Raw genomic sequence first — 68,673 nt, 5'->3', positions numbered from 1 at the left:
ACCAAACTCGAGCCCCTGCATCCGGGCAGGATGTGGGCCACGGCGGTCCCGGCTCTCACCCGCTCTCTGCTCACACCCAGGGGCCCCAAAAAGGGCCGACCTTTAATGCAGAGGCTGATGTCAAGGCAAGAAGGGCCCCGAGGTGAGTCTTAAGTCCTGGTGGACTCAGCGCCCAACCCACTGTCCTGCGCAACTGGAGGCGTCTTTCTCAAGGGCCAGTCAGCCCACGATTCAGTCGTAAGCTCCAAAGATGGTCTGAACCACATCGGCCGCCCTGAGGGCAGCCTCCACCCAGGGACGGACCTTATTTCCCTCCCACGGCTCCGGCCAATAGGGTGATGGCCTGGGACAGCTGAGCCCAGGTCCTAAAACCCTGGAAGCGTCTACTTCCCTCCTCTTGGAATCCAGGCTCCTAGTTCTAGAAGCTGGATCCGCATGGGGAGCCCACAGGGAAGAGAAACGAGGCGCTCTGATCCAAACGTCCCGGCCCCGGCCAGGCGAGGAGGCCGCTCAGAGGCCCAGCCCAGCTGGCGCTGTGGGGCACCGCTGGCGCTGGGGGGCACCGCCGAGCGGAAGCACTGCCCGCCTGAGCCCCGCGCATCCTCAGAATCCTGAGGAGGAGGAAACCCATGGCCGTTGGAAGCGGCCACATCGAGGGTGGTCTCTCCCCCGTACGAGGTGTGGAAACAACCTCCGACAGAAGCGCACACAGCTGTCCACCGAACGGCACGTCCGAGAACGTCCGAGACGGCCCTGCGGCTGGTGGACAAGCTGGAACCGCGGGCACGGATCCCTCCGCGCGGAAGGAATCGACAGACTGGGTCCTACCACGCCTCCGCTGCCGGGCGCCCTACAGCCTCGCGGGAGAACGGGCTCCGCCCGGCGCCTCCGCCCGGCCACGCAGGGGGCCACGGCCACGCGGCAGGGAGGAGACGCCGGGCCAGCCCGGGTACACAGCGGCCACACGAGGCAGGGCTCTCGGCGGCATGGTGTCCTCGGCACGTCCACACCACAGCGCCCCCGCCTCCCTCCTGGAGAGGAGGGCAGACCCGGCACCTCCCACAGGCCCCGCCTCCTGACACGGTCACACTGCGGGGGGAGGGGATTTCAACACAGGACCCTGGGGACACAGGCGTTCAGTCCCTGGAGGGCGGGGGTGGCCGGCAGGGGGCAAGGGGCATCTGGGGCACGCTGCGTGCAGGGCGCACTGCCTTTGCGAAAACGCGCCGAGCTCATTTGTGCACTTCTCTGTAGAGAGGTTATATTTCCACACAAATCTTATTTTAAAAGCGGAAATGAGACCTTTGGCGGGTAGCGGGCTGCGCAGAGGAGGCTGCCGAAGTGCAGTGGCTTTGCTTCTTCCCATGGTTCCGGGGCGGGGATCCGGGAGGGGCTGGGCTGCACGGCGCGGGCCGGGGTCTCTCGCCTGGCCCGGCCCCACGGCGGGGAGAGGGGAGGCCTCCTCACTCACGCCTGGCCCCTGGGCTGGGAGACGGGACTCCTGTGGGCTGGAGCCTCGGGGGCGGCCTGGGCCCTCTTGTCCCCGTGTGGCCTGTCCCTGCCGTCTCTCCAGCCCGGAGGCTTCTGAGGAGCCGACGCCTTCAGGGTCCTTCCAGGCTCAAAGGCCTGCGTCCGAGAGGGGCAACCAGAAGCTGCCCCTTTGCTCGCCCGGGGCCTGGACATCACGCAACGGCATTGTCAGCACATTCTAGCTTCGAGGCAGCCTCAAAGGCCCGCCAGTGTCCGGGGAGGGGCATGCAGACCTTCCGCCCTTTCTGAGAAAAGCGACATCTGAGAATCTGCAGCCGTGTTTTAAAAACACCCCCAGGTCAAGCCATTCTCTTTGCCAAGAGCCGCCACCAGCTGACCGTGACACTCAGGATACAATCCACCCTTTTCGGGTCCCACCGGACTGGCAGGATCACCCTGGCCCCTGGCTTTCTCGCCCCTTTTTCTACTGTTCCAGCCTTCTCTGCCTTCTCCTCCCTCCACCCCAGGCACCCCGGGCTCCCCACAGAAGTCAGCACACGGCTGCCAGCTCAGGGCCTTTGCACGTGCTGCTCCCTCTCCTTCCAGATTCTTGCCCGTCCCGCTCCTCGTCGCCGTTCGGCTCACTTCACCTGAGCCCTCCTTTCCCATCTCCCCATCTCATTGCCTGGTTTTACTTCTTTGCTGAACTTTATTCCTTTTGAAATTATCTTTTTTTTTTTTGTCTGTTTTTGTTGCTAATTGTCTGCCAACCAGAATGGAAGCTCCTTGTTAGCCACCAAGGCAATACCTGGTGCCTAGTAAACGCCTGTGGAATGAACAGAGGGGTCGAGAGTGGATGGAGTGACGATACGCACGCAGAACTCGCATGTGCCCTGCGTACACGCGTGGTGCTGTGCCGGGTGCAGGGGACCGGAGATGCACATGCTGTACAGGGAGACCGCGGCCACCACCTCCGGGGGGTCTCAGGCATCTGGACAACTGCTCGGCGAGTGCTAGCAACAGCGCCCTTGTGGAGACAGAGGGAGGGACCTGTGTTGTTGCAGACACCTGGCTGGCTCCCCGCACTGGCTCCCTTTTTCGAATGTATCTCCCAGGTCCAGATGTAAAGAACTAGGTTTCCCAGAATCCCCTGCAGCCCACATGCTGCCCAGAAGGAGACTCCGCCTCCGAAATGCTGTCGCTGTCTCCCTGTCGGAGGCCAAGATCCAGAGGCAGAAGGGGGGGCCGCCTGGAGCAGATCTGGCACTTGCGAGGCTCGGCAGGTGCAGCAGCATCCCAGCATCCAGGCACCCATCCTGGGCAGGCAAGAGGCTAGTTCCTGATCCTGGATTGCGGGCAGAGCTGTTCCAGAATTCGGCAGAACCCGTGGCAACCTCCTGCCTCCTGTTTGAGATAAACACGTAGCTCTCTAGGTAGGTCAACTCTGTGTTACTCGAGAGTCAGTTCTGGAGGCCCAGCTAAACGTACTCCCCCAGGCTGTCCCATCATTTTGGAGGCCCCGAATCCCTGTGGGACGTCGCCTGCCGTGGCTGGGACGTCTGAACGGATGAAGAGGGTGTGACTGTGCCGTGCCGCATTTACAGCCCGGCCCTGCCCTGCTCATCACATTTACAGAAGCCTCAGCAGGTCCCAGAATATTCTGAGAAAAAGTGAAGACCAGCCCACCACCTAGAAGCTCCGGCCACAAGACCAAGAAGCACCCAGACATCTGGAATGTCCAGGTGGCTCCCTGCTCCACTCACCTTCCCACCCATGTCTTTAGTACAAGACCTGGTTGACTGGCTGCTCCAAAGACCCTGAACAGCAGCAAATATGAAATTCTTTTCGTAGGCTTCATGACATGGTTTAGGGGGAAAAAAGGCCAGAGGTCTGTGTCTTTGTGTGATCTGGTCCTGGCACCACCTCTGAGGCAGCTGCCAGACTGGAAGAGCCACCCACCCTTTCTGGTCTCCCCGGTTCTCACTGAGAAATGGGAAAAAGAAAGAGAAACCACACCAGCTTCCCTCTGGCTTTAAATGTCTAGGACCCCTTTCTGCTCTTCTGGGGAGATGCGCGCGCGCGCGTGTGTGTGTGTGTGTGTGTGTTTGTGTGTGGTGTGTGATGATATGCGTGTTTTTGGTGTGACCGTGTGTGTGTGTGTGTGTGTGTGTGTGTGGTATTTGTGGGTTTGGTGTGACTGTGGCGTGTGTGTATAAAACCTATCCTCACCCCACTGACCTGCACAGGGCACTGTCCCTGCTCCCCAGCCTGCCGTGTTGGTCCCCAGAGCTAGAGAAAGGTGATTTTAATTTTTTTGTGGTTTCTTAAACCACAGAACGCATCAAGCATGTGCAACTGCTCTGGGGCCAGCCCCATGTGCCACTGCCGGCCTCGGCCATGTGTCCACGCCTGTTTTAGCCCCACCCTCCTGTGTCCCTCACCCCTGGGTTATTCTGAAGTAAATCCATCTGGGTGTGTTTCACTTATATCTTTAAAAGACAAGGACAGAGCTGGTCTGGATGGTGATGAAAATGCTGGCTGGAGGAAGCATTTTGTATCCTGACGTTGTCTGCAAATTCAGGTCACCTTTTCCCCATTTGGAAAGGCACCCGCATCCAGAACGAATGCTCCAGATGCCCCACAGAGACTAAAACACAGACAAGAACATCCCCACACACTCTGATTTCTTAGAAAGCAATTTTTCGAACTTCAGGAGTGATTCTACGGTGGTCTAGAGTCAACCATCTTCAGAAAACGATGAACACAGGATGGAAAGTAGGCGATTTATTTTACTACCTACGCAGTCCAGGCCCCCAGCTCCTGCACCACCTGCAGCTCCTCACCCTGCATCTTAGGGTCAGTGTCGTGGTGATGAGTGGACAGCCAGGGCCCCAGGGGACTGAGGCTCTGGACTGGACCCGTGTCTGTCCTTGGCTCTACCGCTCAGAAATGTGTGGTTGGACACACCAGGCCTTCTCTGAGCCTCCGTGACCCCGCCTGCAGAATGGGAACGCTCACGTCAAAGGCCGTCTCATCAGGCTGCCTGGGGATGAGACGAGGTCCCGGGAGGCCTCTGCAGGAGGCCTGCTGCATGGGACGTGCTCCCGTTGTCCCAGGACCGTCTCCCTGGTTCCCAAGCTGAGATGAAGGCTCCCCGTGGCCAGTGTCGGTCTGTGCAGAGCCTCAGCCGCCTTACAGGTCAGCTGTAGAAACCTGTGCTGACCCGAGAGAACAGACCAAAATACGATCCCCAAAGAGAAAACACTGTCTCGCTAGCCTGCTCCCTCTGGATCCTCTGCCCTTTCCTCCGCTGCTTGAGTGAGCTTGACACAAGGCGGGCATTCAACCTCACTCTCGCGGGGAGGAAAGCAGGGAAACACCCTTTCTGAACAGAAAGGACTCAGTTTGCACAAGAACTGCCATTTCAAAGGCCTGGCGGGAGCAAGTGGAGGGGTCTGTATTTTGGGCTCCTCGACGGAGCAGCCGGCCTGCCCGACAGTAGACAGGCTCCTGATGAAAGAAACGTTTGGGGCAGCAGAGTCCCCGATGCGAGCAGCAGGCAGTGCGCTTCCAAGAGCATGTCAGGCCAAGTGCGTCTGTCGTCTCGACAGAGATCCTCCCAGCGACACGACCTGGACGGCAGTGCGGGGCCCAGCCTGCGCACGCACCTCTCTCCCAGCCAATCCACAGGCTACGCCGCCGCCTCAGGACCTGCCTGAGGCCACACCTGGGCAGACGCGTCCAGGGATGCGTGTACACCTTCGCGGCCGGGCCATCCATCTCGGTCTCTGCCCCGTGGAGCTCCAGGGTGACACAGCGTGCAGCCCAAAGACAACCAAGCTTCTAGTGCACATTGTGTCATGGCACTAAGCCATGTCTCTACATCAATCCATCAGCAAAAGTTACATCTTGCAGCGGCGTTTAATCAGAATTCCATAGGATTAAACACTGAATTCCCCTCCCCACGCCCGCCGCCACCCCAGCCACAGAGCCAGCAGAAAAGCCTGGAGCCCTGTCACCTCAGGGTTAAAGGCCCGTGAAGCGCCTGGTGTGTGCTTCCTGCAGGTGACAGGGTGGCGACGGGGAGAGACAGCCAGTCACGCTCAAGAGGGCCTGATGCCCAGTGTCAAAGGCAGAAGGCCAGGGCTCTCGAGGGTGCCCGGTGCCTAAAGAGGAACCAGAGGCTCAGAGACGGGTGGGGTCCAGCCATACGCGCACCCAGCCCTGCCCTCTCAGAACGGCAGACTCCTCCAGAGGTGGCCACGGTGATTCAGAAGAACCAAGGGCATTGCCAGGACGGAGGTCCAGAAGCACCCCCAGGAGTCCCCACTGTCTGGCTTCAGGTGGGCGGCGTGGGAGCAGGACAGTGGCTGGGCTGAGAGGACAGCCCCCAGGACAGCAGGGGCGCCTGAAGGGGGCAGGGCTGGCGGCCCCGCCGTCGGATGCGTGTGCACGGAGCGGGCTCAGGGGAGGCCTGGGCATCTGCTCTGGCCCCAAACACCCCCACCCCATCTCTTCCACACGAGCTCTCACGATTTCTGGGCGGGGGGTCTGTGGGGGAGGCCAGGGAAGCTGGGCCTTGGCCAGTGGGGGTCGGGGGCCATTCTCCCCTGGGACACGCCTGCCCTCTCCCGGAGGGGCCCCCCAGCCTCACTTGTCCAAGTAGCTGTAGCTTGCGGGTCACCTGGCCATTTCCTGAGAGGCTAAACTTGGGGTGGTCTCAACCCACACAGTCTCCACCCCCCCAGCACTGCAGGGGCCAATCTGAGCATCCCGTGCATCTGGAGGCTTCTGGTTCCAACCAGGACCAGCCTGACATCCAGGACACTGGCTGGGGAGTGGGGAGGGCGGGAGACCACGCTGGGGGCGTCCTTCCTCCTGTGAGGCTCTGCACTGGACAGAGCAGCCTCGCAGCCACTCCTGGCCACGCTGGTTGGCAACTTTCAAAGAGGGGGCCCAGGGCCTGGACGGAGGAAAGAAGCTCCTGGAGCCAGGGGGCACAGCTGGCGATGGTCCGGGCCTCCTCCCACCTGGGTCCCTGTCCACCCCGGTTCGGGGTCTCCCTCAGCCTCCGTGAGAACTTTCATTCCTTCATCCCGCCCCGCAGCCTATAAAGCTGCTCTCTCTCACGCCCTCGTGGCTCTCCCTCTGGCCGTCGTGTACTAAACACCCCTCTGGGTTAGAGCTAGTTCTCCTGAGGCTCGAGGGAGAAGGCATGGCGTCCCCTCCCCTTTACAGATGGGGCTGCCGAGGCACAGAGACGTTAGGCAACCCACCTAAGACTGCACAGAGGAAGACCCACTCCAGGGCCAAACGCTCTGACCCCGCCAAGCCCCAGCCCATTCCACCACGGTGTTCTTCTTGCAACCCTCCTAAAGCTGTTCCTGCTACAAATCGGGGGTGGGGGGGCGGGGGGGGGGGGGGGGGGGTGCAAGGTGGGGGAGGGGCGGGGCAGGGACTCTGAATCGGGGACCTGAGAAGGGTGGGTATGAGCCAGAAGCAACACTGCTCCTGGGGGTGTGGCAGGCCAGTGCACCCTGGGGCTGCGCCTTCTGGGCCTCCGGAAGCCGTGGCCGCCGGGGCGGGGCGCAGGCCAAGGCGGGAAGGGTCTGCAAGCTTGTCCTGCCTGGAGTCGCCTGGAAGCCAGAGCCTGTACTTAGTTCTCCTTGGTAAATAACAGCTCTGGTTTCTGCTAAAGGGATTCATTCCCAGAGCACAGTAATTTTCATCTCCTCCTCACTACAACCCGTAGTTTATGGCTAAATATACGCCATAATGAGCCGCTGGCCTGATAGCGTCGTTAAGGAGATATGTGACCTTGGGTTTAATTGCAGGATGGAATAAAGGGCTGGGGTGCACAGAAGGGGCCCCGCCAGCTCCCAGGCAAGTTGAGGGCTCGGCATCTGGCATCAGCCAGCCCCGGAGAAAGTGGTGCCGCGGAGAAAGCGAGAAAGCGGCTCCTGCGGCGTCCGGGACCCCCAGGAGGGTGGGGGCTCAGGAGCCAAGTGCAGGCACCGGTCCCCGGCCAGGGCTGCCCTGGAACCCTCAGGTGTGGTGGATTCGGGTGGCTGCTGGCCCTTGAGGGAGGCCCTCTCGCAAGTAACCTCCTCTTTTTGCCTGGACCCCGCTTTCCAAAGCACCCTGCCCCCGAAAAAAGTCACTGCTCTCTCTCCTCCCACCGCCCCCTTCACCTTGGCAAAACTCAAGGTCGGCTTGCTCAGGACGCCTCTCCACCAATCGCAATAGACTCGACACGGATCTGAAGTGTCCCCAGCAGAGACCTCCTGTATCTGAACTGGCTGGGGAGGCCCGAGGTGGCCCGGCACCTGTTGAAGGCTATGGAGAGAGTGACGCTGCGCTGCTCCTGCTCGCACACAGCTTGGCGAGGCTGGGAGCAGGCGGCAAGTGGGGAGGGGCTTCGCGAAGCTGCCTGCCTGCGACCCCAGCGCCTCCGCAGGAGAAACCGACCAGAGGGGCAGCACCCGGTCAGGTCGGCCGCTCCTCTTGGACCTTTCTCTCTGCTGCTCAATGTCAAGGCTACAAAAGCCTCAAGGGAGTGTCAGCTGAGCACACGGCCTGGACAAACGACAACTGTTTGAAAGATGGGAGTGCCAGTAACTGCAACTTGGGCCTGGTTTATTCCATCCTGGTGGTTCTTATTTGGGGGGGAGCGGGGGAGGCAGGGCACGGCTGGTGACAACTACGGGCTGCCCCTCCCCAGAAGGCACCTGCACACCTAGCTCTGCACCTCTCCCTCTAGATCCCTTGGTCTTGAGTTAAAAACACCCCCTACCCTCAAATGGTCAACTGATTCCAAGACCGAAGACCTGGGAGGCACGGCCAACCTGTCCGCCCATCCAAGGGGCCCCAGGCCAGCTTCCAGGGGTCAGCGTGGAGCCCGAGGTGGCAGAGGAGGGGGCACAGTCCTCTCTCTGCTCCCACTGTCAGTCCTTCCCCCACACATGCCCAGGCCACCAGAACCTGGATTTGGAAAGACGCGTCAGGGCAGTTAGCCTGCAGAGCGCTGACGGCCGGGCAGTCGCCCCGCTTGCCTCCTCCTGGAACTTGCCTCCTCCTGGAACCGAGTTTTGTCTTTGGCTCCCACCCTTTCTCTCCTGCTAGGCTGCCAGAGGGACTGCGGAGCTGGGGTGAGCCTGGCCTTCACAGCCTATTTGAGCAACGTCTGCGGGCTTTGTAGCACCCGGGAAGCAGAGATGCGGAACCGGGAACGTGGTGGGAGGCTGCCGGGAGACCAGCTCGCCCGGCTGGAAGTGCAGGTGGGGCCTTCCATCTGCAGCAGCCCAGCACCAGGCACAGAATCAGGAGGCGGCTAAGATGATCGGAAGGGTGGGGGCAGCGTCTACACACGCGGAGTGGCGAAAAGCTGCGGAGAGGTACTGGGGAAGCAGGACTCCCCCAGCCCAACCTTCTCTAGGAGATGAGACACGGCCCCGAGTCGCCTCCTGGGCTACACAGCTGCCAGTCGCAGGTTCACTTTGCCTGTGGGGAGGTGGTGTACAGTGTTCGGGGAGGGGCTGGGGTGCATTTCCAAGAGGAAGCACGTGCCTGTGATCTCCTCTGATCCCGGCTACACTAACCCGACCCCGGCAGCGCCCAACCCGCCTCCCGCGGTGGAATCCCCGGCCTCCTGGCGGCTGCAGGTCAGAGGATCTCTGTAGCTGGGTCTGGCTTTTCCTGCTCTGGTTGGTTCTCCTTCCATTAAAGAAAGGAAGGCAAAAACAAGCACACTCCACCCCATCGCCGTCCTTTCTAACCAGTGGAGGACAAGAGGGTTGAGAAAAAGATAGAAAAAATTCTGCAGGGATGCGGGAATTGGACTGGCCTTTGGAAAACCAACTGCTTTTCCCCAGAAAAAAAAAAGTCATCCCGGCCAGAAAGCAGTCAAAGTAATTATATTATTTTAAAAATAAAGAACAGAAAAGAGACAAGGGAAAGGCTGGCAGGGGAGGGCAGGAGGGAAGCTGGGTTGCCCGGAGTGTCCCGGAGGAGCTGTCTGGGCGCTCTTAGGCGGGCGCTGCAGGACTCAAGTTAGGGTTTGGTTATCCAGAAACCGAGCACAGGGATGGGATGACAAACAGTCCGGATCCTGGGGAGCGGGGTGAGGAGACACGACAGTCTGCCCACTCAGAGGGTGGGGCACGGGGTTCACTAAGGGTCCCAGCGGCCCAGAGCCCATGCTCCTTGCTTGGACCTGGGGCTCCAATGCCCGCAAGGCCCCAGCACCCACCACCCACCGTAGCTCGATCGGTGGGCTGTTTGTAATTCCATCCTTTTTTCATTAACATAAACACCACTTGAACAAAAATATACACGGCCACCTACTTCGCCCGCTGGGAAAGAAGGCCCAGCACCCACCGCCCGGCAATCGCCCACCGGCGGGGACTCTTGTCCTTGCTGTGCGCACCAGGGCGCCTGCGTCCACGCAGCACGCGGCCGGGGCCAGGCCGCCTTTGGGTAGCTGCAGAGACTGAGGTCTCCTGGCTCTCAGGCCGCCCCTCTCCCACCCCCCACAGTTAGCCTGTCATCCCCGCTGGCGGCGGCCTCGCCAGAGCCCCTGCGGAGGTGCTGAGTTGTCAACGTAAATTCCTAGTTAAGCCACTTGTTGATAAAGCCTCGGGGCAAATTGGTTCCTCCTTACCTGCCCGCCCCCCCCCCCGTCCCCCCCCTTGCCGGAGCGGCCGTCTTTGCAGAAGGAGCTGCTTGCAGGCTGCGGCCGTGCTAATTGAGTTGGAACCAGCGCCGCCGTCTCTGTTCAGCTGGACGCTGCCGCGTGGAGGCCGGAGCTGGGGGCGGCGGCGGCGGGGGGGGGCACGCGCCTGGGACATCTGCTGGGTGGGCTCTCTGTAAACGCAGTGCAATAATGGAGGGGGGCCCTCCACATAAATGGACGAGACGACCATGAGGTGCGCCGGCTTCCCGTGTCCGCGTCCACGCAGTCCCGGCCCCTCCACCGCGCACGGTGCGTGTGCACGCGGTCCTTGCGCCGGGGATCGCCTCCCGCGCGCTCCGCCCCAAACCGGCTCCCCAGAGTGAGCCGCGAGGCGTGGGTCTGAGCCTCGCTCTCTTCCACCCCGCTGTGCAGCCCCCTTTCGGCCCCGCGCCCACACGAATTACAAGTCGGGAGAAACTGGGACACCGAAATGAGACATCTGTCCGACTGGTCCCGGCCCCGCTCCGGGCTCCATCCTTTTGGGAACAGGCAGGTGAAGAACAGAGCCAGTTCTCCGCATAATTCAGGCCCCACACAAGGTAATTGGAACTGTACAAGGGGAAGCCCGTTGACGGGTCCACCACCTCCCCCGACGTTAACAACGTCCCCTTTGGTCTCCGCTCTTTCCCACTACCCGTATAGACACGTACCAAGCAATTTTGCATTTTAAGTGCATTCCCTGGTTTTGCAAAAGAAGAAGAAAACAAAAACATTTCGAGGCACCCCAGCTTCGAGGACCTCAGCGTCTGATCGAGGCGTCTCACCCTCTAGCGGCAACCGAGGTTGCATCCGGAGTCCGGCGCCCAGTCCCTTCCTATCCGCCCCTCTCCCTTCCTGCGCCGGGCGCCCGCGGTATCCGAGACCCGGCAGTCCCACTGCGGTCCAAGGGGCGCAACCCGGCCCGACGACGCGAGCGTACTTGGCTTCCAGAAGGCGCCTCTCCACGAGCGCGAGTCCCCGGTGGACCCGGCTGCCCCAGGCCCCGGCATCTCAGCTCAGACCCCCGCAGGAGAAGGCTACATGTGCCGCCTCGGCTTCCAGGCTCCCACCCAGGCAGGGCCAAGCCACTGAGAGCAGGGAGCTGCCTGCCCTCACCTCCCAAGACCCTACCCTCGCTTGAGACTTTTCGGATTTGCAGTTCCAGCGTCCGGTGGCGCGCCCCCTCCCCGGGGGTGCACGAGGTAAAGTAAACACCGCGTTCAAGCAAGCAGAACCCATCATTAGCCCAAACCACGGTTAAAATAATTGCTTCGTCGCAGAACAAGGGCAGCAGTAACCAGCCGGATCTGCCCGGGACCCTCCTGCCGCCGCCGCCGCCGCCGCCGCCGCCGGGGCCTCGGTGGACATGGAGACGCGGAGCCCCGGAGCCCCGTCGCAGCCAAGCCGGCCCGACTCCGCGGGGTGGGACGAGCGGCCCGGAGCCCCGCGGGCCCGGGTCCGCACTAGGAGGAAGGCGCCCCGGGCTCCCCGCGAGAGGCAGTTGCACCGCCTCGGCCGAACGCCCGCCTTCCGCAGTTATTTTCTGGGAGGCGACGTAGAGAACGCTCGAGTCAGACTCGCAAACCCAGAGTGAGGCTGGCTGCTTAAAAAGGAGAGCCAGCGACAGAGGGACGTTAGGAGCAGGTAGGCGGCGGGGCAGGGCAGGCACCACCCTGAATCAAGTCCGCAGAAAATGCCGCTTTGCCAAAAAAAAAAAAAAGAAAGAAAGAAAAAAAAAAGAAAAGAAAAAGAAAAAAGAACAAAAGAGAAAGAAAAAAGAAAGAAGATGTGGGGGCAACAGGGTGTTAGGACACTCATTACTGGTCTCTTAAAAAGGGCAAATTTGACTCCTAATTGAGTTAGTTTCCATGGCGAATTCAATGGGTCTCAGCCCAATTTAGGGGCGGGGTGGGAAGGACCCCCGGGGGGATGCTCCGTCTGCAGCTGAGACTCATTCTTAAACCTTAACAGAGAAAAGGGAGATGAGCGGAGAACCGAGACAAAAAGATCGACTTTGACCTTGGGAATATAACGAAATGTTTAGAATATGTTGTGGTTTGTGCTTTTCAAAAGAGCAGGTCTTCTCCTATCAAGGATAACTTCCTGCATGTAATTAACTTCTAATTATTAAGAAAAAATATCCAGGATAAAAATTAACGGGTGCTGGGGTAGAGAAACGAAGCATTTATGTGAAAACCAAGTGCCCCAAAGAAATAAGTTTCAAAAAGGGAACCCATGCTTGGATGTGTGTGATAAAACAGTTCAAAGATGCGGTGCGTTGAGAAAGTCTGTTTCAAAATAAAAGAACCGGAAAGTGTTATGTGGCTACTTGATGTGTGACTGGGCCTGTGGGAAGCTGAGCACAGACTGCGAGGCAAAAACAGGCAGAGACGAACGGGGCAGAGCACACTGGGAAAGGGCAAGGAGTTCTGCCAGCATAGGGCGGGCGGGTGTGCGGAACAGAGCTGGGTGGCTCTGCCACTGCCCCACGTCCAGACCTAGTGCCTGAGCTGGTCAGGACCCCCTCCAAGGAATTCCACTGGAGGTCTGCTCCTGGGGGGACAGGGACCCCATTCGCCCCCAAGGTGCTCAGCTGAGGACATGCCAATGTCTGCCTTGTTGCACGTCCTCCTGCCCCAATTTTACTCCACAAAAAGAGCAAGCCTTTCCTTGAACACCCTGGGGGAAGGCAGTCTAGGGGCTCAGTGAGCCCCCAGCCCCAGCAAGAGGGGCTCTGGAGGAATGAGCAAGTTCAGGACAAGCCCTACTGCCCACGCTCCCTGGCGCATCTCAGACACTGGACTGTTGGGGAGCAGTGCGGGGACGGGGGTGGAAGTGATCACGCAGCCATGGGAAGCAGCTATTTTGTTTGGTGCAAGGCTGGGGGTCCATCAAGCAGTGCCCCTGACTTAGGAGACTAGAAACCCTCCTCTTCCAGAGTTGGGACCCCACATGTGCCCTTGGATGGAGGAGTGGGGAGGCGTCTTACGATGAAGCCCTCACTGTCTGCCTTAGCCCTGCGCTGGGAGCCGCTCCGAGGTTCTCTGAAGGTGATGCCCTTCTCGTGGGGGCACCTTTAGTTTCACCATCATGCAAGTGAGGAAAGGGGCTCAGAGAGGTCCTGAAGCTGCAAAGAGACGACAGAGCAGCAGGGGCAGAAAGGGTGGATTCTAATCTAGGTCTTTGGCTCCCGCTCCAGCAGCCACCACACCAAGGACAGAGCCATCAAGCAGCTCTGGTGACTGCGAGGGTGACTGGGGACCAAGCCTGCCCGGAGGGCCACACTTGAGACTGCGTCACCCTTTCGTGTTAGGAAGGTGGCTCTGAGCTGTCACGTGGCTAGAGGAGGCTCCCCCCCAAATCAACCCCGAGGTAGGTGCCAGGAGCTGAGCTCCCTTCCCTTCCGCACTGCCTGGGGCTGAGGGTCTGCTCCACCAGTGACAAAACATAGTGCCCAGGGGGAAGGGACGTGTCTAAAGTCACATGGGAGCTGATTCCCTATCTGCATTCATGCCACCAAAACTGGGTCCTGTCAAGCAGAGTCCCAGGGGATTTCAGAGACCCCCCCCCCAGGAGCACCCCCCCTCCCCATAACCACCAGGCTAAGAAGCACTCACACGTCCCTCTCAAGCACCCAGAAGCAGGTACTGTCATGGTTCTGGCTCTACAGATGAGCAAACTGAAGCCCAGAGAGGTAAGGCCACCAGCCCTGGGTCCCAGAGCAATGGAGGCCAAGTCTCAATGCGGTTTTACTCGTTTGTTTAAGAGCTCTGCCCAGTCCACACGAATGAGCTCCCCCTTTGAGTCCCCTCCCCATGCTGCTCGGACCACTGCCGGCATTTCTCCTCTGGTTCCCAGGCCTCTCTGGGGACAGGCACTCACGGTAGCCCCTTTTGAAGATAAGGAGCAACGGAGGCACTGGAGCGAGCGCAAGTCCACTGCAAAGGCTCTCCTTGCTCCACGCTGCCTGGGCCTCCTCCCGGGGCTGTAGGCCCCATGGCCCCAGGGACACTGAAAGGGGCAGCACAGAGACCCTTGTGGACTCTTGGGAGCGCCTTACCCCAGGGCTAAGTGAGACAAGTCTGGGGCCCTCCCCTTGGAAAAGTGGACTCAGAGAAACTTCTAGGTCACAGGGGCCACTGCCTGCCCAGGGTCTGGAGCCCCAGAGAGAGGCGTCTAGTGTGTGCCAGCTGGGCCGTGCCTCCAGACACTTGCGCACACGTGCGCCCGTGCAGGCGCACGCTCTGCCTCCCTCCTACACACTCCTCTGCAGCCTGGAGCTCCCAGCCCCACCCTGTCGACAGCCTTCGATGCCCAAACCCTCCCCAAGCCCAGGAAGGAAACCCCTCTCCCCATCCCTCTGCAGCAAATTCTGCTTCTCTCAACCATGGCTTTGATCGCTGCCACGGGGCCCCTGCTTCTCTCACAATTGAGTGTGTGGATTCTTCTCTCTCTGGGGAGGAAGCGGGGGTCTCCATGTCCTGGCCACCTGTACCTCTCTGTTCTGGTCCCCGGGCAGGCTGCCTGCACACCACTCAGCTCTGCCCGGGAGCTGTGTCGCCTTTCCTGTGTCTCACACACACAGAGGTGCTCTCACGGGAGGCTGTGCAAGTCTGCACACCAGGTGTAAATCCTCCCAGGAGTTCCTGGAGCAGCCCAGATGGGACCCTGGCTGGGACAAAAGGATCCAAAGCCAACCGGGGTGGGGGGGGGGCACGTTCTGGGAAGGGGACCTCACCAAACCCAGGCTGCTGCGCCTGCCTGCAGGCAAAGTCCCTGCTGCTTCCCTGCCTTCCGGAGCCACAGAGGGCTGCAGGGATTATTTTTTCTCCCTGGAAATAAAAATACATTTTCATATTTTCAAAACTCTCTAAGTGGAAATAGACAGGGCATGACAAGCTATAAAAGGAGACCAATTTTGAGCGCTCAGGCTGGCAGGTTTATGGGAGAAAATTGCTGCTGTTGATGAAGAAACAAATCTCAGCGCCCCCACCCCGCCCTGTCCTTGTCCGCCTGCCCCTCGTTTCCCGGTTTCCCTGTCTCGCTCTTCTCCAAAGTCCCTCTTCCCCGAAGGTTTTGTGCCTGAGTCGCAGTTCATCTCCGCTCAAATGTGAGATGTAGAAAATACCTGATCTTCGAAATTTAATTGAAATGTTCCTTTTTGTTTTGTTTTGTTTTGTTTTTGAAACCCATTCATTTTCATCTCCTCACTGGACACCGTACACTCCACCTGCCCCCAGAGGACTTATTTCCACGGGGTACCCCTCCCTCCAAGTAAGCCTGGAGGAACCGTCCCCTTCTCTCTGCCTGACCTCTTGGGAGACGCCCTCTCTCTTTCTCTCCCTTTGGATCCTCTGCTCAGAACAAGACCCGCGAGACACCCCCTCCCGCCCGAACACACATCCCCGCGCGCCGCCCGCCGGCCTGGGGCTGGAAGGAACATCCCCGCGCCATCCTGCTGAGCGCAGCCGTCCAGGCAGCAGGGATAAAAATACACGGGATGCTTCAGGGCCCCTGTGGGAAGGAGAACTGCGGACGGACCAGGCATCCGGGCTGGGAACGCCAGGATGCCCAGGGTCCCCGAGCGATCCCTGCTCCCCAGCGCAGCGTGCGCAGCTGCTGATGCCAGAAAACTCCCAAAAATCTCGCAGGGAAGAGGGCAGTAAATTCCCGGGCTGCAGTGTTGTCAAATATTTCATCGAAGAACGTCATGGAAAATGTGTGCTTTCGGGGAAAAGGCCAAGTGGAGGGCCAAGCTCAGGGCCGCAGCAGCGCCAACACGAGCTGCTGCTTCTAAAAGAAGAATTTCTTGACCAAAATATGAACCTCTCTCTAATGTGCAGCTGACAGGCGAGATTAACCGCCAGGGTCCGGGTGGAAGATCACCCCCGCCGCAGCCGCTCGCCCAGGTGGGGTTTCCATGTCCTATCTATGCCCGGGGGTGCGGTAGTGCCAGGGAGGCCAGCGTGGTGACTCTCTCCTCCTCACTTTGGGGTACTCCCAAGGGAGAATCTAAGGGGCCCCAGGACCTGGCTTGCCACTGACAAGAGACAATGGGACTGCCAGGGTTTGGAGTCTGGCTGGCAGCAATGGGCACAGGAGGGGACAGCCTTGCCAGACTAGGGGTGGGCAGCTCAGACCCGACGTGCCTGGGCACTGGACCCCCAGAACTTGGGGCCCTTCTAGGGCTCACTCTGCCCCCTTGTCTCTGTATCTTTTCCGTGCCGCTGCAGACAGAGGGTTGCTGGGTCCTGCGCTCACAGCCTCTCCAAGACAGACCGGCCGCTGCACGCTCTGCCAAGGACAGCCCTCCCTTCCCAGCAGGCAGAGTGCCGGGCAAGTTGCTGTCGGGCACCACAAAGCAGGAGGATCGCCTCACTTCCCCAGGAGCTCAGCTCCAAACAGCCCGCCTGCCGCCTTCCGGGACTGCGGGGGTTCCTGAGCTGGTGAGGACCTGGAGGCTCCCGGGCGAGGGCAGACAGTCAGGCCTCAGTAACTGTTACTGTGTGATCCTTGCATTTGTACATTTCCATGGTCCGTTGCAAGCAAACCTCCTAACAGCCTTTGATACACGCCCGTCGCCAGGCTCTCCTGCAAAGACACCACCAGCCCTTGGGCAGACTCAGGGTCGCTGTGCAGACCCCTCTCCCTGCAGTTTGCTGGGCCCAGGACCCTCTGTGCCCACAGGCACCGCGTCGCACGTACTTCCCAGTGTGTGTGTAGACCCGCTGTATCCCCTTCTATCACGCCCCGCCCCAGGTCTCAGTTCTGTAGGGTCTGCAGAGCCTGCAATGTTCTACATCTGGAGAACGTGGCACACACCCAGACCATCTCGTGTGCGTCACCTGCTGTGCTCTCAGATCTGCTGTGACGCTCGTTGTGCAGGACACTGCGCACCCATAACGTGGCCTGTTGTCCGCATCTGAAAGTAGCCATTACAGATGCAGCCATCACAGGCCACCAAGCCCCAATACGCTCAGCACCGTTGCACACGTCGTGCTCTTCTGTGCACACACACCGGCCTTACACTGTACGCCCACTGGACACAACCGTGCTTAGGGGGCACTACTTGGCGCCTCCCTGGTTTGACAGGGCTCGCCCCGCTGGGCACTATCCACACGCTGGCACACGTGATGCGTGCGCAGAGCCGGGGTTTGCAGAGAAACATCCCACTTGTTTTGTGCACAGATATCACTGGGGGAGGAGAGGGCTCTCTCTTCCTGACCCTGAGGTTTCTCCCCACAAGCCCCTGTCCCCAGGGCCGAATTTTCCCTGCAAGTAGCCCACCCCTCGCCCCCCGCCCCCCCGCACTGATGCCCCAGGCCATGCAGCTTCCTTTACTGCCCAATGCCCACCTCGGTCTGGGCCCCAGCCCGAACTACCTTGTGTTGCCTTTGGACTTCGCCGGGAAGGGGTTCGAGGGAGCGGGGAGCGGGGTCGAGGGATGCTCGGGAGGCACTAATGCAGAGCAGGGGCGGTGGCGGCAGCAGCGGGAGGGGTGGCTGCCCTCAAGGTGGGTGGTCGGCGGCCACCCCGGCCCCCGCCCCTGCGGCCGGCCCAGGCACAATCCGAGCTGGATCTGGTTCCCTGCTCGGGTTACGGCGAGCTCTCGGGCCGGCGGCTTCACTTAAGCAATTAGCCAGTAAAAATACCTTGGGCTTGGGGAGTGGGAGACAGGGCATTCGCGTCTGTTTTTACACCCCCTCACCCCCGGTTTTGGGATTCCTGGGGCGGGCGCGGGGACAGAGACTAGATTTGGGATGGGAGGGGTTCTTGATGGATCTTTAAGCCACAAAGCCGCCCCATCCCTGCTGCGTTTTCTCCCAATCATCCCTGGGGGCCCCTGGGGGTTTGTTTGTTGCTGTCTGTTTGGAGAGCCGGTCTCTCCCTGCACAGGCCTGTCCAATCCTCCCACAGCTCTAAGAAATAGCTGCCATCAGTTGTCCCATTTTTCAGATGAAGAGACTAAGTTACAGCTTGGGGATTAGAGCTAATAACACTGCATTTATCCTCGAATGTTGCTAAGAGAGATCTTAAACGTTCTCTCCACAAAAGAGAAACGGTAACTATGTGATCAAATGGAGGTCATTTTTCAACATATACACCTGGAAGTCAACACTGCATGCCGTAAGCTTACCCAGTGTTACCAGTACATTCTATCACAATAAAGCCGGGGGGGGGGGCGGGAATATACTAACAAGACCCCCAAAAAGACAAACAAACAAACAAAAACACAAGAAACTAAGGCACAAGTGGCTTCTGCAACATCCTTTCACAGTGGAAGCTGGATTCAAATCCGGACCATGACTGCAAGCCTGCAGGTGGAGGGCCTCTGCGCCGTTCTCTGGAGGCTTAACCCCCGGTCCTGCTCAGCTCTGGATGTGTACCCTGGCTCTACAGGGTGATCTAGGACATGGGGTAATGTTCCCGAGCCCATCTGTAAAGAGGGATAATACTGACCCTGTAGGGGCATCTGTGAAGTTTCAAAAAGTCTCTGTGGGGCGTTTAACCAGGGTCCTGGGCTCATGGCTGGGAGGATGTGGGTTCATGGATGGGCTCGGGCTATTTGGTGAAACCTTGAAAATTATGCTACAAATGCTGCAGGTAAGCACCTTCTGGAAGGGGCAGGTATAGGGCTGTAGTTTTCCATAGTTTATCAAAGGGACTCACAGCCCAGAGAAAGGTTAAGAACCTGGCGGGGGAGGGAGGGTTATAATCCCAGGCTCAATACCAGGTGTGCGGCTGGCATCCAGTAAGTTCTGTTATTATCATTGTGTCTGTGGTGGTCAGTTCTGCAATGGCCTTCTCTGTGCCCTTGAGCCTAGGAAGCCAGGGGTGTGCAGGAGGCAAGAGAAGCTCTTCTAAACCCCACTCGTTCCACTCTGGGCCTGTGATGAGGCATCTGGGAGGGAGATGCCAGGGCAGTTGGCCCGTGCGTGTGGAACAGCACCACGGAGGTATGTTCGCTCAGGAGCACGGCTGACCCAGGGCTCCAGTTTCCCCGTGGATAAAACGCAAGATCAGGTGGGACTTTTCAGGGGCATCCTAAGAGCCAAAAGCTTGGTCTCTGGGCATCTGGAAAAGCCCTCCTTGCCAAGGTGGTGGTTCGTCCCAGAACTGGGGGAGGGGGTGTCTCTGAATCCTGGAGCTGAAGCTCGTCCCCCTCCCCTTCACTCCCACCTTGGTAGAGAGGAGGGGTGGGGGGCGCCTCCATCTGCCAGAGTCCCCAGGCCTCTGAGACCCCTCCCTGGGCACCGTCAATGCCAAATGCAATGTCACTGTCAGAGCCTGAGGGCTACGTGGAGGCCAGGTGGGGCCCCACCTCCACACTTAGGCCCAGGAAGGCCAAGGCTTCCCATCCCCAAAGGCAGAGGAGCCCCAGAAGGAGCCTGTGAGAACCAGCGACTGAGAACCAGGGCAGGAGGGAGGAAAGCTGACCTGGGGGTTAGCCAAAAATGGACTCTGCAGCTCCCTCCCAACTGGAGAGGGCTAAGAGGAAGGGGGCTACTGGGAAAAAGGCCCCCACCTTCACGACAAAGCCCCTCACTTTTGGAGGCACCCTGTCAGTGGGGGAGGAGCGAGGGAAAGGGAGGGGTTCCTATTACATTCATGGAGTTTCGGGGCTTTGTGCTGCACCCCAGGCTGGCTTGGGAGCCGGGCAACCTCCTCTGCTCGCTTCTCTTTTAAAAGCCAGATGTGCTCCCAGCAGCTGGAGGTAGCGACCCTTCGCGGGAACTTCCCTCCCGGCGGCGGCGCCGCGGGGCCTCCTATCCTGCAGCTGCCGTTTGGCGGAAAAAATAAAGTGACCGGGAGAGCCTGTGAGAATGCGTGTGGGGACGTGTGCGCGCGGGCGCGTGGAGCGGCCAGGCGTGCGACTGCGTGTGCACGTGCGGCTGGCTGTGCGTGGGTGAACGCAAAAGGGCAGGAGTGTGTGCACACAACCGCAAACGCGTCCTCGGCGGTGGGCAGGCCTGAGCGTGGGCGCGAGGGTTGGGGCGCCTGAGCTGCGCGAGGCGCCTTCGCTGGGAAGAGGTAGGGAGGCCGTGCGCGGTGCTCAGTGTGTGCCTGTGGTCGGTGGGCGCTGGCTGGGCGCTGGGAAGCGGGACTGGGTCTGCCCGCGCGGCTACCTGCGCGCAGATACAACCGCACTCGACTCGGGCACCTCCCCCACGGAGCCTTCCCCAGCCGCGCCGAGGCCGGGAGAGCCAGGCGGAAGCGCTGCGCAGAGAAGGTGGCTCTCTGGTCTCCCGAGAGAGCGCGCGCTCGGCCGGGGCCGACCCTAGCCGAGACCCCCTGCTCCTCACACGGACGTGCCAGGCGCCCTGAAGGTGACCAGGCGTCTACCGCCTCGGCTGAAGGCGTCGGAGCGAGGAGGCAGGTCCCGGGTGACAAGGAGGCCGGAGAATCCGAGGGGCCCATAGGCTTTGAAAAGCGCCGCGGGCCGCACTCCGAGCCTGGCATCCGCCTCTCGCCCCCAGCTCGCGCCAGGGCACTGCGTTGAGGGTCCCGTCGTGGACCCGAGAAAACACCCCTCGCCTCGCTCCTCCCAAGTCTGTGAGCAATCAAACAGCACTCACCTGGGTCCCCGCGTGCGGCGTTGCGCCCGGCTCCTGCGCTGTTCCGCGCTGGGCGCCACTGTCCCCCCACCCCGTCCTAGCCCGCACCCCAGCGCTGGGAGGTTGGCGGGGGAAGACGTTCGTGCGAGCCCCCTGCGGCAGGCAGCCCGGCGCGCGGGGGCCTCCCGGGCCCGCGCTCCCCGCCCGCGCAGGCTGCCTTCCGGAACCTGGCCTGGCGCGCAGTGTCAGAGGCCCCCGTGGCGGCGGCAGGCCGAGCCCACAGGGGCATTAGGCCAACTCCCCCCCGCGCACGCGGAATTCTCTATTATTATTATTAAAGAATCCCCCCCCAGAACTTGTTTACGTTGAGCCATGTAAACTTCCTGCCAGGGCCTTTACCATCTGCGAGAAATCGGAATCTGCTCTTGGAAGTGGGGACACCGGGGCTGCGGGGCCAAATAGGCGGGTTTTCAGTGTGTGTGTGTGTGTGTGTGTGTGTGTGTGTGTGTGTGTTGGGGGGGGTGTCCAACTGTGTTGTGTGGACTCAGATCAGAGTGTGGCTAGTGTACACACGAGTGGGAGTGGATGCAAACTGACGCTCCTGTGGGCCTTTCGTGCGTGCGTGGGCGAGCGCGTGAGTGGGAACGCTCATGCCTGAGCGCCGCGTGTGCGCGACTGGGAACGCACGCGTGGGTGCGTCCGTGTCTGTATGTGTGCGCACGAGTGAGGGAATGAGCCGGGTCGCTTGGTCCGGGAGCCCGTGAAGTGTGGGTCCCCGCAGGGCCAGCGGTTCTCACTTGCTCCCCGAACCGCCCGCGGCGCCGGAGACAAAGCGGGAACGACCCGCCCTGCGCTTTCGTTTTCCGCCCGCGCTCGGCTCCGCCGGCTGCCCGCCTGCTTGCGCGTTGCTGGGCGAGTCCGAAAAGTCCCGGGCGCGGCGCAGTCCTTCCCTGGGCGGGGAGAAGGGGTAGGCGGTCCCTCGCGGGAACACACGCCCGCCGGCCGCGGGGACCCGTAGCCAAGCCGACTGTACCCACGATGGCCCCGACCCGGCGGCCCCGGCCTCCGCTACAGCTGCGATTTGCCACCGAGCAGTACGGCTCCGGGAAGGCCCGGGTACCGGGGCGCCTTTTCCTCCGCACCGCCCGAGCAGGGAAGGCGGGGGCCTACGCGCAGCTGGGCTGAACGGCGGGCGGAGGGCGCATTAACACTTGCTCGCCAGGTTGGTGCAGGCGGGGCGGGTTCTGCCGGCGGCCGCTGGGCGGCGAGGGTGGGGGCCCTTTAAGCGCCCACCGCCGAGGGGGCTGGAGGGGGGCAGGGAGGGGAGGGAACTCCTGGAGGGTCTTACTCTGGCCCGTGAGACGCCGCTGAGAGACGAGGCAGAAAGGGCGGCCTCGGCTGGAGTCTAGGAGCCGAGCGCCGCGGGTGGCGGGGACCGAACGGTGCTCCCCGCGGGGGCGCACAGCCGCAGGCCCGAGAGGTGGTGCCTCCCCCCAAAACGGTGGGGGGGGGGGCTTCCTCGCGGCCTCCGCCCAGGCTGCAAAGAGGCTGCTCTCAGCCTCCGCTCGGCTCCTTCCCTTGTGGGAGGGCGAGAGAGAAAGAGGGAGGAGAGTAGGTGGGGGAGGAGGGAGCTGGGGAGAGAGGGGGCTGTGAGCCAACCGCCCGCGGATCCAGCAGCTCTTCGGGGAGGACGAGCGCGCAGGCGGGGGAGGGCGCGCCGAGGCTCGCTCGGGAGAAGTGGCCGCGGATGACGGCAGAGGTGCAGCCAGCCCCGCGCGCGCAGCCCCCTCCCCCTCCTCCCCCTCCTCCTCTTCCTCCTCCTCCTCCTCCTCCCCGTTTGTCCGCGGCGCAGAGCAGCGGCGGCAGCGGCGGCGGCGGCAGCAGCCACCCGATGTCTTCGGCGCCCGAGAAGCAGCAGCCACCGCACGGCGGCGGCGGGGGAGGCGGCGCGGCCATGGATCCCGCGTCGTCCGGCCCGTCCAAGGCCAAGAAGACGAACGCCGGCATCCGGCGCCCCGAGAAGCCGCCCTACTCGTACATCGCGCTCATCGTCATGGCCATCCAGAGCTCGCCCACCAAGCGCCTGACGCTCAGCGAGATCTACCAGTTCCTGCAGAGCCGCTTCCCCTTCTTCCGCGGCTCCTACCAGGGCTGGAAGAACTCCGTGCGCCACAACCTCTCGCTCAACGAGTGCTTCATCAAGCTGCCCAAGGGCCTCGGGCGGCCGGGCAAGGGCCACTACTGGACCATCGACCCGGCCAGCGAGTTCATGTTCGAGGAGGGCTCCTTTCGGCGGCGGCCGCGCGGCTTCCGAAGGAAATGCCAGGCGCTCAAGCCCATGTACAGCATGATGAACGGGCTCGGCTTCAACCACCTCCCGGACACCTACGGCTTCCAGAGCTCCGCTGGCGGCCTCTCGTGCCCGCCCAACAGCCTGGCGCTGGAGGGAGGTCTGGGCATGATGAACGGCCACTTGCCGGGCAACGTGGACGGCATGGCTTTGCCCAGCCACTCGGTGCCCCACCTGCCCGCCAACGGCGGCCACTCTTACATGGGCAGCTGCGGTGGGTCCGCGGCCGGCGAGTACCCGCACCACGACAGCTCCGTGCCCGCCTCCCCGCTGCTGCCCGCGGCTGCTGGCGGGGTCATGGAGCCCCACTCGGTGTACTCCGGCTCCGCGGCCGCCTGGCCGCCCTCCGCCTCCGCGGCCCTCAACAGCAGCGCCTCCTACATCAAGCAGCAGCCCCTGTCCCCCTGCAACCCCGCGGCCAACCCTCTGTCTGGCAGCCTCTCCACGCATTCCCTGGACCAGCCATATCTGCACCAGAACAGTCACAACGCCCCAGCGGAGCTGCAAGGTGAGTGGGGAGCCGGTGCGGGGTGGGCATCTGGGCTGACGCCCTGGTCCTCAGCCTGCGGCCGCGTCCATCCACTACCAACCCGGTACCAACCCCGATGCCGCGGCGAGTCTCTCTCGGCCCCACCTCCCCCATTTGAGGGGTGAGTGCAGCTCCGAGCCCCGGTTTAGACCAAGATACAGTGTTTCTCTTTTTCCATTTCAACTTCCAGCTGCTGGCTGCCCCAGCCTAGCCAGGTAGGCCCATCCTCACCAAAACAATTCAGACCCCAATATTCCGAGTCCCTTTGGGTCCCTCAGCAAGTGCCCAGGATGGAGCCAGGCCCGGCCCTGGCCAGCTGGCTCGCCCTCCCCAGTTGACCCAGAAAGCTGCGGAGAGCCGCCTCTGCTCCGAGCCGGGCAGGCGGGACGGAAGAGTTAGGCCCAAAGCCGGCTGGGCCCGGCGCTCAGAGCCTGGCCTTTCAGGGAAGGAGGCCCGGCTGTGTGAACGCTGCGCGGGCATTTTGTGGCAACGGTGGCAGAGAGGGGCCCAGATCGAGGGTCAGATGGAGTTGCAGGTCCCACACCTTCTTCCTCGGGATCCAGGTTTTTCCAGGTCCCCAGGTATCCCCCCACCCCGACCCTTGAGAAAAAAGAGGCACAGCTTTCTCCTCTGAACTCTCCATCTCAGCACCCATCGGCAGCCTTCTGGGCCTGGTTCGAGAAAGACCATGCAGTGACCTAAGCGGGGGCCTGTCAGGGGTCGGCTGTCAGCAGCCTTCGGGAGGTCAGGAAAGGGGCCTGGCAGATGGAGGGCCCCTCTCCATGGGGGTCCCCCAGCTTGGGCTGCTACAGAGTCCCCGGGCTCCAGCTGGCCCAGGACCCTGGTCTCCAAGGGACCTTTCCCCTGGAGAAGCCACCCTTTGCCCCAGAGTTCGCCCCTGTCAGCCTGGACGGCTGCTCCAGGACCTCTGCAGTCTTTGGGGGTTGCAAGGTGGCTGCCCGGCGCCAGGCAAAGGCCTCAGGCTGCCCTGGAGGTGGAGGCCACGAGACCCTCCCTGCTGGCCCATCTCGGCCCCTCTCACCACTTCTCTGGTGGCCTCCGGAAGCGCCGGGTCTTGAGCTCAGTGCCCAAGGCCAGAGAGGCCTGCGCCTTGGGCGCTCAGGGGAGCGGGGCGCCTCGCAGCGTCCAGGGACCTTCCTACGGAGAAGCCCAGGGACGTGGGGAGGCGCCCCGTGGCGGAGGCCTCAGGCCCGGTGCTGCAGCCGGGCAGGCCTGCCCCGCGCCCCCGCCCGACAGGCAGGCCTGCCTCTCGCCTGGACCTAGGGAGACTCACCCTTGACCGCCCCCCTTCCTGTCGCCTCGCCCCGCAGGCATCCCGCGGTATCATTCGCAGTCGCCCAGCATGTGTGACCGAAAGGAGTTCGTCTTCTCTTTCAACACCATGGCGTCCTCGTCCATGCACTCGGCCGGCGGCGGCTCCTACTACCACCAGCAGGTCACCTACCAGGACATCAAGCCCTGCGTGATGTGAGACCACAGCCCTCGGGGCCCTCGGACACGGGCTGGCCGGGTGCAGGGACCCCGGAACCCGTCGCCAGGAACTGCTCTGTTCTTGAGGTATAACCATCGGCAGAAAAAAAGGGTTCGACCCCTCCCAACCGGATTATATTATTCGGGAAGGAATCCCCAAGGCAAAGACCCAGCCCTGTGGTCAGCACCTCCCCCCACGCCCTCACCAGTATTTCTAAATGGTGGTGGTGGGACCTGATCTGACTGTGGCTGTTGGTGAATAAATATCTATTTTTGATCCTGTTGCAAGCCGGCTGAGAAGGTGCTGTGTTGGGGAAAAACCTTCAACTACATCAGAATTCTGCTGAGGTCTCTCCCCCTCTTCCCCTCCAGCGGCCAAAGTTGGGGAAGGTTTTTAGGAGAAAGGCAAACGCGTGAGACCATCATTATCAAATACTTTTATTTTTTGGTTGAGTATTTATCTTTTAATTTTTAATTTTTTTTTTTTTTGGAAAGAATGTCTTGGAATGCTCGTCTCCTTTTAGAGCCGTCTCTTGCAGGGAAGCGGGGGCAAGAAACGGCTTCTCCCTCCCCACCTCAGAAGCCCTCCGTCAACCACAGGTGGATCCTTGTGCAAATAACTTGCATTGCTGACGCCACTGCTCGTCTTGGGGGAGAAGCCAGAAGGAGCCCAGAAGCAGCGGCTCCAGGCTCTCGGCCCTCCACGTCCCCCTCCGCCTCCTCTCCTTCCTTCTCTGCGGTCCTTCTGGTTTGGTTTCCAGCTTTACTTGGACGTTTTAGGCGGGGGGTCTTCTCCCGAGCCCCGGCCGTCTCCCGATCTCTACTGTAAACTTCGTGCTGGGAGACGGGGGCGGGCAGGGCGCCGCGGGGACGGGAAGGCCCGCCGGGCGCGCGGATTCAGGATTGCGGTGTCGCAGAAAGGTTAAGGCACTTTTTGAAACGATAGCAAGGCTCATCCTGTTATTTATTCTACGTTCTCTCCCTAATAATCGAAACACCGCATAGGCTCCTCCGTTTATCAGTATTAATGGTGTAACTTTGTTGGCAATATTTGCCGCGTAGAAATTTTTTTTTTTTTTTAGATATCCATTGTAAATTTGAAACTAAGTCCGATCTGTGTAAAAACAAATTTCCATATGTTTTATATAAATATATATATATAAAATGAAGGATTCCTTCCCTTTTTTAGTATTTTGGCTGCTGGGGTGCAGCGTTTGTGACACGTATTTTAAATTTCCTTCTGCACTGTATAAAAATGACAATTTAAGGATGTTTTTGCCTTTTGTGTATTTTTTCCTAAAAAAAGAACAAAAATAAAAATGTATGACATTTGTACATGACCTTTAATACTGTATTAAGTAGAAATAAAATCGCATGAGTCTTTTACTGGGATTGGAGAGTACCTTCCAGACCCCGACACGGACAGAAACTGGCTCGGGATCCCTAGATTTTTTTTTTTTTTCCTTTTTTTTTTTGGTATTTAAAGTATGGGTAGCTCTTAGCACTTTCTTCTTTTTCTTTGTTATTTGTGGGCGAATCCTCCTCTTTTCACTCCTCAGTTCCCGTGGAAGTGAAATCTAGACAAGAGTAACTATTTTTCTTGGCTTCTGTTTTTGAAGACGAGCCCTCTGCCCCCCTAAATGTCATTTATTGTTTTAAAGAAATAATCAAATGTTTAAAGAAAAACTGAAGTCCTCCCTCCCCCTGGGAAAACCGTGGATATGTGTGTGTGTGTATATGGATATATATATATATATATACGTTTTAAAACTTTTTTGGGTGGCCACTCCAAGACCAGTAAGAATTTTACTTTGGATTCAGACTTTTCTATTTCCATATTCCCGCTGTTATAAATCAAGGGCCATCTCTTAAGGTTTGGGCTCTGTTTAGGGTTTTTGGTAGATTTTGTGTGTGTGTGTGCCCTGTACTTGGCGTCCTCAATGGGGAAGCGAGTAAAATTTGAGCAAGAGAAAGGCTGTCAGGGGGAGCGCGAGGCGACGGGCGTGCTTCCAATCGGCGTGCCTTCCCCCACATCCACTCTAGAAGTCTGCCTCCCCACCGACCCTCTTCCTACCCCAGTCCCGCTACCTAGGAAAACAAACACAGCAGGGCCACCTTTCCAGGAGGCCCTTCAGACCCCCCGCGGTGTCTCCGCGTCGCAGGGTCGCGAGCCCCTGAAGCTGGTTCTTCTCAAACCTGACGTCTGGGACGTGAGGGTAATTTCTCCGGTGCTCTGTTACATCAAAATGATCAATAAACTCGCCCAGGCAATCAGTGCCCCAAACGAACAGCTGTCTATGAAATCGAGATAAAGGGCACAGGAAAAAGTCGCGACTCGGTCCCCGGGGTCTCTCGGGCCGCGTGCGGGGAGCAGCTTCTCCGACGGTGGGGGAGCCCCTGTCCTCTGGGGCAGAGGCCACCTCGCCACAAACCCTGCCTCGCGCCGGTGCCCGGGACAAGGCCAGAAGACATGTCCAGGCCTCCAGCACAGGGACGCTGAGCCAGTGTCCAGACGAGCCCTGCCGGCAGGAGGGGGACCCTGCGGCCCTTCCCCCGTTGGAGCCGGGGCCACAATTAGGAAGGAGGCCCTGGAGAAGCGGGGCTGATGACGAGAAACCCAACGCCAGCCCGGCCGGCGGGCTCCCTGGGCTCCTCGTGCGGCGTCTGCAGTCCCGCGCCCACTCCCTCGGCCCTTGGCGCGCCAGAGGCCTCCTCAAGCCCTGGCGATGCGTGGCTTTGGCGCCACGGGACCAGAGTCGGGGTGGTTGCGTCCCAGAGACGCCTCCACTTCAGCAGGATCTCCCAGCGCACCCCAGTCCCAGCCAGGCTGGGTGGGAGGTACCCAGAGGGGCCTGTGTAGGAAAACCGGCCCGGTGGCCCAGAGATGGGCCTGAGTTTTGTCTTGGGACAGGCCTGGGGTCTGGGGACGCTGAGAGCAAAGTCCAGCCTTCCCTGCGAGCAGGAGAGGCTGGCTCCAGGCCAGTTCCAAAGGGCCAGAGGCTTTAGGCATATTTGCCGCTGCCACACCCGAGACCAAGATTCTGTGGCGCCCCCGCTCGCCGCTGCTGCACCAGGGCCCGAAAGACGCAAGACGGCACTCACTCGGGTCGAGCTGGGCTCACACAGGGACCTTAGGACGAAGCTTCCACCACCCCGGCTGCCAACACAAAAGCCTGCACAGCTTGTGCAAGTTACCGGCTTAAAATGCAAAGGCTCTCGAGTGGGTACAGCCAGGGGTCTTGTTCTAGCCCGGGGCATTCTCCACCGACTTAACCCAAAAGGTCCGAGCACGTGTCCAGGGAATCTGTCCCGAAACAATGCAGTCAAGACACCTCAGGGGTCTGAATGCCCTCCAAAATCACAGGCCAGGAGGTGGGCAGGACCCACGGGATAGGGTTTCTGTTTGTGGAGTACGCGTCCCTGGGAGGCAAGGTTCTCTGCGTGGGGCCGACGCCCTGGACACAGCCGAACCTGGCTGCCGGCCACGGCCGCCCCAGAGCGCGGCGGCGCCTGGTGCAGTGTCCAGGCTCCCCAGCCCTCAGCGGACTGGAACTGCAGGCCCTGTGACCAGGCAGGGTCAGGGTGCGCGCTTCTGATGGGAAGGAGCCTGGCCAGCGAGGCCCACTCTGTCTGGATATTTTCTTTCCCCTTTGGGGCTGGAGGGCTGACTGCCTGCCCGCAGCTCTCCAGGAGGTAGTGCAAAGATGGAGCTAGAGTCTTGGCTCCGCCACCACCTGCCCTGGGCAGGCCATGTCACCTCCAGGCCTCTGTCCTCCTCACCTCTAGGAAAGTCCTGCTGGCCTACGCGGGCCGTGGTCAGTGAGGGGACACTTGAGAGAAGCAAGAGACAGCGTAGGCCCAGGTGCCCGGACAGGAACAACCGCGAGACCCAGGCACTTCTCACCCTCCCTACCTGCAGTGTGGGGGCGGACGGCAAACACGGGGCAAGCGCCCGCTTCACCAGGCTGACTGTTCAGGGTTGGAGCATCCAGCCCGGGAACCACTGGGGCGCCCAGCTTCCGACACGACCAACCTGGCCCTTCCCTCCTTCCCAGGAGAAGGAAGACTTCCCGCTGGGCTTCAAAGAGGGAAATCTGACACGGGGTTGAGCCTGGGGCTCCGACGTGGACCCACGCCCCATCTCCTAGCCCCCAGGCCAGAAGACCCCTGCGCTCAAGGGCTCCTTCACGCCTGCTGGTCCTGATGGGGGCTAAGTTCAGAGTCCCTCCTCCAAGGAACTCTAGGCTCCTGAGAAACCCCCGCTGAAGGCATCTCGTTGTGGCCTCTGCTGCCCCCTCCTGCCCAGCTTCCCAGCCAGCTGGTGACTCTAAGAAGCAGAGCTTGGAGCCCAGGCAAGCAGGCCCAGGCGAGTGCTCAGGGGGCGCCACGCGCAGGCCCTGCGGCCGCCCCCTTAGGCAGGTTCTAGGACTGGCTCACTGCTCCTGCTTTCCAGAGGCAGGTCCGCCTCATCTCAGCTCAGAGAGGTCGGGGGCTTTGGCAGGACGCTGGCGGGAGGAGGTGGAATCTGGACTCAGACTCAGGACTTCCTGACCCCCAGAGTCCATGGCCCTAACCACGGTGACACCTGGCTCCTGGACACCTGTTTTTCTCCAGCCACAAGGCTGAATGCAAACAGAAGCCGAAGTGTGCTTCGTGATCCAGCCTCCGCCAGCTCCCTGCCTTTGCGGGGCGGTGGCAGGAGGCAGGAGCCACACAGGCCTGGGGTCTCTCTGATCTCCCCATCTTGATCAGATGGGGTGGGGAGGCTCTCCTAGGGGCCCCAGCTCAGGCCCCGAACATTCACTCCTCTCTGGAACAGCGGCCCTCATCTTTGCGGGTTCCCGCCACGGCCCCCAGGAGAGCTGCCTTCACTTCCTCGGGGCCCTTAACTCAGCAAAGATAAACTCCCAAGTTGCAGCTCAAGGAGATCAGGGCAGCGGGGTTAACACGTGTGGCTGTGCCTCCCCACTCTACTTCTGGAATCTTCGGGGTATCCAAAGCTCAGCGTTCTGGGCTGCTTTAGGAGGAAGGCCCCTTCAGCATCTCCTGCTGGTGAGCCCTGTCTGCTCACGATGGGACAGCGACAAGTCGTGGGCCTTTAACAACCGGACTGGCTTCTGTGCTGTGGGGATGAGCAGGGGAGAGGGACGAACGGCTTTCGCAAGTACCAAGTCTTGTTGGCATGAAACACAGGACAGAGGAAGAGCTGCCAGAGCCCCTCACTCAGGGACGCCGAGCACCCACTGCGGCCTGCCCTGGGACCAGATGAGATTCAGCGGCTGACACAGCCCTGTCGTGACAGATGCAGAGACCGACGCTGTGTTGCCGGCACCAGGGTCCTTGAGGTTGGCCGTGTCAACACCCTGAAGAGGTGATGTCACCACGGCAGGGCCACCCAAACCCCGATCAGAGGCGGAACACACGCTGTTCAAGGCCCCAGTAGGCACGGGCACCAAGGCGCCCAGCAACTCTGGCAGCACAGCTGTGTGGGGATGCGGAGAAGGGCGAATCTGCCCAGAGGGCACGGGTGCTGGGGGGCCTTCTGCAGGGCGCCGTGTCAGTGGGGATGGCAGCGCAGGGAGAAACGCTGCAGCGGGACAGCGGTCGGAGGAGTGACGGTGGTGACAGGCATACCCCCTCTCGGGGCATCTTATTAAAACCACAGCACCACACCAGGGAGGAGGCATGGATCCTGTGAGTCCCAGTGTGTCCGGGGCTGATGAACACAGGGCTGTGCCAGGTCCTCAGATGGCCCCCAGCAGAGGGTCGGATGCCTCTGTATTTGGACATTTCCCCCAAAGCCAGCCTCCGTCGGCCAGCACACGGGGTTTTGGGTCCTGCTGTAAGACCTTCGTGTGGCCACAGCCTGGGTGAAGCAGGGAGGCTGGGCCTCCTGTGTCCAGATGGCCAGAGGCCTGGCAAGTCCTCCCCTGGGGAGAAAGCTCCAGGTCAGGGAGCCCTTCTGGGAGCGGAGGCAGCCCCGCCTCCGACCCGCCCCGGGGAGCGCGCTCCGGGCTGGTTCTTGCCAAGGCGGCACTGCCACCTGGTGTCCGCTTCATGGTTTGTGCTGGGACGACCGCAGGGACCCAGCAGCGAAAACTGGCTTCACCCAAATGGGGACGGAAGCTGCATGGATGAACCCGATATTGATGTTTTAGGCCCTTTGACCATCGATAAGGGGTCCTCTGGGGGGAGAGGGCCAAACTAAGTGAATTTAGTCTCTTCCCAATCACAGAAATGATAGGGCTTATTTAAAATAAACACACCGTAGAAAACTAAAAGGAAGAAAGCAAACGTTGCTCCAAACCTGCCCCCTTGGGGCTGCAAGCCCGTCCCTGAAGGAGCGGGTGAGGACGGGGGGAGCTGGGACTCGGAGTCCGAGGGCCCGAGGGTGAGGCCTGACTCCAGCTCTTCTCAGCCGTGAGCTGGGCTGGCACCATCCTCTCTACACCTCCGCTTCCCCAGCTGTAACAGGGGTGACAGTCGGAGCACGTCTCTCGAAGCATTCAGTGATTTAAACGTCTACGAGGCTTACAGGTTTAGACCCAAGAGAGGGTCAGCGCTCTGCCTGAGACGCACGGCAGGGGCCTGCCGGGCTGGGTTCACTGGGCCCCCTGGGTGTTCTCGTCCCCCGGTTCCACCACGAAGTCAGTCTCTCCGGTGTTCCCATGGCCACCATGCATCCCAGCGACCCCAGAGACCTTCTGGTGGTCCAGACGTGAGGGACCCATGCCCACCCCCCACCCCCAGCGGATGGGCTTCTCCCTTGATGGCTGGGAGAGGCCCTCGGGCTGAAGGCCAGCTCTGCTGGGCGACCCAAGCAAGTCACATAACCTCTGGGGACCACATCTTTCCGGAAAATGGGAACCTGATGGCACCTGCCTTGTGGGCTGCTTCTAAGTGATGAGAGAGGGAGGGACGTTCAGTTGGTTCACAGCTCAGCACTTTGGGCTCTGAGCTTCCTGGTGCCAAACCATCCAAAGGGCAACATCTCCACATTACATGATCACGTGTCAGCTCCCCTTGTAAGCTTTGTGATTTATGGACGGTGAAAATAAAGGGTCCCATTCACAAGAAAAAATCCTGCCCCACCAGAGGAAGAGGAGCATGGGTTCCACTGCTTCCAAGTCTCTGCTTGTTTGAAAGTCGGCCCAGGCGGGCTCCAGTGAAAACCCAGAACGATGGCAAGGACTGGCACAGCAACTGTGGCCACAGGGGCGGGCGCGGTGCGGGTGGGGCCAGGAGGGCTCCGCGGCACAGCTGCCAGGAACCAGCCGTCACAAGCCGGAGTCCTGGTTTCCTCAGCCACGCAGGCAATGAAACACAGGGCTGTTCAAGTAAAAGAGGGCAGGCTGGCCCGGTGCCCGTCACACGGTGGGCTGCCAACAAGGTAGCTACCGAGCGATGTGCAGAGCAGAATCAAAGGCAGCAGGACAGACGCAACACAGAGGACAGAACCAGCTGCCGCTGCCTGGAGATGCTGCTGCGGGCCTCTGAACGGATGCCCAGGCGCATCTCTGCCAGTGGCATCTGTGTGCCCTGGGGGACTTGCCCACGCTGCCTCCTTCTGCTAGGGATGCCCCTGCTTTTTCTTATTTTTTTCCCCCAAATTGATGACTTTATTGCAATTTTTTCATTTTTTATTACTCGATTACATTTGTAAGTGAACAACGGTCATCGCAACCAACTTTTACAGCATGTCCATCCCAAACCCTCAGTGCATCCCCTCACCCCCCAACCTGTCTCCTTTGGAAACCATCAGTTTTTCAGTCTGTGAGTCAGTCTCTGTTCTGCAAAGAAGCTCATTGTGTCCTTTTTAAAAATTCCACATGTAAGTGATAGCATTTGATGTTGGTGTCTCATTGTCTGACTTCACTTAGCATGATAATTTCTAGATCCATCCATGCTGCTGCAAATGCCTTTCCTTCTAACGGCTGAGTAATATTCCACTGGGTATATGTACCACACCTTATCTACTCCTCTGTCGATGGACATTTCGGTTGACTCCATGTCTTGGCTATTGTATATAGTGCTGCAGTGAACACTGGAGTACATGTGTCTTTGCGAGTCATGCCCCGGAGTGGGATGGCTGGATCAAATGGTAGTTCTATGTTTAGTTTTCTGAGGCATCTCCATGCTGTTTCCCACAGCAGCTGCACACACTTACATGCCCACCCACAGTGTGCTCGGGTTCCTTTTTCTCCACACCCTTTCCAGCACTTACTGTTTGCAGACTTTTTGGTGATGGCCATTCTGGCTGGGATAAGGTGGTACCTCCCAGTGGTTTTGATGTGCATTTCTCTAATGATGAGAGATGCTGAACACCTTTTCATGTGTTTTGGGGCGTCTGTATGTCTTCTCTGGAGAACTGTCTGTTTCAATCTTCTGCCCTTTTTGGACGGGGTTGTTTGTGCTGGTGTGGAGCTGCAGAAGGTGGCGTGCCCCTGGTTTTGTCGGCTTCTTTCTAGCGTAGGTGGCAAGGTGAAGGTGATTCTCAGTGACAGAAGACCCAGGGATAACACTGGCTTAGTCTACAACTGGCTACAACTTCCCTCCTGGCTTCGCTACCAAAGCTGGGCAGCTTGGGGACTCCAGTTATCAGTCTGTGAACAGGGACGTCCTCACAAGAGATTGTAGGACGAGCTGAAATTAGATATTCACTTATCTGTACATAAAATTTGTATTTATAAATTACATCTCTGGTAATATGTGTATTTACAAATACATTATATATATATATATATATATATATTTTTTTTTTTTAAACGGCCGCACTCGAAGCATTTGGAAGTTCCTGGGCAGGGGGTGACATCAGAGCTGTAACTGCCGGCCTCCACCAGAGCCCCAGCAGTGCCAGATCCAGGCGACACCTGCAACCCAAGCTATAGCTGGCGGCAACCCTGGATCCTTAACCCACTGAAGAAGACCAGTTATCAAACCCGCATCCTCCAAGAGATGGCGCTGGGTCCTTAACCCACTGGGCCACAGTGAGAGCTCCACGTTATATAATTTGCCTATTAACATGATAGTATAAATGAAATTATGCAACCGATTATCAATGAAGAACCAGTCACCCTCCAGACTTAAAGCAGCAAAAAGCATTCATTTCACTCCTGACTGCACTGTGGGCAGGGCTCGTGGAAAAAGCCCGTGTCTGCTCCAGGAGGCCCTGGCTGAGACGGCCCTTCCGAGGCCGGGGGACCCGTCCGAGAAGGTGCCCTCAGGAGGCTGGTGAGGCGGCGGCACCGGCTCTCGGCTGCGGCGCCTCTCCGTGGGCAGCGTGGGCTTCCTCATAGCGGGCGCTGGGCTCTATGACCGGGTGTCCGAGAGGCTCCGAGAAGCTGAGGTGCAAGCCGGCAGGGCGAAGCCAGCTGCCCCACAGCCCACAGTCGAGAGGCTGCACAGACCCCTCTCCCCAGAGAGACCCGAAGACCTCTGGGGCAACACTTTACCTCTTCCACAGCCCTTACAACAGCTCGGCGAGCTGACACCATCAGGGGGCAGGCAGAGGAGGACACCCGGAGAGAAGCCAAGGCCGCCCTCGGCCGCAGAGGTGGGGCTCGGGGCAGCAGTGCCCATCAAAGAGCGCGCGACGGGACGGGACCGCGCGTGCACACACACCCCGGACCTCTCTCCTGCTTTTATGTAGGGCCCTGGGTGACACGTACTCTGAAGGAAGACTCCCACAGCCCCCACCCCACGCGAGTTTTCTTCCACAGTGACTAGAGTCCATGCTCTCTGTTCCACTTGGAACCCTGGTTGGATTAGACGCAGACACAGGGAAGTGAGTTTGGCAATCCCCACTCGGGTAGGCCCACTGCGGGCTGGGGTGTGAGACTCAGAACGAAGGCCTGGAAGAGTCCTCGGCAAGCCAGGTGCTTCCTGGAGCCTGTGGGGGAGGCAGATGGTCATACGCAGTGACGCTTCCCGGGAAGAAAAGGTGGAGGGTCCTTATTTCTGTTCCTTCGGCAAAAAGGCAGACAGCGTTATCTCATTCCTAGTAAGAACACTTGGCCCTGGCTCCTTAAAATCTCGTGGAAAGGTTTCTCAGGCTTGGCCAGCAAGCCGTCTGGGACTGACTGTTGCTGTCCGCTAGGGGTGTGGGTGTGGGAGGGAGCTGGACGTGGCCCTCGTCTACCCTCCCTGGCCCTGACCACTGCTTCCCTTTTTAAATGCTGCTCTCATCTGACACCTCATCTCTCCTCCAATGCGTCTCTTCACCACATGCCAACTCTTCTGTGGTTTCAGTTACACAGGCTCTGTTTCTTGGGTAGCTTTATTCTCGGCCTTTCCTATTGGCGGTCTTGCGTCACCTTTCTCCCTATGCAGCAGCTCAGGGGAGGTGTGTGTGCCCCACTGGACGGACCAGGGAAAGGGCCGAAGGACGATGGGAGGGCAGCTGTGGGCAGGACCCCTCCCCCAAGAGTCTAGGAGGGCGGACTCCCCACCCTGCCCTCGGCAGCGGAGGGGCTGCAGGCTGGGCTGGGGAGGACGGGGTTGTCTCTCTGGTCTCCCAGTGAAGTGAGGGGTTGTTTCCAGGAGGCCCCGCGGATACCCACACCCGCCGATGCTCAGCTCCTTTAGAGAACATCGGCTCCCCGCATCCCCGAGCTCCGCGTCCAGGAGTCGAAATGCGCAGGTGGTTGGACCCACAGGTGCGGAGGGCTAAGAGGAATGCAGGGGAAGCAGCAGGGCTCTAGGGGCAGAGGCCAGCCCAACACCCACTGTCTCTCTGCCTGAGCCTGGAGCCCCGCACGAGCCGGCCGCACCTTCTAAGAGCAGCTGTTTCTGTCTGGAAGGGCCGCCCACTCTCACTCTTACTCTCTCCTCCATCGGACACGCAGCCCTGCCCTCAGGGAGCCTCCAGCCCAGCGGGGCCGCCGTGTGAGGAAGGGAGCAGAAGTGGACGGAGACGGGAAGGGAGGACGCCTGCTAGGCTCAGCTCTGCCAGAAGGGGCTGTGGGGTCGCTGCGGCGGGGGGGGGGGGGGGGGGAGAGCCACTTCCTCCTGGGAGGCCTCGGTCTTCTCACCGCAGAAATGGGGAGAGCAGGGCCTGCCGCTCTGCGGGGCCGAGGGGAGCTGGGGCCGGGCCCAGGGGAACACGGGGTATGCCTGTCCACACAAGGACTGGGACCGACACGCTTCAGCGTGTGTGTCGAGGGCCCACCAAGCGTTGCGCGGAGCAGCCCAGAGGCTGATCTCCCAAGGAGGAGACACATGTTGCAAAGCACATTGCAACCACTCCGAAAATGAGCAAGTCGCACTAAGTAAGACCACCCACGTGTAGTGACCCGCGGGACAGGAGAGGACGCAGAAACGAGGATGCACGCAGCGCACGGGCCGGTGCTGCCGCCTGAAGAAGCACCTGCAGACAGCTCGTCCTGGAGGCCCGGCAGGATCCCGCACCCACCAGACCCCGACCCGCTAAGGAGAGACGCAGGCCTGCAGGCCTTCATCAGCGCGGTGTCTTGCCCACCCTTCCCTCCCGACTTTATGAAACATTCCATTATCTCCGACTTCCTTCTCGTTTATGTTCAGATATTTAGTCGGCCTGGATTTTACTTTGATGTGCGCTACGATTTAGAAATCTAAACCGCTTTATTCGCCCTCCAAACAGCAAATCCAGAGGAGATCCTATCGCTGCACCCATCCACAGACAAGCGGAAGCCAGAGGCGGCACCGGGCGGCGGGACCCGGCCGCTCAGCTGGATCGTGTGCTTCCGCTCTCGTTACCCGCGGCGGCGCTTTAAAGCTGCTCGGAAGAAAGACTCAAGTCGACGAGCGGCTAAAGGGCTGGGGTGAAGGGCACAGCTCCGCATCCCTGACACTCTCGTTTCCAGAATGGGTCCCTTGACTTCGATAAACAGAACCACCCAGGTGATGGGGGAACGGTGAGCCTCAGAACAGAGCCTGCGAACCGGCCAGGCCTTAGAAGCCAATGTGCTCAGCCAGCCCTGTGGTTCTGAAGCCCAGAAAGCCTCTAGGACTTGACGGCAGCCCAGGGCCCAGGGCGCCCCACGCAGAGCAGAGGCGGGGTCTCCGGAGACGGAGCCGCTGCGGATCTGGCCAGAGCGTCCGCACATCCACAGGCAGGGCCACAGCGGCACTCGGGGACAGCCGGGACGAGACCCCGGCAGCCTCACAGCTCCACTCAGAGGGGTTCGTGTGGCCTCAGCACCCTGCCCGGGCTCGCTGTCCAGCGCTTTCTCTGGCTGTGTGAGTTGTGTAATGGTGACGATGACAAATCCTCAACAGCCTCGGGAAGGACAAGCCGCGTGCGAGGGGGCGCTCCTCCCGGCGGCCCTGAGGCCTGTGGAAGGCGTGCCATGGGGTGGGGGGGAGCTGGCTCTCAGGCCCTTGGTCTTCGCTGCCCTCATCCCAACCTTCTGTCCACAAGCACAAAAGGATGAATGCGGTGAGACGACCCGTGTATCAATACATGTGGCTTATTCTGGCTGCAGTGACAGGAAACCCAGCAACCAGGCTCCACCCGAAGGGACGGCCCCTGAGGTGCACAACGAGACAGGCTAGGACGCTGGCGCCAGGGTCCCAGACACGCCGCCCTCTCCGGTGGGGGGAGACCCGAACCCGGCCCCCGCCTCACTCAGCTCTGACAGGCCCCTTCACAGCCGCATTTTTCCCGGGCTGCTGTCTACCTGCCCCTGGGTCTCGCGGCTGGGGCAGGGCAGGAGCGACGGCAGGGACAGGCTCAGGTCTGTCCTCCTGGATGGTGGCACATCAGCAAAACCAGAACGTGTCACACACAGGAGGCATTCTGGATAAAAGCGGAAGACCCACGGGAGGGAGGAGTTCGGATCATCAGGTCGCCACTGTGGGCTGGGCAGTCCCAGGGCCTGGGACAGCCAGGCCGAATGCAAGCGACAAGACGAAACCAGCTGTGGGACGGGGCTGGACAGGCCGGGCAGAGAGAGACTGAGCCAAGAGGCCCCGGCCTGTGCTGAAATAGTCCACCTCCTGCTTCTGTTGATGTCAACATGGAAAGAGCCTGCATTTAACAAGCGAATCGAATGACCAATTCGCTTTCCAAAATCTCCATGGCATTTTCACTGTAAAACCAAAGAGAAAATACTTTTTCAAAGGGAGTCTGAGGGCCTTGAGAACATTTTCTTCAAATGGGCTTAAAACACACTCAGTAAGACCCTCTTGTGAAAAACCAAAAATTTTCAATGCATATACATTTAAAAAAAAATAAAATCTCCACTTAAATGCTTACTTTGACTTTCTGCCCAGGATCAATTGCAAAAGCACTTCTGTTTAGAAAGCATGGTTCAGCCAAAATCCAGCTTGTTTTTTTAGGAAATGAGGGCCGGAGGAAAAGACCCAGAAAGCACACGGCAGTGGGCAAGTGAGCGTGCGAGCGTCTGTCTGGCCTTGTCTGCGACGCCGACTGGGACGACTCACCCTCCCAGGCCAGGATTTCCTAGAGACCGAGCTTCCTGCCGGGCAGGGGCGGCGAGCCGAGGGCAGAGCAGCTCCCCGGAGGGAGAGGCCTGGCGGGAAGGGTGAGGAGAGGACAGAGGTGAGGTCGCACAGCCGAGGGTCCACGTTGGATCAGCCTCCGTCTCCGACACCAGGACTCAGATGCGGCACGCAGTTTGAACCGAGGGGGCTGAGCCCCCTGGCTTCTGTGCTTTGAACGCACCTCGTCCCGCCAGCAGTGCCAGGTCAGGGGGGCAGGAGACCTCCGTCTACCTTCCCTTCACCCCCATGCCCCTCGAGTCCAGGGAGCAGACTCCCCTAACTGCTGTCACCATTTGTTCCTGTGTGTTTATTGCTCACTCGGTCCCCTGAACCAAGGAACCAGCAGGGCTGTGACTGGAACAGGCTCGAGGGGCAGGATGAAGCAGAACCTGCCCACGGAGCTCTCCTCCTCCTGAAGGCGGGCGCACCCTGGGGGCAGACGTCTCTCCGGGGTCGCCCGCGGCGACTGAAGCAGGGCTTCCCGGGAAGGACTGATCTCAAAGCAGCTGCTGCAGGAACAGCCCCACCGCGTCCCTCTGTGCCGGGCTCTGAGGTTCGGTGGGGACCAGGTGGGGGTATCATCACGGGGCAGCCCCGGCCGAGCATTGGTCAGGGTGTGGCCCTCCAGTGCGGCCACCTGCTGGGTCACCGGCCCTCTGCTGCCTGGCCAGAGACACCCTCACAGTGTTGGTGCCCAGGCAAAAACCCTGCAAACAGGAGACAGCGTGCTGGGCCGCGGCCGGGTCCTGGTAGCGGAGGAAGGCCCTGTGCTGCGCACCCTGCCAGGTGAGCCGCAGCGGGGCCACGCCGAGAGCGCCAAGGGCCCGCTTCAGCTCACTCACCCGGGCGTCCCGGGGAAGGTTCCCAACATAGACAGTGTCGGAAGGCACAGAGCCCGGTTCCGGCCGGGGTGGGTCACACGGGCTTCTGCCGGGGCTCAGGGCAGCCTGGACCCGTGGAAGGTGCCGATGCCCGTCCCGGAGGGTGACGTCCTTGCCAGCCTGCTCCTCTCGGCAGCGCAGGCTTCTGAGGACTGGCATTTGCCGCATCATCTCATGGCTGATCTGAAAGAGCAAAGCAGTCCCAGGTCTTGCTGGGGTGTCCACAGGGACCATGAGCCGGTCACAAGCCAAGAGGAATCTAAGTCACGGGGTCCCCAGGGAGGCCGGGCAGTTAGGAACCCGACGCAGGGTTCACGAGGAGGCGCTTTCACCCGCAGCCTGGCTCGGGGGTTAAGGATGCAGCCGTGCCACACGCTGCGGTGTAGCTCGCAGAGGTGGTTTGGATCTGGCGTGGCCGTGGCCGTGGCGGTGGGGAGACCGGCAGCTGTAGCTCTGAATGGACCCCTAGCCTGGGAACTTCCATGTGCCGAGAGTGCAGCCCTAAAACGGGGAAAAATAAAAAAAATAAATAAATAAAAGGAAAAGAAATCAAAGTCTCTCCGGGGCGGCTGCCACACACACACCTGGAAGACGCAGGCACGCCCTGCGTCTGCCCGAAAAGCCCCAGCAGCTGGCAGGAAGCGGACACTTTCTCCGTCTTCCTGGGGCCCGGGAGGCAGACAAGCGAGGCCCTCTGTGCAGAGGGAGGCGCTGAGGCCGCTGCTGGGAGGTCGGAGGACCACAAAGGGCAGCGGCCTGGAAGCGCCCAAGGTGACAGGAGGTTTCTGCCTCTGCACTGCCCTCCCCCAACCGGCACCTCCGGGTGGGGTGAGGACTCTGACGGGGCCCTGGGGACCGCAGGGATCTCCTCCACCTCCCTACCCTCCCGCGGGAGGCCCAACTCATGGAGACATCCCCAAAAAAGCGCAGCAAAGAGCACAAAGCAGGCACATCTGAAACAGAACACGCCACTGAAAGCACTTTCCAGCAAGGGGCCATCCAGCTACAAAACACTGAGCGCCACTCACCACATTCCATCACAAGGAGCAGGCTCTGCAGAAAGGACGTCTCTGGCCTTTTGGCCAAATTCACCCACAAATATTCCCAGGGCACTTATGGCAATGGAAGTGACAGAACAGCCCCAAGAGGACACCCATGGCTCTGTCCTGGGGGCTGGTACACGGGAGGCTGAGCCGAGGGCAGACCTGCTCTTATCTCTTAAGGAATCACACGAAGGAAAAGGAACAGAGAGACATGCTCAGTTTTTGTTTGTTTGTTTTTGGCCATGCCCATGGCGTACAGACGTTCTGGGGCCAGGGATCGAACCTGCGCCACAGCAGTGACAATGCCAGATCCTTAACCCACTGCGCCACCTGGGAACTCCCAGCACTTTTGGATAATTCATTCTTTAGAGATGTTTTCTGACTCCTCTTTGGGGCACGAAGCTCATAAGTGATCATCCACCAAGAGGCAAGCAATGGTCCAAACACGGCTTCCCACAGGCGTGGGCGCGTCAGCACACAGGCCAGCACAGGAGGACGGGCATGGCTTTTCCACAGAAAGAGGTAGTTCAGCGAGCACCGGCGTCCTCAGCATCTTCAGAACCACACGTAACTCAGGGTGATGGCTCTTGTCCTTGGCAGGGTGTCAGGGACCCGGGAGAGAAACGGGGGTTCCCTCCCAAAGAAGGTCTCCCCCACACCTTTACGTACAGTTTCCCAACATCTGTTCACGGACCTCAAAAACACAGGAGGCCCACAGGCCCCAGGCGGAGAGTCAATGAGTTAGAGGGAAACTTAAAGAAACCAAACACCTAAGCCCAGCAAGGACCTTCTCACAAACCGCAGGCCCCGATCCTCGCCGGTCTCGTCCAGGCCCCCTCCCCCTGTGCTCTGCGGACGGCTCTCTCCACTGCAGCAAAGGCTCGCTGGAAGCCAGCCCTGTCCCTGCGGCCAGATGCCGCTTTGTCCCTGGCACAGCCGGGGCAGCAGCCTGGGGGGCGGGACACTCGTCCCCTCAGGTTCGGGGCTTGAAACGCCAAGAAAACCTCCCTTCTTCTCTGTCTCCCGTTGTTGACAAAACAAACAGAAACCATGTGTCTGCCATGGAGACGCCCACAAGAGGGGCCAGCCTTCCTGACCAAAGGACATTTTCCTGCACGAGACCTGCTGCCATCCCCTGAACTGCGTCACCTGAAGGCGGTTACACGCAGTCCTCTGCAGGGTCTGGGCCCAGAGACACCCCAATGCAGCCGACGCAGCCCCACGTTCCTGGCCTGCCCTCTCAGGGAGTTCACATTCTGGCATTCTCCCGGAGTACTGAGGAGCAGATTTAAACGGGCCGTAGTTAGGGTCTAAAGGGTTTCTTAAGTCACTCTGTCTGGCACTTAAAACTGCAATGACGATCAGAGGAAAAAGTGCGACTGTGTCCTTATTTGGAAGAACTAAACTTTACCCCGTCCAAGCGCCGGCAGCAGAAGCCACCCAGTGCCACCTGCTGCTAAACACCACACGTCGGCTGGTGCCACTGCGGGGCTCTCCGCAAGGGGACCCCCCGAAGGGAAGAAACCCCGGGAGGGTTTGGGCGCACGGGGCTGCTTCTGCAGAGGTGTGTGTTCTCAGGGGGACAAAGCCCGAGGCAAGGCTCCGCACGCAGGCGGCAGAGATCCATGCTTGGGTGCGGGGCCCCGGCGGCTACCTCACCCCGAGCTGGCGTGGGCACAAACTGCCATCAGCTGCAGGATGAGGAGAGCGTCGGGCATGCTGCGAAGGGACAATCCACAGCACCGCCGGCCGCGTGGCACACACCCAGGGGGCTTTGGCAATGGAAACGCACACGAGCGTGCTGTTGCATAAAACCCGTGGCTTCAGGAGCGGTATGTCCCTCGGGTGGCGAACCAACGACAGAGCTCAGCGTCGGTGCCCACGCCCGCGCCCACCCCCAGGATCCTCGTGGGCCGGCGGTGGTCGCACAGCCGACAGGAGGCCTCTGAGCGCCCAGTGGACGGGCTGGGCTCTCGTGTGGGGCTAGAGCAGGGCTGCTCTCTTTCCTGGCTGGCAGTTAGAAACATTTGCTATGTTTTGTCATGTGCCACATGAAATGAAAGAGTCTGCTTGTTAATTAAACATAAAAAAAAGTATGCCCTTTTGTAACTAATCATTCCATTTAAAAAGCGAGCATAAAGCAAAACTGATTATTTTTGGTGCGCCACACTTTTTTGCTGAAGCATGCAGATGGCGGTCATTTATAAACGTATGTTCCCTTTAGAGATTAAATTAAAAACCTGTCCGTAGACATACACCTAATTCCAACCCAGCCGGAAATCGGAGTCCCAAGGCATCTGCTGCCGACCCAAGAAGACCCGCAGCTCCGGCCTCACCTCCGCCACACTCTAGGGCTCATGAGGTGAGGTGCTCTTCCCGCTGGCTCTCGCTTCACTTAAGGGGAAGACAGGGCGGGGAGGGAAGCGCTCGCCCTGTAACCCGAGGCGTCCTGGCGAAGGCAGAAACACCAGCGGCGTTTCTAACGCGAACTACAACTTCTGCAAAACCCACACCCGTGCCTCTCAAGACAGAGAAAGTGAGTGGAAGCGTCTCGCTGTCCCAAGTACCCGAAGGCAGGCTGGTGAGTCGGCTGGGGCAGCAGCACATGTCGTGAGAGGCGGGGGCAAAGGCCAGGGAACCCAGTGCTGCACAATCTTCAAGCGATGATTTTAAAAAAAAGCATCACATTTTGCACTCACGCCGCAACAAGAGGGCGGAGTGTTTAGAAGAAAGATGGGATTCCAGCGAGCCCAATAACACAGACAAGAGGCCAGTTCCCGGATCCTGATCCTCACGTGATAAGGAGTCCAGAGGTGCAGCGTCGCGCAAGGATTTACCAACACGGGACAGAAGCCCCCGGAACAGAACTGTAACCCACTGCTGGCCCGTGCTCTCCCCCCGCCCCCACCAGACCCTCGGGGGACTCTTGGGGCCTTTCTCCCCAGTGCCGATGAAGAGGCACTCAGACCGCACACGCAGCAAGGCCAAAACTGAGACCCCAGGAGCTGCAGAGTCAGCACCTTCACAGCACCCGGCAGAGAGATGGCCCGTGCGGAACTGAGAACACAGGGCCCAAGATGAGAAGCGGCCTTGGAAAGGCCGCGGATTCTTGCCAGGGCCTCCTTAACGGCGAGCGCTCCCCAGAAAGAGGGGGGAGAAGCTGAGGTCCTGACAAGCGGACAGCAGGGCGGCCGAGGCGTCAGGAACTGCGGTTGAGTCTGGCTTTCTGCCGTCTAAGAGACATGATATTCACCTGACACAAGCGAGAGCCCAACCTGTGGCTATATTTACATCCTCCCTGTTAAAACCTGCGGCGTGCGACCACGGCTGTCCACCAAGGCAACCACATCCCCCCGCCCCAGGAGAGGCCGAGAACCTTCCCACCTGCGGTGCAGGCTGGCCCGGGGGTGGGGGGGGGGCCCGCAGCCTGGATGTGGCTGCCCCTCTTGTTCAGCCTCCCTGACTGAGTGCCCACCCCCTGCACAACCACCTCACTCCGTGGCTTCGTACTGGCCGCCACTCAAAGGGAGGTTGTAGGTTCAACTCTGCAGAAGCCAAGGGAATTTTTTACTATTTTTTTTTTCTTTTTTTCTTTCCAAGGCTGCACCCTCAGCATATGGAGGTTCCCAGGCTAGGGGCTGAATCAGGGCTGTAGCCGCCAGCCTACGCCACAGCCACGCCAGATCCGAGCCGCATCTGTGACCTACATGACAGCTCACGGTAGTGCGGGATCCTTCACCCAGTGACAGAGGCCAGGAATTGAACCCGAGTCCTCACAGACACGAGTTGGGTTCGCTACCGCTCAGCCACGACGGGGACTCCGAAGGGGCATCTGAACATTCAAGAAGGGCGCCCCAGCCATCTCCCCAGGCCCGTGGTCCCTCGCCCCCACTCGGGGTGTCCCCTCAGGGCTCTCCCGGCAGCAGCAGAGGCATCCGGGGAGAAGGTCCAGGGACGGGTGACAGTACAGGGCTTCCCCTTCAGGCTTATCCTCGGAGGTGGAAGCAGTGGACTCCCACGTCTAAGAAGGTGCCTCGTTCCGGATGACTCAGGTTTAAGGAATGCGAACCACGGACCAACAGGCTAATTTGACCAAGAGTCTCAACCCAAATGGAGCACGACTTCTCCTGTCTTGTCAGTAACCCTGCCTATTTGCCGGCAGAGAGCCTCAGAACCTAGAGCTCTGCTCCTGGGACCCAGCTCCTGCTGGGACTCTGCCGACAGGTGGCACTGCCTATTCTGGAGATGATGTCCCCAAGGCATCAGCTCACCAAGGCTTTGGGCACTGCCTCCTACCCGCTTAGTTCCGCGCGGCGCTGCAGGATGGCAGCCAGACCATCGAGGTTCGCACAAGCAAAGACGGTGATTTAGGGCCAGGCGCGGTGCGGACGGCAGAAGACAGCCCTCAGAAAGGAAACCGGCCGGCAGGCGGATTCAAAGCCTCTGCCCTCCTAGGGAGATGGTCGAGTCCCACCACCCGCAGCCGGAGGAGACCCTGCTGTGGGCACGTGCTCTATGTGGCGGAGACCTTGACCCTGCCTGCTTGGCAGAAGCAGACGCCCGGGCCCAGGCCTGGAGACGAGGATGCAGAAGCGGAGTGGGGCAAAAGCTCCCGCGGCTCTAACGCACAGCCATGCGGGCCGGGGCCGGCCACTGTGCCAGACGCAGAAAGCCCGGAAGGAGGAGGTGCCCGAAAGCCGCGAGCTGGTGCTTTCACTCCACGCCACCAGGGGACCCACCTTGGACCAGATGATGCCCGCTGGCTTGGGGCGCGTGCACCCCGTGGCGATGACGCGCGTAGGAGTGAGAATGTAGTCCACGGTGAGGTCGTGGTCCTCGAGCAGCGCTTCAGGGATGTCGACAACCTGGGCAGACAGAAGCCGGTGAGGGGCTGCCAGCAGGCGGCGCCGCCTGGTGAAGGGTGGTGTCCTGCAAACCCACCAAGCGACGGCCTCGCTGCTGCGCCTCCAAGCAAACCCAGCCCGACCCAGGAAGGCCACACCCGCCGTGGCCCGGAGCGAGGGCAGAGAGCCAGCCCTCCAGGAAGCACCTGGCAGTCGTGGACGATGGTGACCACTGGCGTGGCCTGGCTGGCCGCTCCCATCGACACCATCATGGCGTACTCGAGGTCAGCGTAGCCTTCGCCCTTCCCGATTCGCCAGCCTAAGAGGCAACACAGAGGGTCAGCATCTCTGTGGGGACTGGGCGATCAGCAGGCATGGACCTGTCATCGTGGATGCAGAGCAGTTAAAGAGGAAGAGCCACACTGAACGCGCACAAGAGGCTAACACACGGTGAACGTGGAACCTTCTGAACACGGAGACCCCTGCTTTACAAAGGAGAGTGAGCCGGCATTTGTGTGAGGTTTACATTAGCAAGAGTCACACTTCAAAGTAACGAAAGAGTAGTTTTTAAAAAGACTAAGAACAGGAGCTCCTGTCAGGGCGCAGTGGTTAATGAATCCGACTAGGAACCATGAGGTTGCGGGTTCGATCCCTGGCCTTGCTCAGTGGCTTAAGGATCCAGCATTGCCGTGAGCTGTGGTGTAGGTCGCAGACGCGGCTCAGATCCAGTGTTGCTGTGGCTCTGGCGTAGGCCGGTGGCTACAGCTCTGATTAGACCCCTAGCCTGGGAACCTCCACATGCTGTGGGAACGGCCCTAGAAAAGACCAAAAAAATTAAAAAATAAAATAAAAAGAATAAGAACAGGCGTTCCCGTCGTGGTGCAGCAGAAACAAATTCAACTAGTATCCACGAGGTTGCAGGTTCGATCCCTGGCCTCGCTCAGTGGGTCAGGAATCTGGCATTGCTGTGAGCTGTGGTGCAGGTCACAGACGTGGCTTGGATCCCATGTGCTCTGTAGCTGCAGCTCTGATTTGACCCCTAGGCCGGGAACTTCCTCACGCCGTGATTGCGACCCTAAAAAAGTCAAAAAAAAAAAAAAAAAGACTAAGAAGACATTCCTAAAAACGAAAGTCTAAATCAGGGACATGGATGTGAGACGGCACAGCCTTGCCTTGTAAAGGCACTGAGGAGTCACCCAGCACAGCCCTGCCGCTCAGAAGGAGGTGGTTTAAGCAGCACTAGCGCTATTTCGCAAATCCACAGATGCGGCCCAAGAAAGGAACTCATTATCTGAAGCTGAAGGACAAGCCAAGCAGGAGAAAAGGATGCCAGACGGTGGACACATGTGCTCACTGCGGGCGCCCGGCTGAGTCCAGTCTCTGCTCTCAGAGGACGCCCGGCCCGGCCGGTTCTCACGTCCGCAACACCTCGTCACCACCAAGCGCGGCAGCACCATCGCCCAGGCGTCCGTCTAGGACGCAGACCTGGCCGTGCTCCGTTACAGAGAGAAGCCTTTGACCAGGCACGCAACGCAGCCAGAGAGACACGTCAACAGCAGAACAGCAAAGGGTATGAACAAACCGGGGGAGGGCAGAGGAGAGACAGGTGAATGGACGGGGGTGCAGGAGACACCTTCCACCCCAACCGGATTAAATGCGATCAGGAGGCAACACAAATACCACTGCTCACTATCAGACACAAAACCCGAGGCAGGGTAACTCTCGCTGTTAACAGGGCAGCAGGGAGAAAGGCGGGCAGACGACATGCGGACGTGAGGTGGGCACCCTTCTGATGCCAAATTTGGCAACATCTCCGGCGTTGCCGTGAGCTGTGGTGTAGGTTGCAGACACGGCTCGGATCCCGAGTTGCTGTGGTTCTGGCATAGACTGGCAGCTACAGCTCCGATTAGACCCCTAGCCTGGGAACCTTCATATGCTGTGGCAGCGGCCCAAGAAATAGCAAAAAAAAAAAAATTTTTTTGGCAACACTGATCAGGATTTATGTATGTATGTATTTGCTTTCTAGGGCTGCACCCGCGGCCTATATGGAGGTTCCCGGGCTCGGGGCTGAATCGGAGCCACGGCTGCCGGCCTCCACCGCAGCTCAAGGAAACTGCAGAGCCAGGTCCTTACCCCACTGAGCAAGGCCAGGGATCGAACCCATATCCTCATGGATCCTATTCAACTTCATTACCCACTGAGCCACAAAGGGAGCGCCCATCAGGATTTTAAAACCCTTTGGTTTGATAGCTCCTCTCCCAGGAGTCATCCCCTGGACAGCACCCCCCTCCCGAAAGGTACCCCCAGAGCAGACCAAGAGATGCCACATGCTAGCGTTATCTGCAAGGGAAAGACCGAAACCAACACTGGAGACACCCACCGTGAGGGCCTGTCAGGCAGGGCTGATGAACGGGAGGAGGCTGACCTCTGCGCAGACGGGCAGAGGCCCTGGAGACACGGCCGCCGCCGCAGGGCACGCGCACTGTCAGTGAGGACACAGCAACGGGGCGAGCGTGCAGCCCCCACACGGAACACCCGAGACGCCCGCGTCTCACACGACAGAGGCCGACACCCGTGTGGGCCCTGGGGACAGGCAGAGGGCACGTGCCCGGGTCGTGCTTTCTGCGCTACCCGCATCTTAAAACACACGGGCACGTGGCTGCGTTGAATCGGGGTTATCTAGACAACGACGTTTACACAACGCTGGCTTCTTCCTCACACATCCTGAGCTAAAACGGAAAACGCCTCATGGTCTTCGAAAAATTTCCCGTTGCCAAGAGTACAGCCCAAATCCCATCACCTGGCCTCGGGCCCCTGGAAGGCCAGCCCCAACCGCCAAAAGGCCATGCTGCGTGGCCACGCCACTCGCTCCCCCATCCAGGCCCACCTGCCTGAAAAACACCTGGCAGCAGGAGCCAGCCCTGAGGTCCCTCCCAAGGGGGCCCTGCTCCAGGCTGGCGGGTCCCTCCTCTGAGCCCACTCCCATCCATGCCCCTGCGTGTCCAGCACTGAGCACGTCCCACCGTCGTTCACTCTCGTGCCTACACTTCCCACCCACAAAGGACCCAAAGCAGAGCCCACCCAGCGCCAGCCTGGCGCCTGGCACCCAGTGGGCACAGGTGTGCTCATGCATACCTGCCACCTCAAGGGCAGCGCCTGTAACGGGATCACAGGGGAGACAGGAAATAAAGAAGCGCAGCATCGCACGCCACACAACTCACACGGCAGCTGAGAGCGCAAGTGGGCAAAGAACCAACTCCAGGAGACGACACTCAAGGCCAACATTTAAAAGCACAGCACCCCGCGTTTGGATGAACGCTTTCGAGCCTCTCTCACCAGCTCTTTACTAGAAACCTCTCTGGAAGGAAGAACCTGGCTTTGGCCAATGAGTTTTCAAAGGGAGAGGTGGGGGGATGAGAGTCTCAGGGCATTCCCTCGTTTCTTCTCTCGGCCGGGAGGCGAGAGAAGGCTTTCCCGGGGGAGCGGGAATCCCAATCCCGCTGCGCAAGCACAGCTCTGCGGTGGGCCGATCCCGCCAGACCATCAGCAGCTTGTGTCTACACAGCACCCGCCTGGGCCTGGGCCGGAGCAGGGCAGAGGGAACAGGCCCCCGGGAAGCCCGCGCTCACCGGCCTGCCATGGGAAGCCAGGCCCCGCGGGCAGGCTCAGGACACCCTGTGCTGGCAGGAGGCTGCCGCTTCACTACCAAAGCCGGCTGCAGAACCCGGCATCTGCCCGTTGACTGGAGGCTCTCCAAAACCAACTATTTACTGACACGCTGCAAACAGATCCAGATCCAGTTCAGTTAAGACCAGGAGGGAAATCTTTCACCACCTGGAGAGATTAACTCACTTTATTTTTCCCGTTAAGAAAAGCAAAAATGCTGTAAAGGTGTTGAGTGGGGCCAGGAGAGTGAGGAACTGAGCTCATTCTTCAAAGCGAGGGAGGGATTGCGGCAGCAGCTGCGGAGGCCAGGCGCGCGTCCCGAATCCCGAACGCAAAGTCACCCGCCGTCCACATGCAAACGGCGCCGCAGCGCCGGGGGACAGCGGGCGGCGGGGAAGCGGTCACATCCAGAGGCTCTGCTCTCAGTCTTACCTTTTTCAGAAACAGCCACGGCGCCCACCACGACCAAGTCCACGAGGAGCCTGGACTCCAAGCCCACGGGAGTGCTGTAGCTCCTCACGCCCTGCAGACAGACACGCGGCCTGAGTGCCCGCTTGGAGCCCGCGGGGAGGCGCCCGCAGGGCCTGACGAACCTCCCCGGGGAAGTGAGCCCCCCGGCCGCCGGAGGCGACGGCTCAGGACCACGGCAGAGAGACGCGAGGAGGAACGGACAGCGCAGTGAGGGAGACACTCACCCCGGACGACCCAGCACACCCTCTGCCCCGGGAGACAGACGAGCACGGGGACTAGGACAGAGGCTCGGAGTCACGGGCAACCGGGTCCAGACCCCTCTCTGCCTGCGGCCTCAGCAGGACGGGACCCAGGGAGCGGCAGCCTCGTGCTCTGGAAGGGAGGGCCACCAGCGCTGCCGCGTCTGCCGGGCTGCAGCGACGTGGCAGAGCCCAGACAAGGCGTCCAGCACGTGAGACACGGCCGTTAGACATGTGACACGGGAGACACGGGAGGCCTCTCCGCGCGAACGAACGGCGGGTCACTCCCACCGCGTTGTTCCACCCAGGAGCAGCGCGGGCACAGTCCCTCACGCCAGCAGAGGCCTATGCGGAGGCCCAGGGGGGCTGCGGCGGCCGGGCTGTGCACACAAGCCACAGGGAACCCGAGGACACTGAGCAGACGCCAGGGGCTGTGCGGCACAGTGCCCTGCAGGAGGAACCGGACGTGGTACGAGGCCCTGTCGACTGACACGTGACAAGTCACTCACAGGATCAGGGCTGTGATTGGCTTGGGGCCTCCGAAGAATCAAACCACAGCCACTGGCGCACAGTGCCCCCACCATGGGAAAGCCTACCCGCCCCTAAGCTCACAGCGGCCGCGTAGGCAGGCACCTCGGGCCCACGGCCGGGGTCCCCGAGCCCGTTGCCAAGGACTTGGTGCCTGGCAGCCTTGCTGAGTGGACACCTGCGTGGCTCCTCTGTGTTGTAACCTGTCAGGCCTCCTCTCCTCTCGGTGGGTCAGCCTTGCCGGCCGGGTCTGATCACACAGGGCGTGAGCAGCCAGGAGTCTCCCGGACGCTCCACTTAACCAAGAGTCACCAGGTGGGCAGAGGGACACAGGGTGCAGTTAAGAGAGCTTTCTGTCTGCTCCCTGGGGGGGCTGCCACAACACCCCCGAGTAAAGACTAAATACAAAGGCAACAGCAGCAGACACAGGTGGCTGGGGCGTGACAGTAGCAGGGGTGGAGGGACAAACTCAGAGATCTGTCTGCCAAGAAGTAAGGTGACATCACACTCTCCCAGGCGACGGTGGCAGCAGTCAGTAAATAACAACCACGCTGCCTGTGCATCCACACGAGACGTGGCCTTGAGACTCGTTCTCCGCTTCTCCATTCGTTCCCTCTGCCACAAAGGAAGTGACGATCTTGCTGAGGTTCATGACACTGGATCTCTGATTTACACCCACGACCACATAACATTAGGATTAAAGAGATCAAACACTGTTCAATCCATCTCCCAGTTTGGTCGCGAAAGCTGGTCTGGCTTTCCCTTGGCCAGGCCGTACTTTCAGGGGTGGCTGCGAGAGGCCAGCCAGTGCCAGCGCTTCACAGGGACTCATGGCAACGAGCTGCATGCCGGTCACCTTTCAGACAGGGAGCAGGACGCTGCTACGGGTGACACAGACCACCAGAGCAGCAATACGGCCACACCTGACCCCGACCTCAACACCAGGAAGACGGCTTCCCTTACTGTCCGAACCAATGACTTATAACCATCACATTCCCTGCCGGCTCTCGGAAGTGTGGCTCCAGGCTGGGCCAAATCTGCCAAGTGCAGGGTCACCGGTGGGCGTGCTGAACGGCAACCAAACTAGGGTTAGCTCTTGCTCGTCTACATTTATTTTCCCTTTGCTCTTGTTTCTACACATGTTTTATTATCTTACTTTATTGCATATATTTTCATATGCCATACCAAATTCTATTTTTGCAATAAGACAGATTATTATATTATAAATATGATAAATAACAATGAAGCACTCACTTCTTACACACTAAAGTGGAAAATCTCCCCTAAAAAGGAATACCCGATGCCCTGTTTCTTCTTCGCACTAGATTTGGAATTGAATGACCTTGGGTAAACTCTACAATTCTGAAAAAAAGTCACCACATTTTATTTCTTCGTCTATAAAATAGTAGACAGATTCCACTCTAAGGCACCTTAAGGTAATATTTACACATTTGTTTTAGGACATTGTGAGGCTGTGGAGAAAATGATACTGCTAAACTACGTAGCCATTGTGACTTCAGCAGTTCGTAAGGCAATTTCCAACGGAACATACTTTAGAAACTCCACCTGTGTCCCCTTCTGCTCTGGTGGCATCTGAGAAAACGCTACTGACACTGAATGGCACCAAAAGTGAACACTAGAGGGCGCCAGACGACCAGAAACTTGGCTGTCCCTTTTCTTTTTCACAGGGAATTGACAATCCGAGAAAAACCGAGGTACATGCAGTTGCTCTACTAGGCTCCCGCAGAGGCGAGACTGCCGAATACCTCAGCATCACTCATTATTTGGCTTGGTTAAACACAGATTAACCCTGGCAGATTTGCGCTGTTCTAACTCACCGGAAGTCACAGCTGAGACTGGTTCTTCCCAGTGGCTGGGGTGGCTCCTCGAACTTACCTGAGAGGTGGCACACTTCCTCAAGACGTCTTTAGTTGCCCCGGGGGGTGGTGTGATCTTATTAAACAACCCCGTTCTCAGTCGTGGTGTTGGAACCAACAACGTTTTTTTGCTCTTTTAAAAGAAAAGAGAGTCAATGAATTACAGAATCTAACAAGGGAATTTTCTTGCGTATGTTTTGATGTTTCAGGAACAGGTTCCTATCGTCTGCACTTTGGGGTTTGTGCCACGGAGATAAGGTATTGTGCAAACCCCGCAGAATAACAGGAGGCAGTTTTCCTTACAGCAGCTCCTCTACCCTGGCTCAGAGTAAGGGGGGCATAAAACTCACTAATTCTCCTCTCCTCGCCATCCCAAAGTCGTCACAGGTGAGAACAGTGCAAACCCAAAGGAACATCGGTCCTCCTAAGATCTTCAGCCGCCACTCTCCTGTGGCCCCCACTTCCAGCATTAACTAGGCACCATACAGCCACGGTGATGTTTGAACCCGAAGCCGACACTGCAGGGCCACATTTAAGACACGACTCCCTCACGCACTTGCGTCTAACCTGCTGCACAATAAACCGCACTGAGAGCTGAGTGCTGACTACAACTGGTGTTTTATGTTGACCTGTGTCAACAGCCCCTTTCTTCCAGTGAGTCCTCACATGTTTATTGTGAGGCTCAGAGCAGAGGTTCTCAGAGTGGGCCTGGCCAGCAGCCCCTGGGCACCGGTCAGCAAGGATCAGTGGCTCGGGGGCAGGCCCAGCAACCTACTTTCACAAGCCCACCTGGGGACCCGATGCACAGGGCAGTTCAAAACCACAGCCAAGGGCACACTGCAGATCATACATTACACATGGGTGGCCCATGAGAAATCAGAAAATTTATAAGCTCTTTCATGTAAAAAATAGCATATTTTACTTTTGTGTGCAGGAGATGGCAGCCTGAGACCAATAAAAGACCTATAAAACCAGTTTGGCTTCCTGAAAGGTTTTCAACCCCGAGAAGGGTCTTTCGGCCCAAGCAACGAGCAAGGGCCCCTTTCCTTCTGCGGGTGACAGAGGTGCTTCTGCCGGCAGCCTCCAGACCCAGGGACGCGGCACGCTGCTCTGCTCCCCCCATGGCTGTACACGAGCGGAACCTGCGGAGCGGAGTCTCTCAGAGCTCCGTTAAGGCCTTTTCTATGAAGAGGCTCTAAACCCAACCAAGGTCTGGGGGGTGGGGGTGGGGAAGCTGCGTCCACACGTGGTCTGTGGCCACACGTACCACCAGCCTGCCTGCAGGGGGATGCGCTCCCCTACACACGATGCAGCGCCCCCCCCCCCCCCCCGCCTCGCCCCAGATGCGGGCTTCTCAGGAGCTGTGGGGAAAATGAGTCACCACCTGAAGTCCGGTGGCAGAAGGCAGAACCCCGCGGACCCTGCACTGCTGCTGTCACACGCACACTGTCAACAGGGTTTCATTTCGGCCAAACAGCATCGGCCATGACATCAAGTGAGGGCCGGCATCTGAATGTTACTGCTTTTATAGGTCTGTTTTTATTTAATTTACATGTTTATTTTGGTATGCAACTGTAAGCTGCATAAGAGCTGCGAGCAGTAAAATTTATGCCAGGTTTTATGTTTATACTTATTAAACTACAATAAATGAAAGCAACCCTGGAGAGGGGGTATTTTATGTAAGTTAAGCGACACTTGTAATTCGCATAAGTGGGGGCTCATTTATCAGATTTCTCACTCATGGGTTGTCAAGTCTCAAGGAATGACAGCATCACAAGGTAGCAGAGAAAATACACATGTTGTAATCACTCTCTTCCCAGGAGCACATGAGCACTGGGATGCCTCAAGGTCATGGTTTCAAAGACTATTCTCTGAATTCAGACACGCTCGGGACTTCTGGCTGGCTGACAACAACCAAAGGCTTCTGGACTGTCCTGGAGAGAACAGCCCAAGGACACTCTCTGCACCCGAGGGGGTCAGACGCAGGCCTGTGCACACGTGCCAGCCCCCTGGGGAAGGTGGGCCCGTCAGGGCCAGGGCGCTGCTCAGGAAATGGGATTACCTGCAGCGCCAGCAGCCGGACGCCTTCCAGCGGTTTATCGGGGTCCACTTTAACTTCCTGTGTTCGGGCAAAAACCTCGAGGTTTCTGATGTTTTGGCAAGCCAGGGAGGAGCCCTGCTTAGGCAGAGAGACAGAGGCGCACTTACGTCGAGGACGAAGAAGCGGGCCCCTTTCTGGGGAGCATCAGGGTTGACTTTAATGGTTCTGGCCGCTCTGAACACCTGCAAACGCGGGAAGTGCTCGGCGGCCCGGGAAGCACCCTGTTTTTAAACGCAAGCGCGCGTTACCAAAAGGCCTTGACCCTGGGCCGCCCACAGCCTGGCGCTCCAGCATCTCACCCAGAAAGGTGTGGGAGCCAATTCCACGACTAGGCCTGGGGTCTAAGAAACAGTCAGGGTACAAAGGGCTGCGAAGCCAGTCTCTCTGGCTGAGGCTCCCTCTGAGGGCACGTCAGGCCTTAGGGAGCCAACTGTGTGAGAGGCACCACAGCCATCGCGTGCCTCCACCATGAGAAATACCTCCTTGCAGCAAAAGGAGCGGGAGCCCTAGAAACACCTCACGGCGAGAGGCGCATGGGAGAAACACCTCACGGCGAGAGGTGAAGTGACAGGACCTTTCAGAGCCCGCTGGTTTGGATTTCACACCGCTCACTGGCCACCGAGTTCAAACCCGCCGTGAAGCAGGACAATAACTGCATCGCCCCTGGGACCCGCGGAGGATACCAGGCTTTCCTCGTGGCCGCTCCAGGAATGCTGCCGTACCTTGAAGTTGGGAATCCTGTGATGAACAGGCCGGGGGAAATCGGCTAAGTTTTGTGACTCCATGTAGTCCCAGATCCGCTCACGAATGTCCTGTTTGGAAACACCTGCGGCAACAAAGGATGTGGCTGATGAACACACAGACAGGAAGCCCAAAGAGCAGCGGCCCCGGGCCCAGCGCCCGCCTGCTCCCGCTGTGCCCGCAGCTCCGCCACCAGCAGACGCACCCAGGGCTTCTGATCCCTGCGCGGAAAAACCAGGGTCATGTCTAGAGACTCATGTGCAACAGAAGAAAGGCTGGGGGAAAAATGTAATTGTAATGTATACATGTAAGGATAACCTGACCCCCTTGCTGTACAGTGGGAAAATAAATAAAATAAAAAAAAAAAAAAACCAGGGTCAGTGATGAGTTCCATTCTTCAGCAAACTGCTAAAGTCCAAACACAGAGTAAAATCAACATAACCCAAGGGTCTGAAGCTAGTTCTACGAATCTGTGGTGGCAGAACAAACACAGCTGAAGCCATGGCCCAGGCAGCCCTAGGTCCTCCTTTGGAGCGGGAGGTGGGCTCAGTCAAGGCCCTGCTCTCGGCCTCGCCCATCAGTCGCAAGAGGGCTATGGTCACTTCAGCCCCACGACGGTATCCCATTCGCTTGCCCTAAACCTCAGCGACTCGTAAGCCAGCTACTATCTTGGTTCCCCAGCTACAATCCCCTTCACCGTGTGAATCTTTATTTCAGATCCCTCTTTGGGAATGAATTTTCAGGCAACAAATATTCCTTAATTATTTGATTGGGGAACTCCTAACAAAATCAGTAACCACGTGCTCCTCCTGGCATGGAGCAATATAAAAAGCAGCTTCCAGCTAAGCAAGGAAAAATAAAATAAAATCAGCACATTCGTGTAAGCTCATTTGAAAATATTCACTCAATTTTATCCCTGTCCTCACCCAGAAGTTTATTTCCAATCACTGTGGTGTCACGGGGCACCTCTCATCAGCTGGGCAGGAGAGGGGGACAGGTTCAACCTCAGTCTCCCCTACATGAGCAGAAGCTGCTCAAAAGTGACACAGGGGAGCAGCCTCATGGCCAGAGCAATGTGGCAGTCACCTGCCTGCGTGGTGGGATAGGGCTGGCAGCCAGCTTCTCACCACAACCATTTATCAACTGTGTAGCTGTGAGTCATGTGAATATTACATTTCAAAAGCTTAATTTGTTGTAAACGCAGTTTTAAAACATAGGCAGGCATCTATAAGGAAAAGTCTTTCTCCTCACTGTTTGCTGCCCCCCCCCCCGCCCCCCCGGAATCAGTGGAGCTGTGTCTTTCAGTGAATCCTTCTTTGGGCACCCCAGACTTCTCCCAAGAGACGCCGCATTCTCCCCGCACCCTCCTTCCCTAAGAGGATGCGCTCCGCAGTCAGCTCCACCACCATCTGCTCGTTACCCTGCAGGTCCGTGCGTCGTATCTAAAAGGCACCTTTGCCCTTTTCTGCCGCTGCACAGTATTCCACGACGGGGCAGGTGAAATTGTACTGAGACGGATGGGCCACAGGGGTTCCCAACCGTGTTACTGATGTCTGCTTTCACAGCCCTCGCCCCCGCTTTGATAGCGGTATGCCAAACTGCTAAGGGTCCTTTTACGGTGTTAAAGACCAGGGCCAAAGGGTGCCACTGCTCATGCCCTCAGGCTAGACACAGATCCCCTGGGAAGAGCACCCACACCAGGCCCTTCACAGCCAGACCCGAGCCTCCTGGAGTCCACTGCGAACACTAAGTGCCTCCTGATTCTAGCAGTGCCTCTGAACCACCGCAGACGTCAAGAATGCAGATTCGAGGGTACTTAGGGAACACGCAGCTCCAAAGACACAGGTCTACGCTGTCAGCCCGAGTAGGGCCATGTGGGCAGTTTTCTAGTGCTTGGCTTGTTACTTCCTTCGGTAAAGTCTGTGCTACTCCCTGTCCCTCAGGCAAACTCTCTTTTCAAGGTCCAATTTCCGCCCCACCCCCAGGAAGTGTCCCCTCGTGCTGTTCCAGTGCCCCAGGGATCCCTGGCACAGGGTATGGGATGAGCTGCAAAGCCCTGCTGGCCACTTCACCCTCTCCTCCATCCAAAAAGTATCCCACCACTATTGGTCTCTGGCCCCACATACCCGCCCCCCCTGTTCTTTCAGGCCTTTGTGTCTCCTCTCCTCCCTTCCTTCGCCCGCCCAGAAAGCACTCTCCCAGCGCTAGGTCACAGACAGACATCCCTCCTTTAGGAACCTCCCACAGGAGGAGCCCAGAGCCCCCTCCCCACTTGCTTTTTCAAATGAAAGCCGTTACACTGACCAACTATTACAAGGCCATGACCTTACCACTTTCACTAACAACCCAGAGGTCCCACGCCATCCCCAACACCATGCAGGAGGCTGTGTGCGACGTAAGGCATGGAAGGACTGGGTCCCTCGTTCTGGGGTCCATTAATCACAAACATGGCGCTTACTCCCATTTAGAAAGCAACGAGCTAATTGTGAGGGAGGGGGAGACTAAAAGGCAGGTCCTTTGCCCTTGGAAAGGTACCAAAACGTGGGAAAGGATTAAGATGATAAAAGGCGACATAAAGTAATGTGGAAATGCACCTTGTTCTGTAACTGCCCATCAGGTGAGCCCAGGTCTCACTCCTCCTTGAACCTCTAGCCCAGAGCTCAGTCCCGAGAGCAGCAGGCGTCTCCAGCTCTTCGTTACCCCTCTCCCTAAACTCTCAGCACCTGCTAACTGCGCTGTTCACGTGCCGCCCGTGCAGGAAGGGAGGAGGGGGTTATTCACAGTTGCTGCTCCCGCCTTTAACAGACCCTGGGTAGGAACAGCTTTGCCCGGCAACCCGGCCATCAATTTCCAAAGCTCGGGGGCTCTGGGGCGAGCCTCCCCAGGACCTAGGAGAGCCACGAGATCTCGGAAAGCGGTCGTTAAGAGGTCGGTGGTGCAACGTCCCAGCGTTCCGGTTAATTCGAGGCCTGCCCTGCCAAGAGCAGCGAGCCTCCACTGCCGCGGACGACACGGGAGGCAGATCTCACGGGGGCGCAAGGACACCACCAGGTGCCCGCAAGACAGCCCTCCTAGCTCTTTTCCCACCTGGTCCACCGACCAGATTGGGCGTCCGGTCCTCACACGCCGCAGGGTCAACTCCAAACCCCGCTGCGACCCCGCCTGCCTCTCCAAGTCCCCGCCTGCCTCTGTCGGGCCCTCTGCCGCATCCCGGGCGGCCCCTCCGCGCCCCGCGCGCGTCTCTCAGGTGAGCCCCTCGGCGGCGGCTCACCCGCGCTCGGCTCCATGGCGACGCCGTCAGAGCGCGACACCTTCCCCGGCGGAGTCCGGCTCCAAATGACGTCACCCGCGCGCGTTCTCCCCGCGCCTGCGCACTGGCTGCAGCGGGGGGGGGGGGGTTGAGGGGCGTGGCGCCGCCGCGGAGGCCTGGTGGGAACGTTCTGCAGGGCGCGTGCGCGTGCAACTCCGCGACCCTGAGCCTTTGGTCTTGGACCGGAACCGTCTTGAGCGCCTGCTCCCGCAGGCGTCTGCGGGGCGTTGCGGGGTGTGGCTGGGCTGTCCAGTGCCCCTGGCCTCTCAGCGCCCACTGCCAATTCGAACACACCCACCTCCTCTTTTGGTTCCCCAGGGGGCTGCCTTCTTCCTGGACGCCGCCTGGATTCCTCGTCCATGATGCGGTTCCTCTCTTCTGAGACGCTAGACGTGACACGCGGCATTGTTTTCTGCTCCTCGACTTCTCCCGGCACTATCCTCACACACACACACAATTCCGAAAAGTATGACTAGTTCAATAACAACAAAGGCTGGCTCCCGAAAAGCTAGAAGAGTCCCCTCCGCCTGGGGAGCTGCTCTGTGCTTCCAGGCTTCAGTCCATCCTGTACAGGCCCCCCTGGAGCCTCGCTTCTCGTCGCCATGGCACCCGTGGTCACTTTGAGGTCGGATGGTGATTCCCGGGGGCCCAGAACATCCATCCCACAGTCTGCAATCTCCGTGAAAAGCGGGGTCTCCTCACCTCTCTCTCTCCCTGCCCTGTCCTACAATCAAAGCCCTGTCTGCACCTCCCAGGGAGCAGTCTGCTTTCTGCAGGCTCTGATTTTGAATCCTTGTACGCCACAGGGTTAATTACAGGCTTGCAAGTTGGTAGTATAAAAAGCTAAATTTCATAGACATTGAGTCATGTGTTCAGAAGCCTTCGTGAATACACTACTGTGACTACTGTGTGTATATATGGTTTTGAAACTATATAAACGTATATTTCCATATAGACTATTTTATATAGATATTTCTATTTTAACTTTTTAAATTGCCTCTAATTTCCAAGACCGTAACCCTAATCTCAAAGAGGCAGCAAAGTAATGAGTTACGAGATTCTGATTCCCTCACTTGTAGCTGAAGTGAGTTGGGTGTTAGTTATTTAAGATCTCTAGACCTGTTTCCTCACCTGTACAATGGTGACATTAACAGTACCTACCCCAAAAGACGATTAAATGAGATGTCAGGAGTAGAACATCTTGGCACCCGGTATGCATGCATGACCTTTTCCCTCACTGATTAGGGAGGAAGGTTTTGGAAAAGTCATACATTCATTCAGTAAACACCTCTTGTGCACCTATTATGCTCCAAGGTACCATGCAAAGCACGGGGGCTGCAGACAGAAACAAGGCAGGGTCGCCAGCTGCCTGGGTGGGTAGGGCATGTATGGCAGACATGAGGCCACTAAATGAATGTCAGCTTGCCCATCTGCCTGGGCACAGAGAAGACCACACTTCCCCAGCCCATGGTGTACTGGGGCCATGTGTTCAGCTCAGGCCAAGGCAGTGTGAACGGAAGTGACACGTGTCACTTCTGACCTTGGACACACTTCCAGGGCAGAACGTTCCTCTCCTGCCGCTGCCAAGGTGACAGGACAGGCATGCTTTGAAAATCCAGGCTCCTGGGTGATGCCCAGCTGAAGTCAGTGAGACGTGGGGTGCTTGTTACTAGAGCCTACAGCAGCCTCAACCGACGAGACATCGTAAGCAAACCAACTGCAGAGCAACAGGGAGAAGGGCGACCGTGTGGACATGGGTGGAATGGGCAGAAGAGAGAGGCATGCAGGTAACTTCGCTTTAACATTCTGGTTTCCAACATCTGCTACGGAATGCAGGAATCGGTTGATTTCTTGCGATTTTGATGGTATTCATTGTGGCAATTGCTTGAATTATGAAGATGGATGAACTCCTTAGACAATCAGGATTGTTTTCAGAACCTTCCAGAACACAAGAAGAGGGGACCCTGGGGGCCACACTGGGCCTCCACATTAGGGTTTGCAATGTGGAAATTTCCTTCTATGGAACGGTGTTCACTTTGTGTCGCAAGCCTTTTTTAATTGCCAGAGTAATGAAGGTGTTTTTCTCCCATTTTTTTAATTTTGGAAAATGTCAATCTTACAGAAAAATTGCAAGAATAATACTCAGTGAATACCCACATTTCATAGATTCAGCAACTGTCCTCATTTTACTACATTCCAATAACTTTCCTTCTCTTCTCCGTCCTCACCCCCATCTTGGCTGAATCTTTTAAAAGTTGCAGAGACGAAGAGTTATCAGCCCTAAATATTTTGACATGTATCTTTTAAAAACAAGACGTGTTCTTACTTAACCATATATAATTATCACACTCAAGAATTTTAATCTTGATACAAGATTATTATCTAATATGCACTCCAGATTCAAATTTCCCCAGATATTCTCAAAGCTGTCCTTTACTAGTTTTTTGTTTTGTTTTGTTTTGTTTTAATTGTTTCCTCCCAGAGTTCCCGTCATGGCTCAGTGGAAACAAATCTGACTAGCATCCATGAGGACTCGGGTTCGATCCCTGGCCTCGCTCCGTGGGTTAAAGATCCGGCGTGGCCGTGAGCTGTGGTGTAGGTCACAGATGCGGCTCGGATCCAGCATGGCTGTGGCTGTGGTGTCGCCCAGCGGCTGCAGCTCCGATTCAACCCCTAGCCTGGGAACCTCCATATGATGAGGGTGCGGCCCTTAAAAATTTTTTTTTTCCTTTCCTCCTGCACTTAGTCACTGAGTTTCTTTACTCCTTTAGCCAAGGAGAGTCCCCGCCGCTGTGGTCTTGTCCTCCGTGCTGCCGCCATCGGCAATTGCTGATTTGGACCGTGTTCAGCATGGACATACTTTGTGTCCCAGAAAAAATCGCTAGGAGCTGGACTGCAGTGGATATTTAAGCAGCAGCATTGACTCTGATCAACCCAAGGGCTCATCAGATCCCAAGTACCTTTTAGGAAGCCGGAAACCACTCCCATTCCTGGCCCCTTTCACTAAAACCTCATGAGCCCAGGCTGGAAATGTATTGAAAACATCAAGAGGAGGCACACAACTCCTTTCACTTGTCCAGTCTTTGAATTCTCTTCGGTGCCTCAAAAGCGTAAGTGGCTGCAGAGGTGTTTCAACCTCCCTGCTATTAAAGACAATGCCAGGCACACACATGCAGCACATTTTTGCTGAAACTTTTCCGGAAACTCAGCTCACACATGGGGTAGAAAGACAGCTTCCATGGGGAGACAGGGAGGACGAGCAGTTTGTTAATAACCCTGGGGGAAATATCACCAGACTTACAGACACCTAAGAGGTGCAGATTTTATTTGCTTAAAACCTCAGCAAATCTCCCTAGAGAAGATTTGCTGCTCCCCACGAGGTTTCGAAAGACATTTATGTCTTCCAAAACATCATGTTCTCGACACATTGCAAAGCTATGGAAAATGTTTTGTTTTTGCTTAAAGCACCGCACAGTTATTCCCCTGCTCTCTCGCTTACAGTTTGAACTTTCAGCCATGCAATGCTAAGGTGCGTCCACAAGGCGTCAGCACCTCCATTGGAAGCAGAACGACCGGGTTTTCCCAACCATCCCCCGCTCCGGAACACTATTTTAAGAGTAGTTCCCCGTTCTGCCTCGAGATGGCGCCCACACTACAGGTCGGCCCGAGCCGTCCCCAGGTGCTGGAGCCCGCTGCGCCCAGGCGGGGACAAGAGGCGGGGGGCGGGGAGGGAGGGAGGAAGGGGGTAAGTGACTTGAATCTCTTCTGCCTTTATTCTCGCTTGTTATTCTAGTAACACAGAGAGCCCTCTGGGGCCCGGTTCGGCTTTTGGCTTACTGACAGTAAGGAAGGTCAAGAAAGGAAGAAATGGGCTGCCCGCAATCCAAAATGCCCTGGCAGGATAAAGGAAAAATCGGAAACACGGTTTTTGCAAAGTCCAGGTGTATGGAAGGTGTTGTTTTAACAACCTGAACAAACATCTCTCCTGGAGTCCTACGGAGAGGAGAAGAAACTTAATTCCAGGAGCAGAGGAAAATGTCTCTCTCACCTTTTCTGTCTTGATTATAAGGATTTTTCTCCCCCCCCCCCCAATTCTTCAGGGAGGGAGGTAAATAGTTTAGGCAACTCAACTTAGTTCTTTTCAGATACCACTGGTTTAAACCTAAACACCCTTGTAAATATAAACTCAGGCAGAAACAGTCATTTTGGAATTTATTTTCCGTGGTCCTGAGCTATTTTGGTTTTTGCCCTATGCCGTGATAAAGCTTTTTTTTTTTTTTTTTTTTTCTTAAACACCTCGTAAAAGCAGAGCAAATAATATTCCTCCAGGAAGTCCACGGACTGAGGAGTGTTTCTTGATCAATAGTTTGCATTTCCAGTAAAATTGTGAGAACTCGGCTGCCCTCACATACTCCAGGAAAAAGACTTTTTTTTTTTTTTTGCTAGTTTCTTTCCTTTTTTTAAAAAAAAGGATGTTAAAATAAAATGGATGAAAAAATAAAGCTGTGGTGGGAGATGGAGGGGTGGGGGGAACGCTCACATCGTCCACCTGCGAGCTGAGGATGGAGGTTTATTTGACTTCGTGTATATATATGAGAGGTGGGGAAGGGGAGCTGCCATACCGACATAGTTAGGGGAAGATCCCAGAGCACCCTTTTAAAATACAGCGAGTGTTTCCGAAGTCGAATGTTACAGAAATTTATTTCGTACTTACTCTTCGATTTTGACTTTATCAGGAGATAATACCATTCACAGATAATGCAATAAATATTTTGTCTTTTGTTCTTCCACTGAAAATGAGTGAGGTGTTCCCCGTGCCTCCCGCACAGCTAATAGTGACGGCATATTCTCCCAAACCCTTTTCCTGGGGATCTCATAAACAGGGGATGCGAGAGTGAGGAGGGAAAAGGAATCCTAGTACCAGAAAGTTTTATCCGAACTCGTCTTCCCTACTCTACCGGACAGACAACTTCCAGAAGAACTCTCCCTGGCATTTAGACCTTCTTAGAGGCGTCCTGTCCCGTCAGGGAAGCGAGCGGAGGGGGACCCGATTATTCGAGGTGTTGAAGAAATAAATACTCAGTCCACAAATAAACAAACTTTCCGGGATTCCTAGAGGGAAGCAGACAGCTTGGAAGGGCGAGGACCTCCGAGTTGCTCGAGGTCCGGATCTCGAAGACTACCGTCTCCGGGGTGTCTTGAACCTTCTGGATCGCTCACCCCATCCTCCCCCGGGGCCCCGGGGCCCAAATCACCGTATCAAACAGCAGCCAAACAAAGACTTAAATATAGAAGTCAACCGGGGTAATCCCAAGCGGCTCCGGCCAGGAGCGGGAGGTGGGGGCCGCGCCTGGGGTAGCGGGGTGCCGCCGGCGGGGCCGCGGCCAGGAGCCCGCGCTCCGGACGCGCGTCTCGGGCGAAGCCCCCGCGGAGAGCGGCTCGGGTTTCTGCTCGCGGGCAGAGGAACCCAGCACTGCGCCGGCGGCCGGGTGGCTGGTGCATTGTTCCCGTCTTCGGGGAGCGCGGGAGTCGGCCTGTCAAAGGGAATTTATCTCTGGGAAAGGGGAGAGAAGCTGCGAAGCTGGGGTCGGGGGGAGGGTGGGGGCTGCAGGCGTCTACCCGGGAGGGGAAAGTGGGAAATGAGCAGAATTTTTTTCACCCTCTTCCCCAAACCCCACAAAACTGTTCCCCATGTCGTGGATTATTTGCCGAACCCACGGTGAATTCCAAGGATTAAATTCTCAAGATATCGCCACTTTCTGCACTTCGCCTTTCCCTATAGACGCCTCGGCCCGCCTCCTCAGGTTGGGGTGAGAGGCTCTCGGATTCTATATTTGCCTCCGAAACCTTTATAGGTAATTCTTGTCGGCCCCGAACCTGGATACTCCCCCGTTGATTATTAATTATTTGCTTAAATAATAACACCCAGCGGAGGCCCCCCATTCCAATCCAGCACGTTTTCTTGGAATCCATTACACCTAGGCCACGATAATTAGGAAATCTAATTATTCGCCTCATTATTCATTAATAAGAAAAATAGTCCCAGGTTCTTTGCTACTTACGAGGTCTTTGGGGAGCTATTGGACTACATTAATCCATTCGATTTTATATCTCCAACTGACTTTTATCTGCAAAGGAGCGTCGGGTTTGTTTTTTTTTTTTTTTGCTCTGGACACGTGGGCCCATTAACTAAAATGCGATAATAAAATAAATTTTAATAAGATATAACTTTTAAAAAATCTTTTTTCAACTGAGACTGAGCAGCAGAAGTCTGGTTCTGCGTGGCTGGGTCTTAGAGCCGACGGATTCGGCGCTCCTCGTCCTGATTGGTGCTAAGTCCCCACAGCGGCCAGGGTATTGGTCCAAAGTTCCCGGAGGGGGCGTGGCCGCAGGAAAGTAAAAACTCGCTTTCAGTAAGACTTTTGAAACTTTTCCCAATCCCTAAAAGGGACTTTGCCTCTTTTTCCGGGCTCGGCAGGGCAGCACTCTGGACCCCGACTCGCTGACCCTCAGCGCTACCGATTTGCTGGGGGGCTTGGAGAGCCGCCGTCCCCTTCCCGACGCGGACCGAGGGGGCCAGCCTCGGTCCACCGCGGTGCGTGGCGACTCTGCTCCGGCCCGGCCGCCCTCCCGGGCTGCCACCAGCCAAGTCCCGAGAGCGAGCGGGCGAGCGAACAGGGGCCGGCGCTGCGCTCTCCCGGGCGCGCCCTCCAGGATGCTGCCTCTCCCGGTCCGCTGAAAACGAGAGCCCCTTCCCGGCCCGAAGGCGGGAGCCCAGCGCCGGCGCCTCCTCCAGCTCCCTCCTGAGGCTTCCAGGCGCCCGGGCTCCCCCCGCCGGTTCCCTTCCTCCCTCTCTCCTCTCTCGCTCGCGCTCGCTCTCACAGGGCCTTCCTCACGGTCCGTGCGCGCAGGCGGTGGCTAGCCGTCTCGGACGCAGCATGCAGGCGCGCTACTCTGTGTCCGACCCCAACGCCCTGGGAGTGGTGCCCTACTTGAGCGAGCAGAATTACTACCGCGCGGCGGGCAGCTACGGCGGCATGGCCAGCCCCATGGGCGTCTATTCGGGCCACCCGGAGCAGTACGGCGCGGGCATGGGCCGCTCCTACGCTCCCTACCACCACCACCAGCCCGCGGCGCCCAAGGACCTCGTGAAGCCGCCCTACAGCTACATCGCGCTCATCACCATGGCGATCCAGAACGCGCCCGAGAAGAAGATCACCCTGAACGGCATCTACCAGTTCATCATGGACCGCTTCCCCTTCTACCGGGAGAACAAGCAGGGCTGGCAGAACAGCATCCGCCACAACCTCTCGCTCAACGAGTGCTTCGTCAAGGTGCCGCGCGACGACAAGAAGCCGGGCAAGGGCAGCTACTGGACCCTGGACCCGGACTCCTACAACATGTTCGAGAACGGCAGCTTCCTGCGGCGCCGGCGGCGCTTCAAGAAGAAGGACGTGCCCAAGGAGAAGGAGGAGCGGGCCCACCTCAAGGAGCCGCCCCCGGCGGCGTCCAAGGGAGCCCCGGCCGGGCCCCCCCTAGCGGACGCCCCCAAGGAGGTCGAGAAGAAGGTGGTGATCAAGAGCGAGGCGGCGTCGCCGGCGCTGCCGGTCATCACCAAGGTGGAGACGCTGAGCCCCGAAAGCGCGCTGCAGGGCAGCCCGCGCAGCGCGGCCTCCACGCCCGCCGGCTCCCCCGACGGCTCGCTGCCGGAGCACCACGCAGGCGCGCCCAACGGGCTGCCGGGCTTCAGCGTGGAGAACATCATGACGCTGCGAACGTCGCCGCCCGGCGGCGAGCTGAGCCCCGCGGCTGGGCGCGCGGGCCTGGTGGTGCCGCCGCTGGCGCTGCCCTACGCCGCCGCGCCGCCCGCCGCCTACGGGCAGCCTTGCGCGCAGGGCCTGGAGGCCGCGGGCGCTGGAGGCTACCAGTGCAGCATGCGCGCCATGAGCCTGTACACCGGGACCGAGCGGCCGGCGCACATGTGCGTCCCGCCAGCGCTGGACGAGGCTCTCTCGGACCACACGAGCGGCCCCACGTCGCCCCTAAGCGCCCTCAACCTCGCCGCCGGCCAGGAGGGCGCGCTCGCCGCCGCCGGCCACCACCACCAGCATCACGGCCACCACCACCCGCAGGCGCCGCCGCCCCCGCCGGCTCCCCAGCCCCCGCCGGCGCCGCAGCCCGGGGCCGCCGCGGCCCAGGCGGCCTCCTGGTATCTCAACCACAGCGGGGACCTGAACCACCTCCCCGGCCACACGTTCGCGGCCCAGCAGCAGACTTTCCCTAACGTCAGGGAGATGTTCACCTCCCACCGGCTGGGGATTGAGAACTCGACCCTCGGGGAACCCCAAGTGAGCAGCAACGCGAGCTGTCAGCTGCCCTACAGATCCACGCCATCTCTCTACCGCCACGCGGCCCCGTATTCCTATGACTGCACGAAATACTGACCTGCCCTGGCCCTCCTCTGCCCCGGCCCGCTCCGGCGTCGCCTCCCAGACGCGACCCTCTCAGACAGTGCAGGCTGCAGAGACGCAGAAAGAACCAAAACACGGCCCATCGCTTTTTCGCAGACCCGGGAGCAGAGAGAGTGCGCGCGCCAGCCTCCGCCCTCTGCGAGCTGCAGGTAACTTTCACTCGCCGCCCCGTTTCTGAGATCCCAAGAAGCCCCGTACAGGAATGCGGCCCAACGAAATGAATATCGATTTTTTAAATCCCCCTCCCCTTCCAGGATGGCTATGCTAACGGCTCCACTTGGGGTTTCAAAAAGTATAACTTATGGACCAAATCCCATAGCGACCCATTAATGACTCTCTGTAGAGACCCCCACACGTCTGTGGAGGTCTCTATAGATTATGTATGTGCTGTGTGTAATTTTAAATTTCTCTATCCGTGCTGTACAAATGTGTGGATTTGTAATCAGGCTATTTTTTGTTGTTGTTCAGAGCCATTAATATAATATTTAAAGTTGAGTTCACTGGATAATTTCTCATCTTGCCCGACCATTTCTAACTGCCAAAGAGAAAATTCAAGAAACCTTTGGGGGGGGGTTTCCCCCCTGTACAATTACGATATAATTCTTTTCCCAGTTGTAGGTCTTCTACAAAACAAGAACATAATTTATTGTTTGTTGTTGTTGGCAGATAAAGAAGTCAAGTATCTGATACTTTTTACTTACAAAGCGAGATGGTGTTGTATAGTCGAGTCCTCCCCCGAGCATTCCTAAAAGAAAAAAAAAAACCCTAAAAATTTAACTTCACCTGTGTTTGTCTTATGTGGTCTTAATTGTTGTACTTGCCTTAAAATAAACCCATGTTGTTTTTCTGCCCAAAGTCCGGACAGTGTGTTTGTATTCTCGAATTTTTAAAAAATGAGGTGTGTTCATGAATCCACCTGTTTGGTTATTTTGTGACACAGGTGGGTAAATGTGTAGGCATCACAGGGGGCCCGGGGGGGGGGGGAAACTCCCTTATTGTCTTGCTAGTGTCAGAAAAGGCTTTCGATGAATTCAGAATCCCACCCTGACCCAGGCCTCCCCGAAAACAGTCCTGGTTGCAGGCGGCTGGGCTGCCGGAAGGGCTGCGTGCTGTGAAGTCATTTGCTGAATGCAGACAACCATGCCGATAGCCAAAGCAGTGCCACTCCACCCCGCTGTCCGACTTAACATCTCCAGTTTAAGCAGTGAGGAGAGAGAGGATGAACATTTTCCATTAGCTGACAACAAACCAGGGGGGTCCTGCTTTCCCTCAGTTTCCTGAAATGCGGACTTCCTCCCCCACGTTAATGGTTTTCCAGAAAAGAATGTTAACTGGGATGGCAGATACCCAAAGGGGACTGATTCTGCCCCATTTAATGACACCCCTGGTGGAGGCCAGATCAGAAATGAATTTTAGACCTCTTTCTTTCTTGATTTGATTTCTAAATCTTTACCCTATTGCAGTGAAAAACTGTAAAGCCTCATAGCTCTTCCAAAATAATTTACAGTGCTTCTAGAATTTTACATCTGTCCATTTTCCCAGGACTTTAAATGTTATCTCTTTCTTTTCAATTCTGATATCTCATCTTTAAGATTTCAAACAGGCAATAGAGCCTTTTGTGAGGCGTGGCTGCAGGGAAATGGCTTTATTATCTGTGTCACTGGCCGAAACACTCCTCTCCTGTCTCTATGTGTCACGTTGGGGTCCAAGATCCAAATTGGGAATTAGTGGCCCACCCCAGCAGGTGAGCGGTACCCTTCCTGGGGTGCAGCTCCTGTGAACTTAACACTTCGGGGAGGATGCTTTTCCAAAAGGCAATTTTGCTTGATGCGGTGGCCTTGAATGTAACCTGGGAGCGAGGGTGTTTGGACGTGGCATTTTGTCTCTGTTTTGCTGGGGGAGAATTGGGAGAA

General features: G+C 58.3%; 3 protein-coding genes across 10 annotated transcripts; 2 read left to right on the top strand and 1 right to left on the bottom strand.

The window, feature by feature from the left end:
• Positions 1–22,588: 22,588 nt before the first annotated feature.
• FOXF1 (forkhead box F1) lies at positions 22,589–26,381 on the top strand. The gene is made up of 2 exons (XM_047789969.1): positions 22,589–23,594; positions 24,947–26,381. The coding sequence occupies exons 1-2, from the start codon at positions 22,628–22,630 to the stop codon at positions 25,105–25,107; spliced, it is 1,128 nt and encodes a 375-aa protein (XP_047645925.1). The 5' UTR covers positions 22,589–22,627; the 3' UTR covers positions 25,108–26,381.
• Positions 26,382–33,409: 7,028 nt separating this feature from the next.
• Positions 33,410–58,330, bottom strand: MTHFSD (methenyltetrahydrofolate synthetase domain containing). Of its 8 annotated transcripts, none has more exons than XR_007136204.1 (9): positions 58,251–58,330; positions 54,961–55,064; positions 54,200–54,313; positions 52,157–52,270; positions 49,455–49,545; positions 45,563–45,675; positions 45,252–45,377; positions 38,341–39,652; positions 33,410–33,749 (listed from the first exon to the last, which is right to left on the bottom strand). XR_007136204.1 is itself a non-coding variant. In XM_047789435.1 (9 exons), the coding sequence occupies exons 1-9, from the start codon at positions 58,264–58,266 to the stop codon at positions 33,705–33,707; spliced, it is 945 nt and encodes a 314-aa protein (XP_047645391.1). In that variant the 5' UTR covers positions 58,267–58,330; the 3' UTR covers positions 33,411–33,704. The 8 variants fall into 8 exon arrangements, 6 of the variants coding, with proteins under 6 accessions (XP_047645391.1, XP_047645390.1, XP_047645387.1 ...); XM_047789435.1 differs by having other exon boundaries at positions 33,411–33,749; positions 39,431–39,652; XR_007136203.1 differs by lacking the exon at positions 33,410–33,749 and adding an exon at positions 36,686–38,173.
• A 6,383-nt stretch (positions 58,331–64,713) lies between these two features.
• FOXC2 (forkhead box C2) lies at positions 64,714–67,609 on the top strand. The gene has a single exon (XM_047792798.1). The coding sequence runs from the start codon at positions 65,228–65,230 to the stop codon at positions 66,731–66,733; it is 1,506 nt and encodes a 501-aa protein (XP_047648754.1). The 5' UTR covers positions 64,714–65,227; the 3' UTR covers positions 66,734–67,609.
• Positions 67,610–68,673: the final 1,064 nt, after the last annotated feature.

The sequence above is a fragment of the Phacochoerus africanus genome, chromosome 8 (assembly GCF_016906955.1).
Source record: "Phacochoerus africanus isolate WHEZ1 chromosome 8, ROS_Pafr_v1, whole genome shotgun sequence".
In the NCBI taxonomy this organism is placed as follows: Eukaryota; Metazoa; Chordata; class Mammalia; order Artiodactyla; family Suidae; genus Phacochoerus; species Phacochoerus africanus.
This window is presented reverse-complemented; position numbering and strand designations above follow the sequence as displayed.

Coding starts and splice junctions, on each gene's coding strand:
- FOXF1 (XM_047789969.1), top strand. CDS start 22,628: ATGTCTTCGGCGCCCGAGAAGCAGCAGCCACCGCACGGCGGCGGCGGG. Junction 23,595..24,946: donor CGCCCCAGCGGAGCTGCAAG/GTGAGTGGGGAG, acceptor CTCGCCCCGCAG/GCATCCCGCGGTATCATTCG.
- MTHFSD (XM_047789431.1), bottom strand. Junction 52,271..54,345: donor CCCGCTTCTTCGTCCTCGAC/GTAAGTGCGCCT, acceptor TTCTTTTAAAAG/AGCAAAAAAACGTTGTTGGT. Junction 45,676..49,454: donor CGTGGCTGTTTCTGAAAAAG/GTAAGACTGAGA, acceptor GTTGCCTCTTAG/GCTGGCGAATCGGGAAGGGC.
- FOXC2 (XM_047792798.1), top strand. CDS start 65,228: ATGCAGGCGCGCTACTCTGTGTCCGACCCCAACGCCCTGGGAGTGGTG.